The sequence below is a fragment of the Suricata suricatta genome, chromosome 7 (assembly GCF_006229205.1).
Source record: "Suricata suricatta isolate VVHF042 chromosome 7, meerkat_22Aug2017_6uvM2_HiC, whole genome shotgun sequence".
Classification (NCBI taxonomy): domain Eukaryota; kingdom Metazoa; phylum Chordata; class Mammalia; order Carnivora; family Herpestidae; genus Suricata; species Suricata suricatta.
Genome location: NC_043706.1, coordinates 93,153,029 through 93,224,767, shown reverse-complemented (window position 1 = coordinate 93,224,767; position 71,739 = coordinate 93,153,029). Strand labels below are relative to the sequence as shown.

The 71,739-nt window shown below is 45.1% G+C and overlaps 1 protein-coding gene across 1 annotated transcript; it reads right to left on the bottom strand.

Annotated features, from left to right (window-relative positions):
* Nucleotides 1-19,223: 19,223 nt before the first annotated feature.
* Nucleotides 19,224-38,993, bottom strand: NR2E1 (nuclear receptor subfamily 2 group E member 1). Its single transcript, XM_029945472.1, has 9 exons — nucleotides 38,845-38,993; nucleotides 34,004-34,149; nucleotides 30,845-30,932; nucleotides 29,049-29,284; nucleotides 27,624-27,770; nucleotides 25,413-25,509; nucleotides 24,876-25,025; nucleotides 24,517-24,622; nucleotides 19,224-20,750 (listed from the first exon to the last, which is right to left on the bottom strand). Exons 1-9 carry the CDS (start codon nucleotides 38,867-38,869, stop codon nucleotides 20,588-20,590), a joined length of 1,158 nt encoding a protein of 385 aa, XP_029801332.1. The 5' UTR covers nucleotides 38,870-38,993; the 3' UTR covers nucleotides 19,224-20,587.
* Between the last annotated feature and the right edge of the window lie 32,746 nt (nucleotides 38,994-71,739).

Below are 71,739 nucleotides of genomic sequence, written 5' to 3'. Positions count from 1 at the left end.
AGGACTAAATGTAAAATCCATAGGACAGCAGTACTGGGACATGCAAAGACTCAGTTATCCGATGGCAGTGGTAGTCCTCAATACATTAGTAGTAGCAGCAATGATACCATTAAACCCATAGGCTTATCTGGTATTTGACTTCCTTCTTAGATGTTCTGCCACTGTGCCCCTCGGTTGTGATGATGACCTCTGAAGGGAGGAGGCGGGGCGGAGGGGGGGGGTGCACATATTTTTATTACATCTTGTGGCTTTTGAGCTCAGCCCTCTTGCTATGGTCACCTCTAGATTAAAAGTCCTTGTCCTGGGGCATCTGGCTGTCTCAGTAGGTAGAGCATGTGACACTAGATATCAGGGTTAGGAGTTTGAGCCCCACACTGGGGGTAGAGGTTACTTAAATATAAAATCTTTTTTTAAAAGTCCTCATCCTGTTGTTTCAGCTTGATCTATTTTGGTTAGTGGAGTGAGGGCAAATACACTCAATCAGGGAGGAGGCTGCTGGCCTCTAGGCCTTCACAGTTAACATTTGACATGTGGCTGGACTGCAGTCGAGAACTGCCAGCTGTGATTATTACAGTGTGCAAGTGTTTGGACAGGAAGTGAGCTAGAAACTGCTTTAGGAGGATGGACGAGAAGTCTTCCGCAACAGTTCCTTCGGGATCTCTGTCACAGAACCCTATCAAGTAAGGCACCCTTACAGATGAGAAGACTGAGGCCCTGCAAGCTGAGTGACATGCTCAGTTACCCAGGATGTGATGGCTCTGGATGCAGGCTGTACGGATGTCTGACTAAAAGCCGCGCATGAGTGCATGTCCTTCTTTTGAACAGGGGCCTATGACCTGGTAACCAGCCCTTACCTGGTGCTCAATTAATTTAGTGAAGAAAGGATGAATTTTCAGTAACATTTCCTGTGTCCTCGAGGCTGAGCATGAATGAACGAATGGATAGGTTTTGTTTTGTTTTTTAGTTAGATTATTTTAAGTGTGGGTATAAAAAGCACTTTTGGACATGAATAGCTTACTGATCAGAAGTGTCTTATTTTCTACACTTAGCTGTGTGCCATAATTACTCTCTAAGACTGAGTCCAAGAATTTTCTGTAAAGCTCCTAATGATTCTGAAACAGCTAGGTTTGGACACCTAAGCTGGAAGGCCCTTTTCCTAGGATTTGGTCAGATTTGATCTTAACCTAGCTACTTAAGTCATTATAAAGCAAAGTCGAAAGACAAATACTGCATGATTTCACTCATATGTGGAATTTGTACGAAATAAACGAGCAAAGGGGGGGCGGGAAAGAAAGGAAAACCAAGAAACAGACTCTTAACTGTAGAGAACAAACTGATAGTTACCAGAAGGGAGGTGGGTGGTGGAATGGGTCAAATAGGTGATGGGGGTTAAGGAGGGCACTTGTGATGAGCAGTGGGTGTTTTATGGAAGTGTGGGATGACTGTGTTATACACCTGAAACTAGTATTACACTGTATGTTAACTGGAATTTGTTTTAATTTTTTTTAATGTTTATTTCTATTTGAGAGAGAGACAGAGGGGGAGAGGGGCAAAGAGAGAGACAGAATCTGAAGCAGGCTCCAGGCTCTGAGTGATCAGCACAGAGCCCAACACAGGGCTCGAACTCACAAACAGTGAGATCATGACCTGAGCCAAAGTTGGATACTTAACTAAGCCATCCAGGCACCCCTCTTTATTTTTTAAAGTGGGGCTCCACACCCAACATGGGGTTTGAACTCAAAACCCTGGAATTTAAATAAGAATAAATGGGAAAAACAAGAGTCAGGATTTCTCAGATCTTGAGAAGTTGCTTTTTAAATCTCCATTTACAATAAGTGAAATCTGCAGTATTCCAACCTTGCTAAAAAAAAAAAAAAAAGATCTTGATTCAGAGATGACAATGATTCATTTAAAAGCACAAAAGGAAGTTTAGAAGACACTGGGTAACATCTTACCAGATGCTTTTTACTGCTAGAATGTTAGAATGAAGGCCATAAATGGAAGGGATCCAATGAAATCAAACAGCAACACTAAACATTTCACATGTGCAAAATATTAACATAGGCAAGAGGTTAACCATGGCCCCGTTTCTCAAGTAACTCAGTCTTGGTAGGACATCATTACGAAAACACTCACTGATAGTATAGCCAGAGAGACGATCTGCTACATGTGAAGACAAGAAGGGAAATGGGAGTTCAGGTAGAGGGAAGGGAGTGGCCATTCAGAATGTAGGGGGCTTCCGGTTTGGGCTCAGACATGTAAAGAGCTTAAAAGTTGGCACTCTTGTCCTTCCAGCAAGTAAAAGATGGACAAACTGAAAATCCGTGTCATTTTCTGGACCCACCCATCAGAGAACTGGGGTTGCAGGGCAAACAAACCATCACCTCAAAGTCTGGGGGGGGGAGCTCATCAAGAATTGATGGTCAAAATCTGTTTGCCTGGAGCAGAAAGTGCTGGAGCCATAAACTAGCAGGAACGCTTACACAATAATAATGGATTTCCAGAGGTTGAGTGCTATCTAGCCTGAGAGTGAGAAATTCCTGGAGACTGCAGTATTAGAGGAACTGCGTATGTCCCCGGGCTTTTTGCCCCCAGATACCACAGTGAAGATAAGGGAGATCCCCTCATGGCTCTGGCAGGGAGAGGAGATGAATAATCATTGTGACATACACCCAGAACCTTCTTTATTACAAAGGCCCACTCTCCAGGGTAAAAGACGTTGCCAGAGTCTGGGAGTCCAGTTGGGAGAAGGGCATGCTTCTCACGCCAGCCCCTCCAGCCTTGCTATCTCACCTAAGGGGGAAAATTATATACAGTCAACAAGGGTCAAGACTTCAAGGAAACAGACTAGGAATGCTGCAGCCAAAGAAAGGAGGAAGGGGCAGAGGGGCAAGGCTGTATCACTGCGGAAATACTTACAGAGGTCACAGGCCCAGTAAAACACGGAGATTTGATCTGGACATAATAGAATGCACACATCTCCTACTCTACCACCACACCCCCAGGACTCCAGTATGGTCACAGTGGATTACAGCTGAAAGATGCAAGACGGGTACCTGGGTGGCTCAGGCGGTTAAGCATCTAACTCTTGGTTGAGACCTACATCATGATCTCACAGTTCGTGAGTTCAAGCCCTAAGTTGGGCTTTGAGCAGACAACACAGATTCTCTCCCTCTCTCTCTGCCCCTCCCCTTCTCTCTCTCTCTCTTGTTTCTCAAAGTAAACTTCAAAAAAAAAACTTTTTAACAATGCAAGACAGACTCCGAGGAATAATGAGGGAAACCCAAAGTGAAGAGAGAGACAAAAGCAGACACTAGAGGAATTTGAAGCCTGTGACACTATAACTACAGCAAACACTGAACACATTCACTCCCTAGCCAGACTAACCACAAATCTTCATGGAGGCCTATTTACCTCACTTTCTGTTACCCAATATAAGATGTCTGGCTTTCAACAAAAAATTACAAGGCATGCCAACAGGCAAGAAAAAGTCTGGAGAGAGACTGGAGAAAGGACACAGATTTCGGAATTATCAAGCAAGGAATTTAAAGTAGCCACGATTAACATGTTAAAGGTTTTATTAGAAAAAGAGAACATGCAAGAACACAAGGGTAATATAATCAGAGAAAAGGAAATTAAGAATCAAAAGTGTAGAAATCGAAGTCACTGTAATAGAAGTGAAGAACGTCTTCCATGGACTCATTAGTAGGTTTGACATAGTTTAAGAAGAACCCGTGAATCTGACAGTAAGTCAATAGAAACTTCTCAAACTGGAGCAGCTGGGTGGCTCAGTCAGTGGAGCATCCAACTTTTGTGACTCAGGTCACAATCTCACAGTTGTGGGATGGAGGCCTTCATCGGGCTCCATGCTGGGTGTAAAGCCTGCTGGAGATTCTCGTTCTCGTCCTCTCTCTCTCTCCCCTGCTTGTGCACACTCTCTCTAAAATTAAACAGAAAAGAAACCTCTCAAACTGAAATGCAAAGAAAAAACTAAAAAAACACCAACAGAACTTGCAAAAACTGTGGGATACTTTCATAAGATGTAACTGGAATAGCAGAAGGGAAAGAGAACAGAGCAAAATACTGAAATAATCATTGCTGAGAACCTTCCAAAATTAAAGACACTGAACCACAAGTCCAGGAAGCTGAGCGAATACCACACAGGACAAACTAAAAACAAAACAACATGCAGGCATATCATTTTCTAATTGCAGAAAATGGGAGACCAACAGAATATCTTAAGAGAACCCAGAGTGAAAGCCTAAAAGGATCTAGAGTTTCATGCTCTTCCAACTGAACCAGCAAGGAGCCCCCGGCTTGACAGGTTTTAAATGCTTTTTATCAGTAGTCTTGAGACCAGAGGTGGTGATACTATTTAATCTGGGGTCTGAATTTGGATGGGGAAAAAGTTGCATCTTTATACTTCATATTCTCTAACTGGAATGTAGCATTTCTTCCATTATGAATGTAGGAGCCAACCATAGTATAAGCAGAACTTGTGATTGTCACCAATTTTTAAATGCAAGTATGGGGGCACCTGGGTGGCTCAGTTGGCTAAGCATCTGATTCTTGACCTCTGCTCAGGTCGTGATCTCATGGTTCATGGGTTCAAGCCCCACATTGGGCTCTGTGCACCAGGTGTGAAGCCTGCTTGGGATTCTGTCTCTCCTCTCTACACCTCACCTTTTTGTGCTCTCTCTCAAAATAAATAAACTTTAAAGAGATGTAAGTATGAATGTCATATTTGCTGTTGGAGATCTTGAAATACACTGATCACTACTTTATTGTTTTTTTAATATTTATTTTTGAGAGAGACAGAGTGTGAGTGGAGGAGGAGCAGAGAGAGAGGAAGATGCAGAATCCAAAGCAGGCTCCAGGCTCTGAGCTGTCAGCACAGAGCCTGACCTGGGACTTGAACTCACAAGACATGACATCATGACCTGAGCCAAAGTTGGACACTCAACCAACTGACCCACCCAGGCACGCCACTGATATACTTTAAAATGATTGTCGTTATTAGACAACCTACCCTCAAATCTTATTTAATGTGTTAAAGAGAGACCTATGTATTATTTTGTCACAAGTTTTAAAAAACACTTTAAGGAATGTATTCAACAAACTGGCTTGGAGTCCTGTTTCATTTTATGCTTTTATAAACATCTGAGTAAGGATCCTTGATACAAAAAAGGGTTAGGAGCCCATGATGTAACAGATTCTGAAGCCTCCTGCCACAGAGCAAGATCTGGACGTGCCCCGAGATTGGAAGACAACCAGCCTACTATCTGTTGGGTTCTTCCATTTCGGCCTGGGCCTTTCCCTTATATTATCTCATTTAACCGTCAAGACAGGGGCATCTGGGTGGCTCAGTTGGTTGAGCGTCTGGCTTCGGCTCAGGTCATGGTCTCATGGTTTGTGGGTTCGAGCCCCGCGTTGGGCTCTGCACTGACAGCTCAGAGCCTGGAGCCTGCTTCAGATTCTGTGTCTCCCTCTCTCTCTCTGACCCTCCCCTGCTCGCGCTGTCTCTCTCTCTCAAAAATAAAAGACATTAAAAAAAAATTTTTTTTTTAATCCTCAAAACAGCCTAATGGGTGGGTATTCTCCTCATTTTACCAAAAGAGCAGAGATGGTATAAGTCATTTGCCCAAGGTCACCCAGTCGGTAAAAGTGAAACTAGGATACAAAGCCAGGTCTTTCTAATTCTAGAACCTGTAAATGTGCGATGCCTACCCCAATGCACATTGCACGGGCTGCTGGCAGCTCGGCCAGGCCCACGCTGTACGCCCGCGTGACAGCCGGCGCCTCCAGAGGCTGGTGCGCCCAGGCCTGTGGCCTCCTGGGCATCTGACCTCCCAGCGCCCGTACAGCTGCCTTGATACCTGTGTTGTCAGAGAGGCCGATGCAAGCAGAGACTCGTTATCTTGATCTAAAGGAAAGTTATACATTTAAGAAAACTTGCTTATAAAACTGGAATGTCCGTCCATGCTTGGCACACACAAACACCACAGCTTTGTCCTGACTTAGCATTCTTGGTACGCTTCCTTTCCTTTCTAGCTAGATTATACTTTAATCCAGTTGTTTTCATGTTCAGTAAATCCAAACCATGTTTAACCGGTTTATTCACTGGAGAATCTCTGAGGTGAAGAAAGTTTTGTCCTTTCAACTGCACTGGGGATTTGCTGTCTTCTTTCTGTAAAGGGATTTTCCTGGACCTGTAATCTGAACATTTTGACCCGTGGAGTATTTTTTCCCCCCGCTATGAGCAAATTTGTGAGGCTTGACCCTTTGTGTGCTGCGGAGCCGAGACAATGCCCTTCTGTGAGCGTCTTCTCCTGAGGACAGTAGTAATTCACGTCAGGAATGTTAATCATGGGGCTGCCCCTCGTCACAGTCTGGCTGCTCCCGGCCGGCCACTGCAGCCACCCCCCACTTGCCTGGGCGACGTGCTTCAGCGTGTACCCACTGTTCTGTGACAGCATTCTGCGGACGTCTGCTCATTGGCGTTTCGGGAGTGGGCAGTCTGATAAGACTGAGGTGAACGGTCTCACAGACAAGTCTGTGGGGGTGAAACGGCAGGTCCTCATGCACCTCAGCCGTGGGAAGGAGGAACTGTTGGCACAGCTTCCAGGGAAGGCAGACTGGCAATATCAGAACCAGAAGCCCAGCGATTCCACTCGGAGGAACGTATCTCACAGACACACTTTAGGTTTTGAGAAATGATATTTATACAATATGGACACTTTCTCTGATTATTAGTTGAGTATCTCTGAGAGATTATGTAAGAATCAGAACAGATTGGATGGCCCAAGGAAGAGGCAAGAAGACATGTCACTGTGTACTCCAAAACAAAACAAAACCATTTCTTATTTTGAAATAATTTAGGGACGCCTGGGTGACTCAGTCAGGTGGGCATCCAACCCTTGATTTTGGCTCAGGTCATGATCCCAGGGTTGGGGGACTGAGCTCCACTGACATGGAGCCTGCTTAAGGTTCTCTCTCTCTCTCCCTCTGCCCCTCTCCCCAGTTCATGCGCTCCCTCTCTCCCTCCCTATCTCTCTCTCATTTATAAATGGACACATAAATAGATAAATAAATAAATAAAATTCAGATTTATAGAAAAGCTGTAAAGATAATACAAAGAGTTCCCATGTACCCCTCACCCAATTTCCCCGCATGTTGACATCTCATATGACCAGGGCATTTTTGGCAACACTAAGAAACCAGCAGTGGGGGGCACCTGAGTGGCTCAGTCGGTTGAGCATCCAGCTTCAGCTCAGGTCATGATCTCCCGGTTCATGAGTTTGAGCCCCACATCGAGCTCTCCACTGTCAGCACAGAGCCCTTCAGATCCTCTGTCCCCCTCTATCTCTGCCCCTCCCCTGCTCCTGCGCTCTCTCCAGCTCTCAGAAATAAATGAACATTAAAAAAATAAAGAAAGAAAATAGACTTACAGAGTCTTAGGATGTTAGAGCTGTAAGGAATCTCAGAAGCAATTCAATCCAAGTCTCTCATTTTTCAGACACAGGAAGGGACTTGTCCAAAGCCCTCCCCTAACAGCAGCCCAGAGCCCAGACCAAATGCCAAGAGGCAGAGGCCAAGGAAGAGTAGAAAGATGATAAGCTTCAAAGCCACCAAGACTTGGGTTCAAATCCCAGCTCTATGTCCTCAGACCAGTAAGTAAATTTTTTGTCTAGATTCTTTCGCTCAACATGTTTTAAGATGCAGCTAGTTAGAGTTGCATATATCGGTAATTTGTTTTAAAAGACCAAACAAACAATAGTTCTTTGAGGAAGTGGTCATGATTTCTAAGAATTTGTTGAGAAAAGAAAGTGTTCTTTCATCCCTGATCTCTACTTGTACGGAAATGTGACACCCCTGACCAAATTCTTCCCTTCCTGGAAACACTCAAGCACATGGAGTCGCCAGGCCCCTGTACCACCCAAAGGGGAAGCAGTGGGAAGGGAAACTAGGAGATGAAAGCCTTCACTCCCCTGTGAGAGGGAGCGAGAAGTAAAGTAAGCTCCTAACAGAGGCACTGAGTAGACACATTTCCACAGTAAGAAGCAGGGAACTGGTCTTTTGTATGGACTGCAAAATTCAGTTTCGGAAGCTGGGGAGAGCCTGAGCTCTGAGGTCAGTGCCACCACCTGACCTTGGACATGTCACTTACCTGCCTGGGCGTCCACGTGGGTGAGGGGGTGCATAGCCCAGCTCTAAATCCTGTGGGGGTCTTGCTGTTGTTTCTCTTTGTCACTCACTCACACCTCTCACAGATCTGCCTCTTCAGCCTCCATGCCCTTGTTTTTCCTGCAGGCATTAATGAGACACCATGGGTATGCAGATTTTCCCTGAACTTGCTTAGGAATTCCCAAGAAGGCAGGCACCTCCTTATACCTGCCAGAGTGCACATACCTACCTCCATAGACCCTCCCACCTGGGTGGGCCCCACAGCCAGGACTAAGGCAGGCAATGCTCCAGCCTTGGAAAATTTTTGTAATGCGTATTTATTTATTTTGAGAGAGAGGGAAGGAGGGAGAGAATTTCAAGCAGGCTCTGTGCTGCCAGCACAGAGGCCAATGCATGGCTCAGTCCCCAAACCATGAGATCATGACTTGAGCAAAAATCAAGAGTCGGATGCTCAACCAACTGAGCCACCCAGATGCCCCCCAGCTCTAGAAATTTTAAATAAATTTGTTAACTGTAAAAATAAATATATATAAATAATGAAAAAATACCAACACAGATATAAATATGTCAAGCTATTAAAAGAATAAAACCACCTGATCGATTGTTTAGAAAGCAGATAAAAAATAACTTACCCATAATCCCACTATTTTTCCTATGCAAATTTTCATACACTAAAACCTCCATATAATTTTGCAGATACAGCAATTAATGTAGAGTATACTAAATTTATTTGTGTTACCTTCTATTATTGGAAGTTTTTATTTTTCCACTATAATAAATAATAGTATGGTAAGCACCACCATGCATAAAACTCTTGCTATGTGGGACGCCTGGGTGGCTCAGTCGGTTAAGTGTCCAACGCTGGCTTGGGTCATGATCTCACAGTTCATGGGTTCAAGCCTCTTATCAGCCTCTGGGCTGACAGCTCAGAGCCTGGAGCCTGCTTTGGATTCTGTGTCTGCCTCTCTCTGCCCCTCTCTCTTTCTCTTTCTCTCAAAAATAAACATTAAAAAAAATTTTAGGGGTGCCTGGGTGGCTCAGTCGAATAAGCATCTGGCTTTGGCTCAGGTCATGATCTTACGGTTAGTGGGTTCGAGCCCCGTGTCAGACTCTGTGCTGACAGCTAGCTCAGAGCCTGGAGCCTGCTTCAGATTCTGTATCTCCCTCTCTCTCTGACCCTCCCCTGCTCATGCTCTCTCTGTCTCTCAAAAATAAACAAAAAAATAAATTAAAAAATTTTTTAAGTTTTAAAATTTTATTAAAAAAAAATTTTTTTTAAATATAATCTATTGCCAAAGTGGCTTACATACAACCCCCAGTGCTCATCACAACAAGTGCCCTTCTCAAAGCCCATTACCCACTTTCCAACTCTTGCTATGTTTTAGGGTTTGTTTGGGTTTTTTTGAGCCAGAGTTCCAGAAATAAATCTTAAGATATGAATGAATATTTTTGGCTTGTGATACAAGTTGCTAGGTTGTTTTCACAAGAGTTGTGTACCAATTTATGGATATGAGAATTTGGGTGTTTTTTTAATGTTTTTTAAAATTTATTTTTGAGAGACAGAGACAACGTAAGCAAGGGAGGGTCAGAGAGAGAGGGAGACACAGAATCTGAAGCAGGCTCCAGGCTCAGAGCTGTCACCACAGAGCCCGACGCGGGGCTCAAACCCACGAACCGTGAGACCATGACCTGAGCCAAAGCCAGACGCTCAACCGACTGAGCTACCCAGGCGCCCCTGATGTGAGAATTTTGTAAAAATATCTAATTCACGGTGGCCCCTTCTCCTTTGGGGAAGGGGCCTCATTGGTAATGTAGTCTTTCAGCTGCGAGAAGTTGGCATTCTAACTCCTCCACTGGCTCGCTCTCTGGAAGGGAGGTACTATTCCCAGCCTTCGCCAGCTATTTGGGTAATACAGCCTGCTGACCTTATCCCGTCTGGTGTTTACTGCCAATGTTTCTCAACTATCGTGGAGGCAGTGTTACAGAGGAGGCTGGACTGCTACCATTTTCTTTCTTCAGCAGGGTCTGAATTTTACTTGTAAGGAAGATGAATTAAAAAATAATAAGGTGAAGTGCTTTGGGACAGTGCAATATAAAGGAATCCAGAACAGACATCACACATTGGATTATGCTGAAGGGTTTGGTGGAAAACACAGGAACCAGTAATTCCCAGGGATTGAATCCTAGGGATTCAAGGTGACTACAGGGATGTACAGACTGCTGTTAGAGAAGCCAAAACGGTTGTTTTAGTCTTGACACTTGTCAGATGGATCAACAGAATCTATCTCCTCATAATTAATTGACCCTGTACACTACAGTAACACATCTAACGCTTTATTCAACAAATGCTGACTGCTTTCTAAGTACATCGGGACCTGGGTGTCACAGTCTAGCAGGGACTGAAGGTGTGTAGGTACATAACAACTCAAAGCCGAAAACAATGCCTAAAGAAAGATGTCTACACACTCCAGAATCAGATTCCAATCTTGTTTCAAACATACCTACCTTCAGCTGCTACCAACATATCCTCCAACCTCTGAAGCTTCGACCTAAACATGCCACTCAAACATGCATTTGCACATGCTGTTCCAGCTAACCTGCTGTTCCCACCTGGTTCACCCCTGCTCATCATTCAAGAATCAGCCTAACTGCCAGCAGCTCGGTAAAGGCTTACCGCGCATCCCAGGGAAGAGGGAAGATTCTCCTGCTCTCGTGTCCCCTTAGCAAAGTGTCCCTGTCTCCATTTATGATGGCTCTTGTCGCCGCATTGTAATTTGTATATCTGTCTCCCTTGCTAAAGCATGAATGAGGTCCTTGAAGGCTTTATCACTCCTCTCTGTTTCCTGACCGTGGAGCTCAATCCTGGTACGCAGTGGGCCCTCAGTGAGGCTTACTGGGTGAAGAAGTGAGGGAATGATGAATATCATAACCCATGGGGTTATCACATCTCATTCCCTTACCCCAGTCAAAATTCTTATTTTGGATTATGGGGCTGGAAAGCCAGAATTAAACAAGAGTTTGGAGATCGCTCTATTTTCACCCATTTCACAGTTCAAATGATTCACCCAGTTCCTTAGAGCTAAAGTAGGAGAGCACAAATGAAACTCCTGCTGTAATTTGGGGCACCTGGGTGGCTCCATAGGTTAAGCATTCGACTCTTGATTTCGGCTCAGGTCATGATGTGACAGTTCAGGAGTTTGAGCCCTAAGTTGGGCTCACACTAAGCATGGAGCCTGCTTAAGGTTCTCTCTCCCTCCACTCCTCCCCTGCTCACTCTCTCTAAACAAACAAACCCCCTACAATTCAAATTGTAGAAATATGCAATTTCTTTAGTTTTTCTACAATTCGACTGGTCTTCACAAACACACACCTGCTGTTCAGAGATAAACATCAACATTGCATCTTATCTTGTGAGGGTGATTTAAATAGCCCTTAAGGTAGGCTGCAGTCTCCCAGAAAGTGACCCCTTGTCCCTGCTTTTCTCCCCCAAGAAGGTGCTCCCATATAATGGGGGCTAGTGCCCCAGAAGAGTGCTCCCAGTTGTAGGAAGAGCTGAGGTCCTCAGGCATAGTGCTCCCGCCCCACTAGATTCTGAAAATGTCTCTTCTGAGGGGCTGCCCACCAGTAGGCATTTGCACTGAGTGTTGCAGCAGCTGTAAGTCGGGGTCTGGGCTCCAGGTTTGGTCGGAGCCTGTGGTGGTCCCTGGACAACAGGGCTCCACTTTAGTTCTTGTGACTCCCGGACCTCTGCCAAGTTCTCCAGACAGTCATAGACCGAGTGACCCATGCCTACCCTCTGCTGACCAGTCTGTCACCTTGCCCTTCCGTGGCCCCTAGTTCTTGAGTCAGCTTCCACATAACAGGAGAATGGAGAGAAACCGAAACCTTGGGACCTCACTTTTCTTCCCACATGTGGTACCCACGTTGCTATGGCCCACCCCACGAGTATTGTGGAAGCAGCCTCAGAGTACTCTGGGTCACCAGAACCCAGGTCTAGAAGCAGAGAACTCCTTCTTCCCTGGAAGTTAGCCTAACTTCCCAATACCCCTCCCTCACACGAAGTCAAAGGTCCGGAAGTCGAGGGGCGCCTGGGTAGCTCAGTCTGTTGAGGGTCCGACTTCAGCTCAGGTCATTACCTTATGGTTCCTGAGCTCAAGCTCTGCATCAAGTTCTAGTCTGTCGGCGTGAAGCATAGCCCGCTTCGGATCCTCCATCCGCTTCTGTCTGCCCCGCCCCTGCACTTACGAGCAAACGCTGCACTCTGTGGGCGCAGGCGCACACTTGCGCGTCCCCGCGCGCATGCGCGCTCGCTCGCTCGCTCTCTCGCTTTCCCTCTCTCCCTCTCTCCCTCTCCCTCTCTCCCTCTCTCCCTCTCTCCCTCTCTCCCTCTCTCCCTCTCTCTCTCTCTCTCTCTCTGTTTTTAAAAAGGTCTGGGTGCGACTAGGTGGCTCAGTGGGTTAAGCATCCAACTTCAGCTCAGGTCATGATCTCGCAGTTCCTGATGATTTCCAACCCCGTGTTGGGCTCTGTGGTGACAGCTCAGAGCCTGGAGCCTGCTTCCGATTCTTTGTCTCTCTGCCCCTCCCTGGCCCATGCTCTCTCTCTGTGTCTGTCAAAAATAAATTTAAAAAAAAAGGCCTGGAAGTTGAGACACAGACATGAGACTTATTTACTCCGCTTCACTCTGTTTTCCATTCTTCCATCATACTCAAGAAGTAGGGAAGGAAGGAGGTTTTCTTTTACTTCCCTTTACTTCGACCATCAGGCAGCATGCTTCTTGGCTGCACTGTCATAGGCCAAAGCAGAATTTTCTCTTCACAACAGAACTCTGTGAACTCTAGGCTCCACCTTTGAAAAAGAAGAGAATGAAGTATTTGGAAAACTAAAAATAAAATCCTGGATTGTAAGCTTATTATGTTGTTTAAACCTATTTTTCAGGGCGCCTGGGTGGCTCAGTCGGTTAAGCATCCCGCTTCAGCTCAGGTCATGATCTCACGGTTGGTGGGTTCAAGCCCCGTGTGGGGCTCTGTGCTGACAGCTAGCTCAGAGCCTGGTGCCTGCTTCAGATTCTGTACCTACCTCTCTCTCTCTGACCCTCCTCTGCTTGCACTGTCTCTGTCTCTCAAAAATAAATAAACATAAAATAACTTAAAAAAATATATTTAAAAAATAAACCTATTTTTCAGGTCAGAAGCAGGATCTTCATCCTTCTCCCCTTTCATTCCCTTTTATAGCAAATCTCAGTATTTCTCTCAGGCAAATGGATGGACATCTCACCCAGACAAAGGTAAGGGTAAAATGCTCAGAAAGGGATACAAACAACATATTAAATCATTTTCAAAGTGCATCAAATATACATGGTACATGGGTAAGAACCAGAAAAAATAGTCAAACATGGAAATGGTTGTGTTAAGGAGGTGAAATTATAGATGATTTTTCTCCTCCAGATTTTCCTATTATTATCTAATAAAAGAAAGTCACCTTTAATGTTGTAATAATGTTTTATTTAAAACAAAATAACTCTCCTATCACCTCCGGTCCACAAGCCACCCACCGTGTATATATGAGACAATCCATTGGGCACTGTGTGTTCTAGAAACTGAATGAGCTAAGTCAACCCTTCCAGGAGGGGGAATTCAGCTATTGTCCCAGGGCCACTGTGCTCGCTGCACACACGGGGAAGCCTGAAGGTACTCTGGGCTGGGGAAGGAAGCACAGAGTACGCACTGCTCCAGGCTCAGCTGCTGGTTATAGGGTTCCGAAGTATCTCTGAACAACGGGATTGGGGAAGAGTGTTACTCCCTTAGGTCTGACAGCCTGAATCCCCCTTCTGAACTGTAGATAATCTGGACCCACTGCCCCTGCCCGACAAGACACAAATTGCCCAGTGTCTAAAGAATCCACTGCTCTTTCCTATTCTCAAGTTCTGAAGAGTTTGGGGGTGGGCAAGGGGTAGCCTGAAGTGCTATTGGCAAGAACTGGCTTCCTCCTTTTGACATTTTAGAGCTGCTGAAGCTGGAAGCTCACTGGCCCCTGAGGGAGCAGGCCACAAAGGGCTTGCAGAGTAAGTACAAGGGGGCACAACCCCTCCCTGCACACCAGGCCCTCCCCCTCCTTCAGCCTCCCCACAGTCCCTGGATGCTCTGCTCCGAATCACAGGCTGCTGCCAATTACAAAAGGACTCTTAACTCTGTTTCGCAGCCCCTTGATTGATAGCACTGGTGAGTGAAATTATAAGCCTTAATGATCACGTTAATTTCTGGGGAAAGGGAAGCGGTCAGAAGAGGTTCTCAATCATAAGCGCCACAATCAGCTGGGTGAGTTCAATGACAGGCCAGAGCAGAGAAAAAGGGGAAAGAATTAACTTTTTTTAAAGGTCATCAGTGAGTAGTGGGAGAGTAACCAGACATGAGAGACCCGGGATGCAGACGGAGTCGGAGCGTGAACCCCCATCCCAGGGCTCCTGACCAAAGGCTGGCATCAATGCATCCTTGCACTGGAATCCTTGGGGAGCCTTCAAATGCTGATGCCTGGGCCCTGCCCCGGAGCTTCTGCTACAGTTGCACTTGGAATGCTGCTTCAGCATTGACAGCTGTGAGAGCTGCCCATGTGATTCTAGGAGCAGCCAAGGTTAAGAACGATTTGTCTAAATGAAAGGATTTGGCGGCAAGGAGTCAGGATTGAGCATGTTTGGAAATCCACTTAATCTGATCGGTTATTGCCACCAAGGAGAATTTCTTCTGCTGGTCTCTTGGCCCCACGTGAAGACAAGAGTGAGAGTAAGAACAGACGAAGGGAGATTAGGCATCATTGAAACCAGTGCTCCTTTGTACAGATGAAAACACTAAGGTACAACTGAGGTTAGATGACTTGCCCAAGATCACATTGTTCATCCTGGAACCCGAGCCTCTTCATCCCAGCCAGTGACCCTTCCACAAGGTTCATCGTTGGGCCAGTGCCAAGAAGACGCCCTAGGAGGGCATCTGGGGGGCTCAGTCGGTTAAGTGGTGGGCTCCTGGTTTCAGCTCAGGTCATGATCTCATGGTTTGTGGGATCCAGCCGGGCTCTGCACTGCACTTACAGCACGGAACCTGCTTGGGAGTCTCTCTCTGCCCCTCCCCCACTCGTGCATGCATGTACTCTTTCTCTCTCTCTCTCTCAGAATCAATAAATAAAATTAAAAAAAAAAAAAGATGCTCTGAATGACACTCAAGGGGGCAGGAGCTGGGGACTGTTCTCCAGCCTTCAAGATGGAGAAGCCCAGGCCTCTGCAGTGGCTGGGACATACTAATTGACAGATATTAGAGATGACAGGGTCGAGACAGATAAGGACACCTGGCTCCCCTGAGGATAGGACCTAGGACCCTGGCTTCCTCAAAGCACTCACCCTGCTCACAGTTTCCCAGCAGAGCACTGCAACACTGGGGTGTGTCCAGAAGTCCCTGGGCGATGTGGCAACATCCTGGTTACGTCATTGGAGAGTGTGCCCTCTGCACATTGCTGAGGAACCCAGCTCAGCGGTGGCCTAAAGCTCTGATGACCTTCCCTAATGGTCTCTGTACAGGTCAGCAATATTCAGAGCAAAAAGCTACTTCATGTTCCAAAAGAGGCTTCATGAATTTAAAAGGCGAAAGATTTATACGATCTGAAGAGAAATCAGAGTATGAGGCTTCATGAATTTAAAAAGATGATTTTAAAATACAGATGACATAAAATAAACCATTAGTCATTCATGGTAAAGGCATTGGAGTTAATCAAAAAGAGTTATTTTTCTCCAATTTCCCTGAGTGATTATAAAAAAATGTTATTGTAAAATGAGTGGCTTGAGATTCTTAGAGCAGCACCTTAGCAGCAGAAAGTGTTTGCCAAGCTGCTTCTACATTATAGTTTACAAAAAAAAAAAAAAAAAAAAAAAACCATTGTCATTTATCTTTCTTCCTCGTGACATGGGAATGGTCGAAAGTTTGCAGAAGGGGCCTGGACTGGAAAAATTGGGAAATCCAGCTCCACCATGGGTACAGGGTGAGATCAACTTCACCAGCCCAGTAAGCAGACACATATTCATAATAGAAACACAGGCATTCTCTGTATTTTTCTAACAGCTTCTGAAGTGTTCATCAAGCCTGAGTCTGATTAAGCACTTTTAAATTCAAGCAACAAAATGGGCCCTCTCAGACCCTCTTGGCGGAAGCACAAATTGATACGACCCTTTTGGAGAGCCATTTAGTTGTATGTATCAAAATTAAAATGCATATAATCTTTGACTCAGAAATGCCACTTCTGAGAATTTATCCTACAGAAATACCCCCACGTTCTGGAAGTGTACATAGAAAGATGGTTCTTTGCAGTCTAATTTATTACAATAAAAAACTGCAAGTAACTCAAAGTCCATCAGTAAGGAATTAGTTGAATAAACTGTAGTTAAATCCATAAAATGGAATACTAGGCAGATGTTAAAAAAAACATGAAGTAGAGCCATATGTACCACCAGAAAAGATAGCCATACATGCAAAAATAATCTGCAGAAAAAATACAGGGTTTCCATTTTTATTTAATTTTTTAATGTTTATTTTTGAGAGAGAGAGAGACAGAACATGAGCAAGGGAGGGGCAGAGAGAGAGGGAGACACAAAATCTGAAGCAGGCTCCAGGCTCTGAGCTGTCAGCACAGAGGCCGACGCAGGGCTCAAACTCACAAATCATGAGATCATGACCTGAGTCGAAGTCAGATACTTAACTGACTGAGCCACCCTGGCGCCCCTAGGGTTTCCATTTTTATAAGGATTAAGTATAGCAACCACAGTGCGTGTCTCTGGTCAAGGGACTCAGTTCTTAGACCCCTAAATTGGACTAAAAATCCCTAAACTTTAAGTGAAATATTTTGGGGTCCTTAATTCAGTTTGTGAATTCACCTCCTGTTCTTTCTCTTCCCTAGTATCAAAGGACAACTGAAAATGATTCAAACACAAATGTAAGACCCCCTCACCTAATGTCACATCATGTAAATAATACTTCTGAAAGGCAACCCTCCCAGATTTAGAAAAACTGTTTGTCAAAGGAGCACCGAAGACTCTTTTTTGGCAGTAGTAATCACTTGGCTGGGTCCATCTTCTCTTGTTTGTATATTCAAATTGTATATATAGGAATGGTATAACTTAGATTTGTATATTCAAAGACTACTGTGGCACATCCCCCACCCCCTCGCTGCCAACACCAGCCATTGAGGATATCTGCCTTAAAATCCATGCAAACACAGAGGTTCTTCAAGTAGCCAAGCTGCATCCAGTAGGGATCCCAAAGTCCTAGAAGAGAGTGCTATGGGGTTTTTAATTCTGGACTTTTTCAAATCTTGAAAGCCAGCTTTGATTCTTGTTTTAAAGGTGGAGATGCCCAAAACAAAGGCCGTTCCTAGTGGGAATCTATTCTGGCTTGTCCCAGGAAATATACTCCCTTTTAACTTTACTGAGGATATGTTAAGTCGATTAAAATAGACTATATGACTGTGATAGATTTTGTTGTAGGTCAGTGATACCCTTCCACTCCCTTCCTCCTCGAGAGGAGTATACTTCCCTGCCCCAGGAGGTTGGGTTTGTCCGCGTGTGTCTGGCTTGGGCCAGTGGAGAGTGACGGAATGTGACATGAGCAGCAGCTTCAGACGTGTCTGCATGGTTGGCTTGGCATCTTGCACTTGTGCACTCTGCGGGTCGAAGAAGCTGTTTTAGGGAGGCAGCTAGTCCAAAATAAGGAAGCCCTGGAGCACACTTGAACCCAAACTCCAGCCTGGAACCAGGCCCAGCTGAGCCCCTAGGGACAGGCAGCCTCCTCTCTGGTGAGCAGGAAACACAAGTCTGCTATTGTAAGCTCCGGGGGTGACTCGCTATTTAGCATTATCGGAGCAAAACTGGACTAATCCATGGATGGATAGCCTTAGAGCCATTACTCAGCTTTACCAAATCTTGTTATTGATCTCATGTTTGTTTCTGGTTCTCTTTTGTCTTATGAAATAAGCCATTTAAGAAACATTTTCAAATCTTTTGGGTACCTTTCACTAATCTCATACATTCCCAAAGGTAACCACTATTGTGCAGTTAGTGTGTATCCACTCATTTTTGTGAAAAATTTTTATACCTCTAAACATAATCTGGTATTGTTCTGTGAGTTGTAAAACTTTACATAAGCACTCAGCTGTGTGTATCCTTTGTGATTCACTTCCCACCCCCCCCCATACTGTATTTTACAACATGTACCCACGTCGAACACATTGTCTCTAGTCTGTTCACTCTAACTAGGATAATACGGTATGTACCACAATGTACCTATTCTCTGTTCGTGGACATTTTAGTCGTCATGTAAGGAACATTCCCGCACACATCTTTGAGTACCTTGCTTTTCTGTAATATAGCTTCTCCTCTCTGTGGACTCAGTAGAGGAGTGCATGGCTGACTGAACTTCCACACATGCAATCTGTAAAGTCGATTTAGCCAAGAGTTGCTGGTACCTCTGCTCCAGACTGTTGCTAGAACTGCTGCCCAGGAGGAGCCCAAAGTGCCCATAGCCTTGGGCACCTGGGATTTCCACCACCGGCTCTGGTGTGCCGCCAGTGCCCTGAGATTTGCTGGGAACATCTGAACGCACTTTCTACGTCTCCTTCCACATCTTACACACCAGTGTGGATCTTCACACTTTATTTTTCTGATCACTAAATGATTTCAAGTTCCTGGTCAGGACTGAAATGTTGGCAAGAGAGAGGAGTGAGTGAATGAAGACTCTGTTAATCGGCCTCTTTCTTCTTCACACAGCAATTTTGCTAACAGATGCAATTACATTTGAGAGCTGCAGAGAACAGAATCTTATGTTTTATTTCTTTATTCATCGTTTTACAAATGGGATTCACTGTAAAAAAGGAAATTGCCTTTGTGGTTCGGTTCTTCAGGCTAGAGTGCTCTGAGCTTCAGTTTTTAGGCCAGCTGCTGCGGCCACCTTCTCTCTGGTGGGTGAGAACCAGCTGGGGAGGGAGGCTAAGAAATCAGGTAGAGTTCCTTTAAATCCAATATATTTTTATTCTTTGTAAATACAATGAGTACAACCTTTTAACTTCACAAATCAGTTAATTCACTTTGTACAAGAGAAGTTTTACTCATCCTATGATAGTCCAAGTGCTGAATATTTTTCCTCAGTGCTAGTACCTAATAAATCAAAATGTGAAAAGTACAGCAGCTATTTTAAAATGTTTGTTTCTACATTTCCATAAGTATAGATTCATACCAAAGGAGCAGCTTATAGTGTAGGACGGTGTGTGTGTGTGTGTGCGTGTGTGTGTGTGTGTGCATGCGTGCATTCAAGGCTTTACTAGAAACCGGTTTTCTGAAAGGCATTGAAGAGTCTCAGGCTGTTAGCAATGGATCGATCAAGAAACCTTTTAGCCTCCATCTCCCTGTGGTTCCTTCTGGCATCATGTCTCTGTTCACTTACTCTCTCGTGTGACTCGCTGAAACACGAGTTTGGACCCCCATTGCCTTTGGTCTCAGCACTTTGTTAGCGGGACAGCAATCTGCCTCATCATCAATCTCCACTTTATTTGGTTTGGCTGTTTTTATTCATCCTCCCTCAATTTGCGTTCTTTTAGTAAAGCTCCTCTATTTTTGAGATGTTATCCAACCTGAAGTCTTGGTGAGAATCTCATTTTCGTCCACCAATTCCTTTGACAAGGTTGCCTGACCTCCAGTATCAAAGAGAAGGAGGAGGAGGAGGAGGAGAAGGAGGAGGAGGGGAAGGAGGGGAAGGAGAAGGAGAAGAACAAAAGAAAGAGAAAGGAAAGAAAAAAGATAGAGAAAAGCAAGTCTCATGGCATAAGCTACCTTTCATTCACTAACTCAGTTCTGAAGGCCACTTCATGATGTATTATGATAGAAGAAAAACTTTTGATAAAACTTTTGATTTAAAACCTAACCATTATTTTTAAAATAATTTCTCCAACATAAAATAGTTCTGAAGGCTGCTGTATGATGTTATACACAGAACTATATTTGGTTACCCAACTTTATCTGCTAAAAAGGAAAAGAAAGTTCTACCGATGTTTTAGCTTTTGAGAGTTCAGCCTGATCTTCCAGGTAAGAAGCAGAATGGCAAGGCCTGTGGCAACCCCCCCATCCGGTCCCCCCTCCCAGGGCGTGGCTCTGCTTGGGTGATCCTGTGACACCCCCTTTTCTTCCCAGCTGCCCTACCCTGGGCGAGGCAGCAGGTCAAAGCCACTGGAACGGTATTGTGTCAATTGGCATTTTTTTTCCTGAAGGCTACACATTCCCAAATTTATGCTTCCTGAAAGGTTTGTTAGTTGAGGCTTGGTCTCCGTGGGTAGAAGTTCATCAGATACCGCCCCATCCTGAAAAGTGGGGACTCAGAACTTAGATGTCACTGGATTTGTACATATCTGAAAGCAGTCTTGTAATTGGCACGTTGCCGATGGTTTTTTTGAAAAACACCTCTTCTATGGTTGACGGACTAATAGAACGTAAAGCTGGCAAAAGCAACAGGAGTTTTCCAAAGCGACAGGGTTGAGTGGGATATCTGGAATAGGAGAAGCCATGACAGCAAGGTAAGAGTGACGACTCATGGGAATTCGTATCTCATACGTGAACGCACATCATCTTCAGCATAATTTCCTGATTGGGCCTCTTTAATACCACACTCTCTCTGCAATAGACACCTAGGCAGTTACTACTGGCCCTGTTGTGTGGGTTGAATACTCGAGGCATGAAGAACATGATGCTGCCAAAATCACTGTCCTTACATTAGCAAAGGGCTTGCATTTCGCTTGGAGAAAAAGTAATTTTAAGAAATACGGTACTGGGGTGCTGGGTGGCTCAGTCGGTTAAGCATCCGACTTTGGCTCAGGTCATGACCTCACCGTTCGTAAGTTCAAGGCCCGCGTTGGGCTCTGTGCTGACAGCTCAGAGCCTGGATCCTGCTTCAGATTCTGTGTCTTCCCCTCTCTCTCCCCTTCCCCCACTCATACTCTGTCTCTCAAAAATAAATAAATATTTTTTTAAAATTTTTAAAGAAATATGGTACTAAGTTTAGGTCAAATATCCACTACAGGTTGCCAGTGTAGAAAATAACCATTCTGTTCATGATAAAAGTAGCAATAACATCCACATTTTCTGATTCTCATGGCTCCCTCCTCAGGCTAATCTCCCTCAAATAAAATGGATTCCTTCTTGAAGCAATTCTCCAAATTATTATTCAGGCATTATACTTAGTCACTCTCAGGAATAATTCCATCCTTATTACATTGCAAATTAAAGACTAAGTTCTGTTGGGTGGCAGTGCCACCCAACTTTCATGTCAATGAAATTGGCATATAATTAAAGATGTGAGAAATTGCTTAACAATTTCCTCTCTTGATGTCCAACATGCGTCTGGGCTCAGATGTGCAAGTTCGATTTTCTGCTGCTTTAGATGCCTATAAGCCCCTTCCTCACAGCAGCCCTGATGCTTCTCCATCAGTTGTTCAGAATCAGGTATCCACATACTCTGCAGGGAGGGCTCCCTCCACTACAACACACCACCTGGAAGGCTGCGCTCCAGGGGCACCTGTGTGTAACAAAACCAGGTCTAGCTCCTTTATAGGAGCTAGGTGGCTGAACACTGCACTTAACTGACTGATCACTCCACCCTGCAGACAGAATCCAGGGGAGAAACTGTCATGGCTGTCTGTCAGCTTTGGGCTCCCTCTCTTCCACCTGACACAAAGCTGATCATTCTTTCTGAGTCTCTGAGGACCCCATTCTATTTGGCCCTTTCATTGCCCATCTTCATAATCAGTCAGGGACAAGAACCACCAGACACATTTAATCATGAGGTAAGGAAATGGTGGAACTTAGCTACATTTTTTAAAATACTTTAACCCCATCAGTTGCTCTCCTTGCTCAAAATATCTTCTATGTTTCCTGGAAAGTAATCCCCAAGATCCACATCTCCCTTCCCCCTTGGTCATTTACTCTCTTCAACAGCTCTGTTTCCCTTGTGAGGGTCAGGCTGAGCAGCAAGGATCCTGCAGTGGGTAAGAAACAGGGGCTGCCTGGACTACCCAACATGCTGGAAGTTTCCCATGGTCAAGAACCACTGTGGGAAATAGTAACTTTCGGAAAGGATAGATTTGGGGCAATCTATAGACCATTAACTCTTGGTTTTCTGTAAGTAGATTATCCACTCACCTACCCACTCCTTTCATTTCCTAGTTGGGAAGGGACTGGTTAGTCAACAAGAATTAACTGTTTGTTCTATGTCAAGTACTATACTACCTAGAAACAATAACAATGTGTGTGTGAGAGAGAGACAGACAGACAGACAAACAGACTGAGATGGTGAGAGAGAATCTGACTACTCAACATTATTTTTTAGAATATAAGGACACTTGGGTGGTTCACTTGGTTAAGCGTCCAACTCTTGATTTCAGCTCAGGTCATGATCTCATGGTTCGTGAAATCAAGCCCTACATTGGGCTCTGCTCTGACAGCACAGATCCTGCTTGGGATTCTTTTTCTCACCCTCTCTCTCTCTGTCCCTCCCCACTCTCAAAATAAATAAATAAACATTTAATAAACAAAATTCCATGTCAAAGTAAATGTGCTCCTTCAATGAATAATTTCCTTGTTTTGAGGCTGGGATAGAAGTTATATACTTGCCATTTTCCTAAAACAGACTTTTGTTAATTTGTGATTTTGCTCTCTCAGGTCACTCTAGAAGAAGCTTCTGGTGCACCAGGCCCTCTCAGATGCCTCTTCTTCCACGCTAGCACCTCCCACAGCACCTCTAACAGTCCCTCTACTGGCTCTCCTTGCAGCCCTTCTCCCCTGCTGAAATCCTGCCATTCAAAAACCACCTCACATGTCTTCTCCATCACCCAGCCTTTCCAGACTTTTCTCACCACCTAGAATCCATCTGTCCCACTCCACACTTTGCTTTTTCTCTCTTCTCTGTTCTGAATTAAATGATCACTTCTGCCTACTTCATGCAATGGTTAGAGACAGTGTCTTTTTCTTTCTAGTGTCCCGCAATGCTCACCAGGAGCCCCTCACATAGCAGAGTACTCAGCAAATGCTTGACTGAAGCAGTAAGTGGATATCATATTCTTTTCAGTGTGATGTTCTTTATACCTCAATGACTATAGATGTCAGAGTTCAGTTATGATATACAGGTTTGTTTTTAGTGGGGGTGGGGAGGTGGATGAAGTGCCCAAATTATGTACTGTTCCATTTTATAATTTTGAACAAATATTAAGTGCTTACTATACATTCTGAAATTTAACATGGATTTAAATCTTTAAAATCATGGCACTTTAATTTGAAAGACATACACATGTACTATCACTCAACACAGTTTCACTGATATTTCGTTGACAGGGAACAGTTTTATTCATTAGTTTTCAAAAGAGTATTTATAATAGAAATAAGCAGATCATAGCAGAAGTGGTATCACCCCCAGTGAATACAGCTGACTTGGGGTCTCACTGACCCCTTAGGTGAGGGAGGCGTTAACTGCCTCTATCCTCTCACTGTAGTTACTTCTAGCACAGTGTCTGTGGGTGACAATGAGATGATCGAGACAGGTTTGCATGGGCTTCCTTTCAAGGTTAAAGAATAAACAACAATAGCAACTCTGTTCTAACCTCAGATCTACCACAGTCCTAACTTAGGAAGCTAGCAGGGTCCCACTACTCTTTCAAAGCCTTGATTTTTTTCATCTTAAAATGGAATCAGAAAGTCTACAACTCTTGGTGGACTTGTCCATTGGTGCCAGGAGGAGCACTGCTGGAGCCCCAGTGGCTGAGAGCTCCTATGACTAGCCAAGAATAGCCTCTGCCAGTGGGCCCTGCTTGGCCAGAAGCTGCTATGACTCAAAAGAACTCAGTGGATGGATACCAGTCACCAAAGCCAAACAGCAATCATGATGGGGTTAAAGATGGCCTCTCAAGGATGATGTGACCACTCTCTAATATATCAACTTATATACCACTCTGGCCTTCATTTATGACATTTCCTCTATTGGGGTCCATTCACACCAACGAATTGTTGGATGTTCCAATGTTTTGATGGATCAATTTGTTCAACTAGGACAGCCATAAGGGGTCTGGTGAGGCTTTCACTTGGATAATCTAATCTTATCTGTTCCTCTCACCCATCCTGCAATAGGTGAGAACACAGATTCTAGCTAAATTAGCTGGCTGGCAACAGGATGATGAGTCACAGGGTCTGAACTGGCTTATTACTGCCTGCTCACACATTCACATTGGAATTTTCTTAAGTGCACGTTCAAGGCAAACAAGAGTCACCTGGTATGGATGTAGCTGTTGAGGGTTAGCTGAGCCTCGTCTTGAAGGGCTGCAATGGCGGCTGCATTCCGGAAACTTCTCAGTTCAGAACCACTATGTGTAGGAACTAGAAATGAAGGCCAGGAAACTGTGATAAGTGGCACAGGAAACGTAGGAGGGAAAGCAGCTTTCTGGAAATGGATGGCCAGCAGAACAGTAGGGTCCCCACTACTGACAGTGGGGCTAGCCTAAGAGTATCTGCCCCCTTAAAAGCCATCACCTCTTTATGCAATCAATGATCAGTCTGGACTTTGAGGGGGCTGAATTAGTGAGGTGGCAAAACCAGGGAGGGAGAAGAGACAGGGGTTGCATCTGCCTACCAGCTTTGAAAGTGACGATGCATTTTAGACAGGCAAATTCGGTAGCGTCTAACCGGAGTTGTCTAAACCGAGCCACCACCTCTTGTAAAGCTTGTATTTCAGATATGATCTTGTTTAGCTTCTGGGAGTCTGTGTTGTCACCATTCATGCCTAGAATAGAAATATGGAATAAATGCTCTAATATGAAGGCAGTTTCATGATTTAATATTGATTTTTGACAGAATTCTGCATATCAATATCTATTCAATTGTCACTCTAAGATATCTGATTCCATGTAAACTGGCTATATTGTATGAAAGTTAATATAAAATCTTCTCTTGGATGATAACAAACACAGTAATTTGCATTTAAATAACAATGCAAGCAGTCATGAATACAACAAAACAACATTATTTGCATTTAAATATAGATTTATAAATGACAGGTATACTCTATTGTTCAGCAGGAATTTGTTATTCTTTACATGTTGTTCTTTTTTCAGTAATGTATTTTTATGGTAATTTCTACAACAAAGTCATTAAATTGTGCAATTCTTACCAGATACAGCCAGTAGAGTGTTAGCATCAACCGGAATGGCCCATTGTGCTATTCCTAGAACAAACAGTTCTCTCCAAGCATCTTCCAAAAGCATCAGCTGTCATACAATAGATGTATAATATAATATAGTGTGTAATTTATAAATTTATAAACAATTTCAATATGTAAATTTCCATTATTTTAAAAAATGTTTTAAATTCCTGTCTTGGTCATTTTTCCCCTGAATATTCTAGCTTTCTTTTATTTTCCATATTTTCCTTTTTGAAAAGGTGCCTATAGATAAGCACAGACATTTGAGAGTCAGCCATTCCAATTCCCCAAACTTTGCTTCCTTTGGAAAAGGGTTTACCCTTCTTACCCTTGCTTCCATTCATTCCTGACCACCTAGAAACTTCTCCGGTGGCCCAGGCTCTATGAAAGGCCACCAGCAACTCAGCAGGTGACCCCCTTCATATAAAATGCTGATATTATTAGGGTTGAGGATTACAGACGAAAAGTGTGGATCTGGGCCCCCATCTTCCTAGAGGGTTGGGGGGCTGGGCTGGGAGTGAGAAGAGATCACTAATTCCCAAGAGACATGCAGGGAAATCAGGGTGTAATTATGTTAATCGGGTTTTGCTGAATTTACCTCATCTCACTGCCTGATTTTTCTGAGACTCATAAGTGGACAGCATCAAGGTGCTTGTCATTTTCATTCTAAGAAAATGTGCTACTGAATATTTAAAATGAAAATATGGCTCCTTTTCCAGTTAATATACTGGATTCCACTTCATTGCAGTTTGCTAGTTGTTGAAGGGTTTCCACTGAAGGGCTAAGTGGCAGACAGTAAGTAAAATTTTTGTTTGCATTAAAGAGTATACAAATACCTGTTTTGAGAAAAAACAGGCAGTGTGCATGGGTGCACACACGCATGTATGCACACGCACACACACACACACATCACATACATACACGGCAAATGGTTAGAGTCAACCAGTAAACCTGGTCAAAGATAGACTCTAATCATTTTGAAAAAAAAAATCTGTTTTTGAAAAATCTCTCAAAAACCAGCCAATTCTGGATGATTTATGTGAAGAGATTTCCTTTTGGGAGCTAAGAGCTGAATTGTGAAGGCTTGTATCCAAAATCACAAAAGACCAAAGGTTTAATTTTGAAAATGCTTTATTTTTAGTTTTATTGCATTAAGTACAGAAAATAATACTTCAAAAATGCAAGGTAAACAATATGTAATTCTGACCATGTCTAAGAGTCCAGGCTATGGAAAAAAAGAACATCCCATACTAGAAGATTAAATGTTTTGAGCACAAATCCTAGGTCTCTCTAGAGGAAGCATGATTCATATTAAAGGGCACCGTTATGCTTTAATTAGGTATAAAATGAATTAAATAAATAAACCATTTGCTTTTTAAAATTACTTATTAGCTTTTTGGGAAGTTGGTCATTAATTTCCATGAATGTCTGGGTAACCAGCCAATGGTTATGAACACTTCATTTTCTTTCTTCCCCTCAAGATTAGAAAAATTTCAGCAGAAGCTATTTCTGATATTCCTAACAACAAAATTTCTGGCTTTTGGTACGATGTAATTTTTAGCAGCACACACTTTTTCTCCCTCTGAATGTCATTTACAACTACAGAATGATGCACAATGCCCATTTGTTTACAAAATCTCTAAAAGTACTTGAAGAATCAAGGCAGATCCTAGCCAACAGGAGGTATGCAATAGACCCTTTAACTGTACGTGCTGATAAATTAGTGGTCAAGGCCGTGAGTGTCACGATAGAAAACATAAAGCTCTGGACATAATGCACTAAGACCAGTTCTGAAAATATTACAGGGGAATACGCTCATCATCTATTTCTCTCAGGTCCAATATTCTTAAGAAATATTTTAAAATATCATTAAGATTTTTTAAACTTGTGATTCAATTAAACAAAAAGAGAAAGAGAAATAATGTTCTTCTATATTTGTTTTTGAGAGCTGAAATCTAACTTTCCTGAAATAACATAATTACATTTCTTAGTAAGAGTTCCATAGCTAGATATTTTGAACCCACAGTAGGAAGTTAGGAAAAATCATTTCCCCATTGCTGTTAAGAAAGGATGCCTGGCCTTTGTGATTTATCCAGATAAACTCCAGTTTCATAAGGCTGACTGATGTTGCTTTTTTCCCAACCCCCTTCCCCCGAGAGCTCAGTACCCTCTTGGTCATACCTGGTCCTGCAAAGATAGCGTGGAGAAAGCTGGTACACTCTTAGCCCACTTGATGCTCATAAACAGAAGCCTGGCAGCTGATTCGCACACTGACTCTGTGGCCACTTCATACAGATACATTGGGGTCCCATTCACTTCATGGGGGTACTGAGCGAGGAAGAAAGAGAAACACCAGGGAGTAAGGAAACCATAGCTTTGCAAGAAAAGCCAAGCTTTAAATTTTCTAATTAGAACAGGGAAGGAGACAGGAATTCGGGTGTTCTGCTGAAACATGCAGTTGCCATTGGTAAATAAAGACAAACATCTGTATGTATAGATTTTGAGAAATTATAACTGTTGGGAGAGGCCCATTTCTAGTTTTGGGGGGCCTGTTCCTTCCAGAGGGGCGTCTGGCTTTTCTATCTCCTGTAGCAAATTTTCCTCAGGCTAAGCAAAGTGCCGGGCCTGTCTCCCAATTTAGACAAGAGCTGCTTGCATTTGTGTCAATAAAAATAGATGTGAAAAAAGTATAAATTAATAGGCATCCCAAACACAAATATGCATATGAGTATTTTTAGAAAGGATTAGTATATTATGGAAATATTTCAATTAGACATCTTAATCATTCACAGAGCATTCCCATTCATAACTGACAACATATTCATAACACTACTTTCCCAAGCTTATTATACACATCAAGGGTAAGAAAGCAATATTAAATATTGTGCTTGTGCCGGTGCCCAGGTGTTTGGCTTCCCTGCAGCGTGGGGCTGCAGCTGGCCCTCCCCTTCTCGGCCTGGAGTGGGTGCTTTGGGTAGGTACCAGCTGGAAGCCTGGAAGGTAGTCCCTAGGTGGCAGCCTTTTGAAGTGGTTCAGGCTGTGGCCCTGTTAAGTAGAGACTTGTGGTATAAATACATGCATCTCAGAAGAGAGTGAAGGGAGCGTGGAAAATGAAGCCAGATTCCTCAGACTGTCCTAACAGGGTGAGCTCTACATGCTGTTGCATTGGGGACCCGAAGCTTTGCCCAAGGAAACAGATCCCTGAGATCTGCAATCAGGGACTCTTTTCTACCAGCTGTAGCCAACTCCTTTTTGCTAAAAACAGAAGTGTTCTTCTGGTCTCCAGCAATACCTAGGTTGTTCAGCCATGCTCCACACCAGGGCATTTCTGTACATTCCCCATGGAGAAAGAGACTCAATGGGGAATGGGCCAGGGAGTCTACATCTGTAGCCATCTCAGAGAGTGACTTCACTGCACACTAAAATTTGAGCACTACTGGCTGAACAAGGGAGAGGAGGGGGTCTATAGCTCCCCGCAGAGCCTGGCCCAGCACCGTTGCCAGGTCTGTCTTTTGCCTGAACCCATCCCCGCTCAGAAGAGGTGGGTTTGCCCCTCTCCTCCCGCAGCTAGGCACCAGACTCCTTGAATCCAGCAGGGACACGGACCTTGGGTGTGGGCTGAGCCAGACTCACGAGAGTCTGCCGTTCTGGGGTGGCGGACACGGCGGCTAGCTCCAAGCCATGCGGCTCCAGCTGCGTGACTGCGGTGAAGAAGGCCGGCGCGGGCAGTGCGGCAGAGGGGAAGTGCGCAGCCGCCCCGTTCTCTTCCTTATGTCCACGGAAGTAGAGAGCCACCTGCTTGCGAATGGTGGACGTCCGAGGCCCCCGCTCGTGCTGCACCGCTGCAGAGACAGACAGATGGATGAATACCCCGATCAAAGACTCGACAACACTTAGCTGCTGCCACCCTCCCAGGCCAAATGCCCCATCCGGGCAGGCAAGGTCACTAGAGAGGTGAAGAGAGGGAGGGAGAGGGAATGTGCGCTCGGAGGACGCTCTGAGATCGTTTAACTCTTACACTGGAGGCATTAGAGAGCTGAGGCAGAGAAGAGGAACCGGGGCCCCAAGTGTCCTGATAATGGCCACGCCTCAAGCAAGACTAGATGTGCTCTCTGTAGGTTCAGGGCTCTTTTCCACCAGGGTGGTCTCAAAGGAACCGGAAACCATCTGGGTGGGGGTAGTTAGATAACCTTGTATGAGACAAAGGGGAGAGGGAATATTGTGCCCACCCAGGCACAGCGTCCCTGCATACTTCTCCCGCTCCCCTACTCCACCCCCTCAGAAATGGCGTTTGGCCTCCGAGGGCCTCAGGAGAAAAGGACCAGAGCCTGGGACATATTGTGGGATAGAACGAGGGAGCACCCGTCTTGGAGTGTGCTGGAGGAAGGCAGGGGAGATGTGACAATTACCGCCAACAGTTTAAACAAACAAATTAATTCAGGGCAATCTTCCCCGCACAGAGCTTGACAACTTGTCAATACACAAGTTCAACAGGTTGGACGCTCCCTCCTGCTTCCTGCGCTGTAGAGGAAGGATCACTCCCCAGTGGGCGCTGTGCCTCCTGGAGCTGCCACCCAGCCCGGCCAGTCGCCAAAGCGAAGTCCTCTCAGCATCCAGTCCTAAGGCCCCATTCCTCCCTTTAGGTCAGGACTCCCGCACCCGGCCAGGCATGGGGCGCCCTCACCAGGCCAACACCGGGCATGCACTTGGACTGAGCTCTGTGCAAGAAGCATCTGACTCCCTCGTTTTTGCTGCACTCCTTTAAGAGCCTTCTGGGAGTTGGGTGTCAGAGGCACCCACAGGCGTCACCCTGCCTTTCCAGCCCCTTTTTATAAAACCAAGAGAAGGTCCAGACAAAGCCCAGATTACTATAATGGTGGTCCTGATTTTGCAATCTTGATGAATTAGCAAACAAGGACTTGAAATTCTGCAAGCTGTGTCTCTGCCCTCCTTCCTCCAACACAGTTCCCTAGTCCCCACGATCTCCACCCTCGAAGACTATACAGACTGTGAGATCCTGCGGGAGACTAACAGGCTTAGAGGTGGCCACAAAAGAGCTGCAAGGAGAGGCAATAAGAGGTATTAGGACGTGAAGCAGGAAATACCGCGTGTGTGTGTCCAGTGGACTGGGGCCCCCAGGAACGCTGTCTCCCGGGGGTGGTTGTGGGGCACAAGTTTCCAATGTGGCCATGGGCCATACTTCAAGAGTTCAGTAGGGTGGGTGGGGAGGGCTCATGCAGAGAGATGGAAGGATATGACTGAAAATCCGAGTCAATTCCCAGCATCTGGAAAGATGTGCTGGGGAGATGATTTACATGCACTGGAGTGCCATGTATTTTCTGTACATATAATTTACTTACTAGCCAACCAACATTAGAGAAATAGAAAGCTGTACTGATTACCATCTTTGTTCATGTTGACTTCCAAACACTTCTTCAGGCGACACGCCCTGCACTGGTTTCTGTGTGTCTTGTCCACCGGGCAGCCTCCCTGGAACAGAGCGTAGGCGGTCAGCAGCCCCCAGGGCCTTTAGACTGGAGACATGAAGCTTGTGCCAGGTCAAGGGAAACGTGGAGGAGGGAATGGACCTGGCCATGGACCTAGGAGCTGCAAGCCTGCCTCAGAGGCCTTGGGCACAAGCAGGGCCAGGGAGAGAAAAGGCTGGGATTCGGGGGGGCGACTTCAAAAGGAACAGCCCCTGACCCTATGAAAGTGGACAAGGAGGAAAAGTCCTTTGCCAAGCAGGTGAAGGGTCCAAGTGCCTGCTTGCCTGACTGTCATGCTGGAAGGAGCTCTAGAGGGGAACTTCCTTCAGGTGCGAAGATGGTGGAGTAGGGGGCGAAACTTTTCAGTACCGAAGACAGCGACCTGGCCCCGGAGGAGGAGGCATCCCAGCTGGGTTGGGAGCAGGGATCGCCACCACGCCCCTCCTCCCACCAAGTATTCTCTCCGCCATCAGGTCTGGAGTCCACCTCTTTCTGTCACTTTCTTCAGATAAATCTCTCCCATTTATTCTTCACTACTTCCTTATAACCACATGTGAAACTTGTCTTAAAGACTTAATCTCAGCCCAGATTCACAGAAAGATAGCCATTCCGGGAAGGTGAGGCAGAACATACAGAGGTGAAAATAAGAAAGAAAGAGTCCAAGGCCTGGGCAAAATCTAGAAATACCCACTATGTAAATAAGACCAGGAAGATAATGCGATGATGGGCTGTCTGACAAAACGATAATATGGCCTGAGAAAGTGGGCATGATAACTGGGAAACAAGAAAATAAATGAACTAACTAATGAAATTTTCTGGAAAAATATTGGTTATTAGAAGATGAAATTTGCAGAGAAAGTTTCTAATGGAACTTCTGTGTTTGTATTCAGTGTTAGGTGTTTTTACTGAGGGAACATATACATAGATATATAAAGAGTGACAGCTACATATGCATTTTATACTCCAAAAATACAGAATAAGTTTGTTGCTTTCCTGTGTTTATACAACTTGCTACTGTTACATGTGCTGTGGGAAGAAATAGACTATAATAAATGTATTTTTATTTTGCTTCATAACCTAAAAAAATCATATACTCCGAATTTGCTGTACACACACTTCCTGGAATAGCCCTTAGGAAAAAATAACACGCTTGAATATGCTTTTTCATGAGATCCCACCCCTCTGATTTGAAATATGTTGAAGTATTTAAAACAAAGGTGGGACAGGGGCTCATAATAATTTCTATGTGTTTTCATTACTATTAACAATAAATTGGAATATTAGTTACCTAATCTTAGAACAAAAAAGATAAAGGAAATAATCTTTGCTTTCTAAGTGAATTCTTTAGGGCATCTTTGCTGGCCAGCGTAATAGCTCAATGTAAAGAGGTTTAGAGAACTTGTTATTAAATGAAGTCACATATCTATTCTTAAATGTTATCTTTCTAGTATTCTGACAAACAAGCTAATGCAAAACGGAAGCCTTCATTTGTTCTTAAGCATGTCTTCAAATCAGATCATATGTATATAAATATCTGAAGCTTGAGAGAAAGATGAGTGCTTGAGCTCAGCCCATTTATTCTCTGTGCAAAGAGAGGACACCAAGCCTGATGAGTCTATTATCAGTCCTTTACAAGGACTTGGACTGACATCAATATGTTTGAATTGATAGCCAAATCCTTTGAAAATATCAGGCATAACATCTGAGATTTTGATTCCCCAATTCTGTGCATTGCATAAAATTAAAAGGTAATTTAAGTAGAAGCCTGCTCAAATCTGATGACCCACAGTAATCCCATATTCCTGTGGGGCTATGGGGATACAGCCTTGCATGTGTATAATGTGATGTGACCATGTGGTATACCCAATTAAACAGGTAACAGGGACGCAGCTCAAAATAACCTTTCCAAATGTAAATGTCATCATGTTCTTGTTGATAATCCAAATCTATTGGAAATTGATAAGAGCAGACATAGCTTTAAAATAGAGTAATTCACTAGCACCAGACAATATCTGTGTATGTATATAAATATATAAATATTAATTAATGAAGATGTTTTACCATTTTGGTTACCAAAGGATGGCTTCTGACTAATACTCTCCAGGATCTTCTTGGGAGTCTAAGTGGTGGCTCTGTGCTGAGGGTCTGTGTGTCTGGCTGAGGAGAAGGCAAAGTGTGGGGCCAAAAGGCTGATCTCCTTGAAATGAACCTATTACTGAGCTGGGAATTGAATCAGAGGATCCTACTTGCTCTTTCTGGAACCTTTGGCTCACTCTTGTCTCTCTCAGAGAGTTCTGCTTGCTCAAGACCAACACACAACCAACCAGGCACATCTTCTAAGCAGAGAAAGAGGAGATAATAGGAGCCTTGGAGAGGATCCCATTTACCTCTTCCTTGAGAGCCTTCTCTTCCTGTGCACTCTACCCTTTCCCCACGAGGCCCAGCTAAAGTCACATGGGCACTGAAGTCTCATTGACCACTACCAGAGCAGTCCTGCTACTCCGAAGTTGAAAGGACACAGCCAGCCCTTTGCAGGGCAAGCCCTCCGTGCTCCAAATGACCATGCTCACCTTGGATGGCAACCTTGACTGGAGTGCCTTTTACTTCTGCCATGACAGGTAGTGGCCAGGGCACTGAGCTTGGGTACTGCTAGGGAATGGGGGTGGGAAGGAGGCCATAGAACATAGCCTTTTCTCCAGCTTGCACTTGTGGTTTAGATTCTGAAGTTCCTTAGGTCCCCTGAGCTGGCTTCAGAACCACTGAGGGTGGGCCATACCCGGTGTCAAAGTATGTCAGAGGATTGCAAAAAGTGGTGTGAGTGTGTGTGTGTCTGTGTGTAGGGAAAAGCCAGGATTCCAGATTTCCCCCTGCAAATTCTGTATCTTCCCTTACCTCTTCCCGCCTTTCCCACGCGGAAGGGCCTCTGAACGTTGAGGCGGGAAGGAAGGAGAGGAAGGGAGAGGTCAGAGCTTGGTCTCTCCCCAGCAGCTTGGAAACTCGGAGGAGGCCTTGGCACAAACAAAGGAAGGGGAGGCAGCAGACGGGAGCCGGGCGGTGCAGCCCTGGCCGAGGTACCTGGTTTCCAGATTTGCAGACATACGTCCTGTTCCTGCGGATACTCCGTTTGAAAAACCCCGAGCAGCCGTCGCACGCGTAGACCCCGTAGTGTTTCCCCGAGCTGCGGTCGCCACACACTTTACAGGGGATATCTAAAATACGGCCTGAAATCGCAGGAAAGACAGGGAAGGGGGGAAGGGGCGAGAGGGAGAGGAGGGCGGAGAAGAGGGAGGAAAGGGGAGCGGGAGAGAGAGATGCTAAGCAATCTGACCTCTGAAGGGATTAGCACCGAAGCTGCGGTAAAAGCAAATAATGAAGTGATTTTATAGCCAAACTTTTTTTCCTTGAGCAAGTGTCAGTTTCCTACAATGAGCATTATTCATGCACCGCTACATGTATTTGGGTCTCTTCTAATCGCCGAGACCCATTTTGGAATAAAAGATTACAGCAGGCCGGGGCGGCAGCACGGCCCGCCGCTGCCTTTCTGCTCCGCGGAAAGTTTGGCCGCCTCCCTCCCCCGCTCTCGCATTAAACAGAGAAAGTTGTTAGCGCGCGAGGAGACAAACTTGAAATGTAAAAGGGGAAAGAAGAAAAACAAACACGGCTGGAACCGGGGATGGCAGCTGGAAGGCAATCGAGTTTTCTCTGAGCTGCCGGGCCGTTGTTATTATTAGGATTATTATTGTAATGCTAATACTAGGATTATTAATGATAATAAGGGTAGTGGTAATTGCCCAACTTTCGCTTTACCTATTTTAAAAAATGCTTAGTGGATCGCTTTTGAGAAATCATTTCTTTTAGGAAAAGAACATTTCCCCCCCAAAGTAACTAGCACCGGGCAGGGCAAACGAGAGAGAGTGACGCCTGTGCGATCCCTTAGCAGGTTAGGTGGGACAGCCACCCCCTTCTCCCTCCGCTCCCCAAGTTCTTCTTCCTCCAAGACCTACCTCCCCACACTGGATCCAGGTTGGGTCCCTTCCTGCTTGTTTTTCCACCGCTGTGGGAGGCTGATATTTTAAAGGATGTAGCTGGTTTCTCTAGACTGTACTCTACCCTTTTTGGCCTCGACAGGCGCCTGGTTTAAGAAAACTTTCCTTGGAATCTCCTCAAACCTGGGGTGGCCATGGACCTTGAAGGAATGTTAGGGAGAGGGTTGTATCTCAACCCAAAATTCGGAAGGAGGGAACTATTTTCTCTAAGGTTCAAGAATTCAACAAGCCTGAAGCGATTTTTTGGGGACTTAGAAATCTTCCCACCCGCAAAGCAGGAAAGTGTTAACATTTTGATCATAAAAATAATGATAGTAATAATTTATTCCTTTACATTAAATTTTCCAGTCGCTATGCGACGGAAGGCCTCCAGTCTGGGCCTGAGACGCCTCCGCCTTGATGAAACTCGACAGTTGCTTCCCGGGGCGTTCAGGTTCGGGAAGCTCTCAGGCTAGGGTGCAGAGAGGCGAGTCAGAACAACCGGGCGAGCGGGATGGAGGGGGCGAGGGCGCCACAGGGTGGGGGGGGCTGAGGTCTCAGAAGTGGAAACTTGCCCGTAGATTCTGCGGCGTCCTGGTAGGCGCGAACTCCTGACCAGGGCCTTGGAGGAGTTCGGGGGGCCGGGAAGGAGGGAGTTAGGGAGAGTGCCGGCGGCCAGGGTGGGGGTGGGAGTTCGGTAACGACCAAGCTCGGCCTGGGTAATTACAACCCCGCCATAGCACCTGCCTATAGAGCCACCAGTGACCCGTCAAAAAGAGTAGCATGGGAATTCAGACGGCGACAAAGGCGGGTGGGGGAGGCGCGCGGCGCGGCGACCACCGCCTCGGCGCCCCCTTTCTCGTACGGTGGGAGGAGAGGTTGTGCGGGGGGGGGGGGGAGGAAGGGACTGGAGAGAGCCAGACGAGGCCACAGCGGATCTTGTCCCTCACCTCCTTGGGTCTGTCAGAGCGCCCTAGGAACTCACAGCGGCCCAGCAACCGGAAACGCGAGCTCTGCTGCGTCGCCCTCATGCTAGAAACAGTAAACTTGGTTTCCATATTTTGCAACCATCGTTCCCAGTATAACACATGCCCTCTGGCTGAGAGGGGCTCCATGTTTGGGGTTCAGCAATCTTGTCACCCTAGCTGTCCTCTTCCCGGTGGCACTTTGGATGATGCCAAGATGAACGCGCAGGAGGAGGAGTGGTGGGCCTTCTTTTCCCCGTTTCCAACCCAGAGGACAGGGACACACATCTCTGGAGAAACCCATGGGAGGCCGGGAGGTCCAGAGCGAGGTGGGTGACCCTCCTCCAGCTGGGGCGGGCGGGGGGTCGGGGCTCCTCGACAGTCGCCCCCCCGGGGCCTCCAGAGCTGCGGGTCGGCCCTGCCACGGCGCAGACCTCGGATCCACGGCTCCAGAGGCAGATTAGAGGCAGGCGTACTCGCCTCGGGCGGGGCACAGGAGGGAGGGACGCGAAAATTCCGGGGCATAGCGGGTCTGCGCCTCAGACTCCGCCACCCAGCCACGTTAAGGTGACTTGGGGTCACGAGACAAGCTGGTTGACCCCGTTGCAAAGCTCCTCTCATTTAGCAAACCGAGCGAGCTCCGACGTGAGGCAGGCGGGAGTTTCCTGAGGCTGGAAAACCGTTCTTAACTTCCCTCGCCAGGGGGTCCCCTCGGGGCTTTTTGTGTGTCATAATTGCCTAAAGATATATGGCAGCTTCGATTACTGTAATTACCATCAGAGGCTGTTGAAAGAAGTTAGTCTGGGCTGCAGGGGTGACTGGCCCGGGTCTTGTTACCACCCAGGCGGGGCTCCCTGGTGACATCGCTCTGCCCTCCAGCTGTGCGAAACCGAGCGAGGCGGGGGCCGCAGACCTCGCGGCCCGGCTCGGTCCTGACCTCGCCCGCTGCGCGCCGACCTCCTCGCCGCCCCGGACCCGAGGGCCGCAGGTTTCGGGCCCGGCTGCCGCCACCTGTCTGGAGAAGGCCGGGATGCAGCGGCGCGGCGGGCGGGGGCCGCCTTCCCGCGGGCCTGAGAAACTTCAACAGCTGCGACCGAACCCGCGCCGGGTCTCAGGCTTCTGAGGCCGAACTCGGGCCCTTGGGAAGTTGGAAAGCTCCCAAGTTTCCCCAGCGTGTCACTCAACCTTTCTTCTGGAGTCCGGACGGTTCGCCTAAGTCCCAGTCCACCGCGCGAGGGTGCGGGCCCCCAGCGAACCAAGCTTGGCGCCTGCCCTTTCCCTCTATTCCGAGGCCTCGCTTTTCAAGCAGCTTCCCCCCCCACCCCCAACAAGCATCAACGCTGGCGACTCTGCACCCCAAGTGGGCCAACGAGCCCGAGGCTCTTTACTTCTAGGGAAGAAGGCCAGGGCCTGTCACAGGGCGGGGTGGCCAGGAGGCCTGCCGAAGCCCACAGGCTTCTGTTTTTGCATTAGAGGCTCGGAATGCTGCAGAAAAGGTTTCCTTCTGCCCCTCCAGGGAAGGACCTCAAACACCAGAACCTGGGCCACAAAAGCCAGGCCGCCTCGCATCCCAGAGATTCGAGTGGCAAGGGCCAGCGTAGGCCCGAGGCTAAACGCCAGGCCTCTGCAAGGGTCGTCTCTGATTTGTGCGAGCGGCAAAGTTTCCTTCTCTCTTCCCTCTGCCCTAGTTCTAAGCATTTCTCCTTTTCTTTTTTGTTCACCTTCACTTGAATTTTCAAAACGGTAACACCCAAACCAAAGAGAACGGTTAAAGTGAATTGCTTGCCACTTAAGTGGGACTTCTTCATCAGTTCTCAGAAGTATCTTGGATTCTCCCAACTTTCAAAGACTCCGGACAATGAGGGCGTGAGGGGCGGGGGTGTTTGTGGAAAGCACGGAGCGGCACAAAAATGCTATAGGCGAAGACAAGGGCTGCGGGAGATCGCTGGGATGTGGGGACTGCGGCGGGGGGCTACCTTCAGTCTTCGGCCCCGGAAAAGGCAGCCCTGGGCCACCGGAAGGCGGGAACTGAAAAACCCCCGGGAGATCCGAGCCTCGCGACAACGCCCGCCCAACGCCGGCTCGGGCCTCCACATTCACATCTCGGGTTCCGCAGGCACCCGGCAGCAGATGCCCTCACGCACAGACACACACACGCAGCCCCCACTCTGGCGTCCGGGGTTGGTTAGAGATCAGCCACGGCTCGGCATTCTGACGGGGAGCTACCAGCTAAGCAACTTTGAGGAAGGAGAGAAGCGCGCGAAGGGAACAGGCCGCACACTCCTGCCTCTGCCTGAGCTCCCGCTCGAAAAATCCTTGGGATTAGGGATTTGGTCCCCTCTTTGCTAGAGCGGTTCGCCCATACTTTAAATTCCCCAGTTATGACCTACGCGGATTTAGGATTAAGGAAAATGTGACTTTTAAATTGTTTCTGCTTCCCGGTTTGCAGGATTATTTGAAATAACTAGAAACGGGGTGCAAAGCATTCCTTTCAAATCCGCTTTGCGCAGAGTTGCTTTTGCGCGCTGGAGCTCGGAGTTTTGGGCGAGCGTGTTATTGTGCTGCAGCCTGGAGCTGCGGCCTAGTTCCCGCCCCCTGGCGACCCCCACCCCCACCCCTTTCCCCCCCGCACCTGGTCTCTAAGCGGCTGCAACTCGCGGGACAAGCGGGCTGCATGGGTCTCAACCTTCCCACCAAACCAGGGAGGGGGGTGGGAAATCAAGCCATCCAGAGGTAACGAAATTCTTCCCTCACCACGAAACATCCCGACTCACGGGCTGCAAGGAGCTGGGCCAAAGCGCACACACCGCCGGAGTCCTTTTCCCGGGCTCGGAGCCGCAGCGCTCGGGGCAGGACCTCCCGGCCTCCCCTGACGCCCACCCCAGGCTGCGCGCCTGAGCCCCGCGGTGGCCCGAAAGGTACCCACTTGTTGATCCGGCCGGCTTGCTCATGCTGGCTGTCCCGGGGCGGAGCGGTTGGTGGGCGCTGCCCGAGTCCCGGCCGGCAGCGCCCGCCTCGCCGCCGGGCGCCGCCGCTCTCCAGCCGCCCTCCAGCCTGCAGGCTTCCCGGCCGGACAGGTGGGTGTCGGTTGCGCGCTGCGCTGCTCCCCGGGCGCTCAGAATTCGTTCCACAGTGGGAATTTAAGCATCATCAAGTTTCTTCCCGGCTCTTGCAAAACCGCAGCTGCTGGGAATGTTGCTTGGTATGGACACACGCATGGACAGACAAATGGAGAGACGGACAGGCAGATCGAGGGAGAAGGGAGGAGGACAGCAAAAGAGGAAGAGTGAAGAACAGAGACGGAGACACGAAAATGGTCTTCCTACGCAGCCAAAAGGACAAAATCCCACTCTTTCCCCATCCCTGTCTCTCAGTCTTCAATTTCTCCTTCTATATTAGGCATGCAGAGTGTGGCCAGATCTCTACAGACCGCTGCTCTTTTAAGGAAAGAAGGAAAAGACAACCGCAGTCTCAGGCAGATGGGCTCGGCGCTGCCCAAACCAGAGAGCGGAGTGGGAAACTAGATGGCTGGGACGTCTTCCGAGGGAACAGGCGGCCAGGTCCCAGTTTCCGGGGAGAGCCGCGCACTGAGCGGCAAAGGGTCCCCGAAGTTCATTACCCCGTGACTTTGTGCTTGTCGCTGCGGGCTGGGTCCCTTGTAATATCTCCAGAAGCGCTCTGACAGGCAGCCGCGGGGAGGGGAATAGGGCGTCCCTGGCCCACTTAGCTTTTCCCCCAACTCCTGGCGGGGTCTGACGTCAGCCATGTGCGGGGAGGGGATGGGAAGAGGGAGGGGGTTAAATGCTAATGATATTAATGAACCTCCAAGCGGCTCCCAAAGAAAATGCAGGCGCTGTCGGAGCTGACGAGTTAGAGTGTGAATATGGGAGTGTGGCTCTGTGCGTGCGTGATGGTGAGGACGGTGCTGCTCTTGTAATAAAAATGAATTCTTATATTTCATGGCAAGGGGGAAGGGGAGGGGAGACGGAGCATTCTCAGAACGCTTTCCCCCTTCTCTCCAGAGCACCAGACAGATTCGTGGAAGAAACTGGGTGGCTGTGTGTTTGTGTGTGATTGTGCGCACCGGATATGGCCATGTGAGTTGGTTCATTCTTGGTCCCGTGCCCTTTCTGTTGGGTAAAACTTGGATCTGGTCCGAGGTGAGTAATTATTCATTTTGCAACTATCTACGGAAAGTTGTAGCTGAGGACGCTGTATGCGGACTTGGGGCCTGGGATGGAGTCTGCTGGAGGTTCGGCGTTCGTGCGGCCTTCGCGGGGTCCGCTTGGGCGTCAGCCGCGGGGAGGGTGTGCCCGCTTCCCAAAGCAAACCCCACCGGAGCACAGCGAAGCTCCTGTCTCTTCCATTATCTGCACTGGAACGGCTGCAGGACAGAACTTACCCTAGCAGGCTTCGCTGGCTCCCCCTTTCCGGGTAGCGTCCAGGGATTCTGGGGAGCTTCCTCCGCCTTAGGCTTCCAACCCCTCCCGCCTGCCTTCCCCCGACTCCAGTGCTCTCTCATGCCTTGGTCCCTGCGCCGCGCTGGGAGAGCGCACGCCTAGGGAGCGGTGATCCCCAATCTCCAAGAGATTAATTCTTATTTAAGCTCTCCCAGCAGCTTGAACTTGTCGAACAAGAGCTTGCCGGCCTGTCCTCCGGGCGTGGGCCGGCTAGAGGTCAGAGGTCACACCTCCCGCTCTCCCGCCCTCCAAGGCGCTTTTGGTGGGGGGGCGGGGGGGGGGGAAAGGAAGAGAACTGAGGCCGGCTCTCCGAAATTCTGCCTCCCCTCCCCCAACTCCACTTTCCTCAGACTCAGGGCTTTCGATTAGAGTTTGTGTGTGCGAGTGCTTGCGTCCCCCGAGCCCTCGGAGGGCGCAGCAGCTCCTCCGCCCCGCGTCTCCCGGGCACGGGCTGTGCGCTCCTGCAGGCAGCCGCAGCACGTGACTGCAACTTTCCGCTGCAGCCTCCGCGGGGCCTGGAGCCCCGGCCTGCGCACCCCGCACGCACGAGAGCCCGCGTCCTCGCCAGGGCCATACACCTCCGGGGCTCGGGAGCTGGGGACACCCGGAAAAAGCAAGACCGGGGACGACTATTTCCCGTTAGCCCTCCTAGGTTTTCTGTATTGGAACGAGATTAGGGAATGGTGGGACATAACCATAAACTTGAGGGTATTTTTTAGGAGACCGGAAAAGAAATAAAATTTTTGACAGCCAAATTGGGCAGCGTACTAGCCGCTCACACGAAATAGTACAAACTTGAACTCCGCGCCCAGAAAGGAAAGTGATTTCTAGGCGTCGTTGAAAAACACACTTATTGTTTCGAGGCTCGGTTTTTGGAGCCTGAGGTTCTTGCTCCCGCCAGAAACCCATTTGCCCCGACGCCGCTGCAGCTGCCGCCGCTTTCCCCACCGTCACCATAATGTGGACGCAGAGTGGGGCGCTTGGTTAAGGACAAAGAACGAGATCCAAGTGCAGTACTGTATCTCAGGCGAAGATGAAAGCCAGTGTCAAAGGCTAGACCTGGGCCTGTCTCTAGGGGAAAGCTTTAGGAGTCTGTGGCAAGGGGACCTAGAAGCTGATTTTTAGGAGGGTTGGCTTGGAGGTAGGAGGTCTATGGCTCTGGAAGGGTCCAAACTACCTCTTTCCCTATTCCCCGACATTCTCGCCAGGCTGGCTCATTTGTAGGCACCAAAACTTGTCGAAAATATTCCCGAGGCTCACCAAATGGTTTCAAAATCAAAATGGGAGTGCCTCCCCTCTTTTTCCTGTCACCAGTCCCTAATCAAGCAGGGTGTCCAACAGTCCAAAGAATAGAAACATGCGCACACGTGTACACACACCACCACCACCACCACCACCACCATCACCAACATCCAGTCCTGGCAAAAGGCACAACACGCCTGCACGCACCCGCAGCATGTTCGTCCTGTGTTCTGTGCGCCTGGCTGTAATTATCCCCGCGCTTTGCATAAATCACAATGCGGTTCTGAAATCATCATGATGACTTTCTGGCATGGTTGGTTCAGTGGCAACAGCAGCTACAAGATCCAGAGTAGGCGGGAGGGGCTGGGGCGCTTGCAGCCCACCAGGTCCAGGAGCAGCCTATAGCCGAAGTGCAAGCCACAGGGCCCTCGGATTTAAGGTGTAGAAACTTGGGGCTCTCCTGGGTGCAGCTCAGAGAAAAAAGCCTCTGCAAGATAGACTGTTACGTTCCATCTTCCTATCAATGCACTGCAGCCTGAATCATATTAGGTGCTGCATAAATGTTGGGCGAATAAAGGAGGAAAGTCTGCAGATTTCTCAAGAAGCCCCCGGAGGCACAAGAAGACTAACCCCTGGTAGCCAGGATGTGAGGGTTCAGGCTCTGTCCCAACTAGTGGTAACCTTGGGCAAGAAACTAGACCTCTCTGAGCTTCAATTGCCTGTCAGTGATTATACCCTGTTCTAACTTTCAGAGATTTTTCCTTTGAGTCCAGGCAGTGAAATGGTTGCTAAGGGGCAAATGCCACCTATCTCAGAAATGCTTTTTAACAGTGACAAGTTCAAGGATGAGCTTATAGCAGTTGTCTTGGGGAGGGAGTGGAGCCACACCCCAGAGGTTCTGAAGCTCTTGGACCAGATCTAAAGATAGCCCCTAACTTCCTTCTTTAGCCTCTTGTGAGTATGGGGCTCTCCACCAAAACCAAAGTAAAAAACACAAGGAAGGCATCTTTTATCACAGGATATTTGTATTTTGCCCCAAGACATAAGAAATAAGACCATGAGAAGGATCATGGAATCGCAAGGGTCTCTCTGTCCATCTGTCCATCATCCTGTTGTCCATTTTATTCATCACATACTGAGCATCCACTATGTGTCGGAGATTAGGGACATGATCCCTTTCTCAAGGAATCTATAGGGATAGCAGACATAATAAAGGTGCTAAATCCATTGGCTTGGAGTAAAACACAGAACATTCTGGAAAAACATACAAGGAACCCTAAACCAACGTGGAGCAAGACAGGCTGCCACAGGATGCCTGGAAAGCTGGTCTTGTGTTAGGGGAATCTACTGCCTCTGAAAACTGTCTTATAGCTCATTCTCCTACTAATGTCCCTTCCCATCCATTTAAAAAGGGAAGTAGAGTCCTGTCAACTAAATGGTACAAGAGAGGCATAGATGCAAGGCACCCCTCTAGCATCAGATGACGTGGGTCTGAGTCCTAGCTCTCCATGTACTAGCTTCCCTAAAAATGTGCCATTTTCTCCAGTAACTCTTCCCCTATCCATTTTTCTAAATTAAAACAGCAAAGGAGAAAGAAAAAGCTTTTCCATCAGCAAACAGAGCTGAAGTTGGTGTGGAACAGAGACACCTCTTCCCCAACCAGTGATCAACCCTCTCTCAGAGGGCCATTCTACTGTAGAGATTCATTCCTTCAAAATGCCCTTTTACCTGACTGACAAGTAGAGTTGAGAAATACACAGACCTAGAAAATGTCTGGGAAAACCTACCTGTTAGGTTTGGCTGAGGTTTGATTCAGTCTCCAAAAGATGCTCCAAAACATGTTTTATTTGTGTGTTTGTTTACATGAGGAGAAAGTTGATTTTCATTTGCTTCCAAATCATAATTCAACCTTGGGTTGGTTATTGCTTCCCCAGTGAATGGGGCGTGAGAGAGAAAATGGGTCATGGAGCAGATTGTCCAGCACAGAGTAGGTGCTCAGTAAGGGCTTGCTAAGTGAGAGAATGAAAGAAACCATCTCATCAAGCTTGCTCCAGATTCTGCTGTGGGCCTCTCTACAATCCATAATAGAGATACAGGTGCTCTAGAACCCAACTTGTGCTGAGTTGTGGAGTTTTTCCTTGACACTTTCTAGGATTGTGTTCGCTAAGAGTTGTCTCTTTGCTCCGCACTGGTTAGAAATATGAACACTGTTAACAGGATTAAGACAATGCTCTGCGTGGCAGGCTTCTATTTTTGTTCCCCCTTAGCAAATAACACTGTCTCCACATTCATTCACACCCTCCCTCCCTTGGAGCCACAGCAGCCAAAGAAATTCAAGACTAGAGGCAGGCTGAGGATAGAAGCTTCTGAATCCTACTGTAGTAGGATATTCTTCTTGACTCAGGAATAATCAAATAGAAATATCTTTCTCTCATCTCTTTATTTCCTACATAAACTTATTTAGTCATTTATATCCTGTCTTGGTGCCAGAAGAATTAATCATGGCTCCCATGTCAAATTGCTTTAATTTGGGACCTGGGCTCCCTCCCTAAAAGAAAACTCATTAGAGAAGTATTTAAAACAAAAACAACTGAAGATGTTACCAGAAACATAGGAACAAGAAAATAATGTGGTCTTCTTTTCTTTCACCCAAGAAGATGGGTCAACAGAGACAAAGCTGCCAGTTTCTTATTTCCTAATAGCAAGAATAAAAAGTTTATGGGAAACATAAGAGCTACATACCCATCTCTCCAACTAGCCAGGGAGCTTCTTGAGATAGAGACCATCTGAGTCATCTTTGGATTGTCAGTCCTAGCACTCTGGCACATAGGGGTTCTTATAAATGTGGAATGCGTAGGTGACTCTGCCTCACAGTACTCACCAGGAAAACTGAAGCATAAGGTGGCAGGCTTGCCTTTGCCCTGCCCCAGCAACCAGGGGGGTAGGGAGTAGGTAAAGACAGGTCCTCTAAGACCAAACCTTGGGTAGGAATGCAGGTAACCTTACAGCTTTCTAAAACAAAAGAATATCTAGAGAGACAAGAAAGTAGACTACATCCAGAGAGAGATTAACCACCAAGCCTCCTCAACCTCTTAATTACTTATAAATTATGTAGTCTGACTTGGTTTCCATTTAACCCAGAATTACAGAGCATACACGTCAGAAGGGACCCTAAAGATCAGTATTCATCTAATTCCGTCATTTCACAGATAAGAAAACTGAGATCCATAGAAACAAATCTTGTACTAGGTCACTCACCTAGAGACAGAGGCCATCACCAGAACTCTTGAAGCTGAGTCTAGCAACAGTTCATGGAGAAAATGGCGCCATTTTTAGGGAAGCTAGCGAACGGAGGGCTAGGAGTCAGACCCAGATAATCTGATGCTCTTTGAAATATTAATTCCACTGCATTAAGCTACCTTCCATTCCCCAGAAGGGTTTCTAGAATCTCCAATTAAGCCAATTTCGCTTCACTTACAAGTGAAGTAATCAGAATTAAGAGAAGCGTTTTGTGCATCTTGAAGCAATAGTTCAGTATTTCTAGAACTTCAAATGCCTCCACTTCGTTAAGTTTTTCTTCAAATTCTTTCCCTGCCAGTACTTGAAATTTTGCTGTGTCCCAAGGGAGAGAAATCTTTTTCTGTTTTGTAGAGGGAATGATGTGGGCTACAAAAGGAATTACTTAGAGATTAAATACTAATTGTAGATGCTGAGAAAAAGTCAATGATTAGATTGAACAATTAATTACTAAATTCCATCAGAGTAGATTGCCAATCTGGGCCTTTCAGATTTTAAAAACATCCCTCTATTCCCTCCACAGCAGGGACCTGCTTTACCCAGATTACAGTTTCAACATTAGTACAAACAATTGTTATGTAAAATGGGGTAGCCCGTTTAAATGTGGCTAACATCTTTGAGAATACACTACGAGATTTTATTCCATGAATACATATATCAGGATCACATATTTGATCTCTGCCAATGCAGTGAGAAGCATACATTCTAGTATGCTTTGTTTCCAAATGATCTAGTTCACACAGTACCCTGTTGTCCTCCTATTCTTGTAAGTAATTTCAGAATTCACATCACTTACAAAGATGCCGAGTGGCTATTTAGGGAAGTCTGATTCAAAAAAAAAAAAAAAACCCTCCAAAACAAAACAAACCTCCCCCTCTCTTCTCCCTCCCCCAAACCCCACGCGCTTTGTGCAAGACGGAGTCAACCAGTGGGATTCACAGGAGGTCCCCAAGTCAAATGCTGCAGCTGCGTTTTTAAAAAGGGTTGGATAAACTACAGCCGTTAATAACATCTGTATCTATGCAAGCTAAGATGATGATAGGGGTAATCAGATCTCATGCTTCAGGGCATAAGATGATTGCCTGCTGGGAGGGGGAGGATTTGGCCTTTCAGGTAAAGCAGTTCACAACTCAGGAGGTAGGTTGCAGACATTTCTCCCAGTTTCTAAAATTTCAGGTATAATTGACATGATTTTGGAGTAGATGAAACAGCAATTTGAAATCAATGTTTCTACTGGATCAGGACATTGAATGATGAGACATTTCAAATACTTAGGTACATCACATACAACATATGTGTATCTCGCTATAGATAAGATACAAATATTTGGATGCTTTTTTTTTAAAGGCTGAGTTTCCTTGATATGTTTTGATCATCTTTTAGTGAAAAGTGGATGCTTCATAAATATTAACAACAATGAAAATAGTGGAAGTAATTCAACTTTAGTCCATGCATTTATGGTTAGCTAAGATAATATGTAATTACCCAAGTGTTCTTAACGGCACATATCTGGATCCCTATCTATTCCCAGTTGCATTAACTCAATAATGAATGAGTTGCATGTTTGGAGTATATAAGGAATGCATTCATTTTAATGTCACTAAAGTATTTTTTAAAACTTAATATTTGTCTGGAAGTGAGAAAAGAATTATGCAAGCTAAATCTTACCTTCCCTTTGATTTTTTTTTTAACATTCTCAAACCCCAGGAGGGGTACACATTAGTACAGTTGCACAATTTAATCAATTTTGAAAACACTTCTGCAAATGTGAGCAGGGTGAAAGAACCCCCTTTTATTTAGACATGTCAACCCATACCGCAGGGTATACAACATCAGACAGCTGTCCACATTTCAGAGAGGTGTAGGAGCTTTTGAAGGAGTAGGTTTCTAGCAGAGTGGTTAGAGTCCTTTTGGCATGAAAGACATTCTTGCCATTGGCTTCATCATTCTTACTAAGCCATTCACTTCTGCTTCACACAGAGGGACTGTTCTGGAGGATATGGCTGTTAAATGCAATTTTTAAAATGATGCACATAAACAGTTTTAAAGGGGGGAAACCCTGCAGCTGTTTTGGCTGCAGACAGGCATGGGAAATTAGTCAGAAGCCCAAAGCATCATAGCTAATAACCATTATTCTGTTGTCTGGGATGTTTGTTTAAATACTATTGACACTGTGTATGTATTGTCATCTTCTCTAAATTGTAGCTCTTAGCCACTGAAATCTTGTTAAAGACCACCTAGGGTTTCCTCTGTATGATCCTGAATTGTGTATTCACCTGATGGATAAACAAAAACCAGATTTTTTTTGGTTTCAATTTTTCGCTCATGTGCAACTAGCAGGAAATTTTCTAGACTAAAGAAGGAGATTGCCTGAGTACAGTAGAAATAGCCGCAGTGGGGTCCCAACCTTCCTATTTCTCCTCTAGTAATAGAAAATGAACAAACCCATCAACTGATTAATACAATTCAGTCTGCTTAAAATTCAGAGATCTGTTTGCTATGAGACTGTATTTTAAAAGACTCATACTTGCCATTAAGTGTGAAGAAATCAGTAACTATTCTTTTCATCAACAGCATGTTGGGTTCCCCCCCCCTCATTTCGATTTTGCTTATTAAGTGAGGTCATTTGGGAGAAGAGCGGCTCTGGTGGGTGGGAAAAAAAAAATCTAACAGCCCGACTCCCAAGTTGAGAGCTCTAGATCACGGGCCATTCAGTACAAAGCGTTTTATATCTTGACTTATGAGGGGACAATAGCCGGTCTTACAAAGGCACCACCTGTGATTTAGCACGGTTGACATCTTTGTTAAGGAGGAGCCGGAGGGCAGAAGAGAAAACAGCACGTGCACCATCCGGAACGTGTTACCCTGACCCACCTTCAAGGCTGGTTCGCAATGTCGCCAGGCCCCGTCAGGTTTTTCTGCTTAGAGTTTTACAAAAGGAAGTGAGGAGAGAGAAAGGAAATGAACGTTGTCCACGCGAATTGACCCAGAGCTCTGGACTTACGGCTTGCCAGCGCCAAGCTGTCCCATTTTACAGATGGGTAAACGGAGGTCAGGTCCGCGGAGTGTCTGGCTCAGCAGGTGCAGGGGCTGGGGTCCCCCGTGAGGCTTCGGGGCCGCCCGGGCCGGGGCGCCGAGGGCGGCGAGTTCCCGTCTCCGGCCCAACCTTCAGGCCGGTGGCTTTTTGCTTCCTTCCCGAAGGTCGTTTCTGACAAATCTATCTATTTGGGGCAAATTGTCAGTGAGAAACTTCCGCTCGAACTGCCCTGGACAAAACCGGCTGTTTGAAAAGGGTAAATCCCGCGGCCCGGCGAAGCGAACAATGGGCCGCTGGTGCTGCTGCGGCGGGGGCGGCCGGGCAGGCCGCACAAAGGGCGGATTAATTGGGGCCGCGGCTGAGCGGTTCGCGCTAGCTCCACTCAGCCAGCGCTGCGGGGCGCCCCATTGACTGGGCCCCGAGCCCCACTTTTCACAAACTCCAAACAAAAGTCAATTTCTTTTTTATAAGGCGGGGAAGGGGGCCGCAGCCCAAGATTCTCCACTTGCTCCTGCCACATTCTTGCAGCGTAGAGGTGAGGGCAGTGTTGGAGGGAGAGGGGTGTAGAGAAGCAGAGGGGATCCGAAAGGGACGCGGGTGCGGCTTCCGCGTCCCTGTCCCCGCCTCCTCTGTACCCCCACCCGTCCGGACACTCGTCGCGTTCTCCTGACGCACCTACCTTCCTCCACGTGGGAGCTTAGATCCCTGCGGGAGGCCAGGTAGGGATGAAGAACGCGGGTGGGGTGGCGGTGGCCAGGACCCAGGTGAGGGCTGGCACCACCCAGTGGGGGAAGTGTAGGCCGGTGATTTAGGAAGCCTGCTAAGTATTCTAGATCTAGAGAGATGTGCCCACTCATCAGATATTTATTGAGCAACTACTTTGTTCTAATACGGTGGAGACAAAAGAGAGTTTGCTCTCAATTTACACACAACTGGGAAGGCTGACTCCTCAGTCAATTAGCAGGTGGGGGAGGGGCATGCCAGGATGGGGGCTCCAAAGGAAGGCATCACCACCTTCTGTAAAGTTACGCGATGGACTTTCCAGTGTAACATATGGAAAAAGATATCTAATTAGACACACCCTGCTATCAGAAGTTTCAGTAATTAAAAGTTGTAGGATTCATATGGTCACGGTCTGAAGACCAAGTATGGAGGGACCAGCAGTTCATTTCCTCTTGTTTCTCTGCATGAGTGCAGAGGACTCTTCAAGTGACACTGAGAGGGGCAGGAAATTCCTTTAACAATAAAACGCGATACATTCTCCAGCCTACAAGCCTCTGTTGTAAGCTGGGTAGGCAATGGTTGCATACAAGACACCCCAGTCCTTGTGGTGAGTGCAAAGGCCACATTCTTCTTGGAGGACCACGTGCAGGTGGAAGGGGAGCCATTTGTTCCATGGAGGGTCGTGAGCACAGATTATATTACAAAGTTTTTATTTTATGAGAAATACTTCTGCTCTTGGATCACAGGCCCTTGTGTTCTCTAAGGCTGGCAAATTGAAGTCTTCAACAGCTAGGCTTTACTATAGAGACCCTCTAAAGCCATCAGGCCAGGATATTGGCATGCCTCTAGGTGGGCACAGTAGAAGGGAGATCTGGTGGCAGGTACTGACTTTGTGGCAGGCTAGCGAGAGGGGAGAAGAAAGCCTTCAAGGACTGGCTGACCCATGGCTGGAGGCAGAGAGATCTTGACATTGACAGGAAGCAACAGCAGCAGAGGGACCAGCTAGTAGAATCCAACCAATCTAACTGAGGTGTTAAGCTGTAGTTTTAAAATGATTCCTTCTGGGCCAGACTGTGAACCCTTCCTGATATCTGTTGAATCAGAGGCTGTGCAAATCAAGGGCAAATATTTATCTAAAGATGTCACAACTATGAATTTCAATAATTTATCTGCTAATCTCTGATGGAAATCTAGAACAGCTGTTACTCCATTGTGTATTTTGAATTTCCAAAGATAAATTGGGGGGGGGAAATCAACATTTTTCTTCTACCAATTCTCAGTATGCTTTCTTTTAGATTTTTGATGCCTTTGCGAGTTCACATCAAATAAATGATAGGCCCTTTTGCTTATTAGGAGTTATTCAAGCCTACCCAAAATATATATAGTATTTAACTTTTATTGGCAAGTGTGACAATGACCCGTGTTTCCATGGCAGCAAAAGTTGAGTGAGGGTAAGAAGATTGAGATGGTGCATTCTTAGGAAGAAAAAAGAAAATACAAGTATGAATCAGAGTGATGAAGCTTCCAACATCAACGTGTAGGTTTAGATAGAACCGATGATGGGCTCTACTATCTATTAATGGAAAGCTTACGACCACAGCTTCTAACACCCAATACAATTGTTTATCATTTCTACTTTACAGAAGAAGCTCTTTAGAGAGGGGGACGCAAGGTGATTTTAATAAGGTCCACCCACTAATGGGGTGATGTACTGGCCTTAGGCCTTTCCCATTTCTCAGTCCGGTTAACTTTGAAGGCCTTGAATTACTGTCTGTCTTTTAGAAAGAATTATGTTGGTATCATTTGATGTGAACATCATTAGAGGAAAAGAGCTCCTGGAGACCTGATTATAAGTAAACTTCATTTTTTTCCTCTTATACTTGCTGGCTGAGGAAACACCGCTGGCAAGGAAAGATGCTGATCTTGGTAGCCTCAGTCTTAGGCTGCCAGAAAAACATAGAAATCTGCCTTCTGATAATGGTCAGTACCTAGAATACGGTAGTCATGAGCCAAAAAGAAGCTAGGAGTGGACTAGCTTTAAATAAGAGAATAGCATTTTCTAATGGCTTTTCCTTGAAGAGGAAAAACAAGGGTTCAAAAAGGTTAAGCTTTGCTATGTTAGCCAAGATTCTAGAAAGAAACTGGCTGACATTTGGTTGTGAAGTGTATCATTCATATAAAATACCATATGAATGTATCTGTACAATTTAAAGAATGGAATGAAATAAATGCTCATATCCTAGCAGCTATATTTAGAAATAGGATCTCAGAAGAATCTGTAAGGAGACTCTTTTGTGCCCTCTTGGATTGTGTGTCTTCTCCCCACCAAAAACCAGAAGTAATTGCCACCTTGAGTTGTGTTTGGCTCAATTGTTTACTTTCTTGTAAGTTTACTACTCATGTATGTATCCCTAAATAACATAGGATGAAGTTTTGCTTCTTAAACACTGAGCACCTGAGTGGCTCAGTTAGTTAAGTGTCTGACTTCGGCTCAGGTCATGATCTCATGGATAGGTTTATGAGTTGGAGCTGTCAGTGCAGAGCCTGACTCAGGGCTTGAACTCATAAACTGTGAGATCATGGCCTGAGCTGAAACCAAGAGACAGATGCTTAACTGGCTGAGTCACTCAAGTGCTCCTGAAAAAAATAACATTCCAGGGGCATTTTGTAGCCCTGAGTCAGGCTCTGCACTGACAGCCTACTTGGGATTCTCTCTCTCTCCCTCTCTCTCTGCCCCTCCCCATCTTTGGGCACACTCACATGTGTGCACTCTCTCTCTCTCTCTCAAAACTAAATAAATAAACTTAAAAAAATACATTTTCCAGTCCAGTGATGATCTCTTCTATTGGGTCTAAGCAGCAATTTAAGCCTTTTATTTTAAAAAATAATCATTTGACTTTTCATTTCTTGAAGTACTGTTTGGTTCCATTTCAGATCTGGTTGGATGCTCCTTACCATCTCTTGTTCCTTGCTAATATTTACAAACTCCTTTTTATTTCATTAACCATATGCAATTTATATTTGGTCGCTAATAATGTCAATATTTGATGTCTGTGACGGACTGCTTCTGGTGTCCGCTGCTTGCTTCTGCTGGTTTTTCCTTCATGTTTCTTCCTAGGTTTGGGGATGGCTGTTTCTGTCCTTTGAGCTTCTCGTTGTGTGGTGGTTTCCCTCTGGGGACTCTTAGAGGCCAAACCTGAAGATGAATTTCTGCAGGGAAGATTTGCTCTTTCTAGTCAAGTTACCTGGTGGTACTACCAACTTGGGATCCTTTTATTTTGAAATACCCCGTTATTACAGTTTAACATTTTTTGACCCTATAAGTGGTATGAGTCCAGATAGAAGCCTGTATGAGACCTAGCTATGCTTCCTGATTCTTAGGGAAGTTTTCTTTCTTTCTCTCTTTTTTCCTCCCTCCCTCCCTCTCTCTCTCTCTCTCTCTCTCTCTCTCTCTCTCTCTCTCTCTCTCTCTTTCTTTCATCTGTCTTCTCAGCATCAACCATAAGATAGCAAATGTTCTTGCTGCGGCACCCCTCTTTGGGTAAAATTTTAAATGTATCTTTATGCTGAGGATATAACCCCTGTGTGTTCAGTTTAACGCCAGGATTCTCCTAATGGGCTCTCCAGCTTGGGCATTCCTGAGCATTATCTTAGAGTTGAGATTCAGGATCTGACAGAAACTCTCAGGGTGAAACCTGGCTTTGGGACTTGCTTATCTACCAAGATTCCTGTTTTCACTTGCTTTTTGGGATCTGAAAATCCCTCCCATTTGTGCTGACTTATTGATGCATTTTAAAAGATGGGTTTTTTTGTTGTTACTGTTTTTATTATTTTTAAAAGGAATTTTTGGGTGCCTGGGTGTCTCAGTCAGATAAGCCTCTGACTTCAGCGCAGGTCATGATCTCACAGTTCATGGGTTCATGCCCCAGCCTCAGGCTCTGTGCTAATAGCTTGGTGCCTTGAGGCTGCTTCAGATTCTGTGTCTCCTTGTCTCTCTGCCCCTCCTCCTCTCATGCTCTCTCTCTGTCTCTCAAAAATAAATAAGCATCAAAAAATTAAAAAAAAATTTTTTTAAGTAATCTTTATGCTCAGTGTGGGGCTCAAACTCACAACCCTGAGATCAATCCAATGACTGAGCCAGCCAGGCACCCCTAAAAGTATGTTCTAAAACTATTTTAGGGGTGCCTGGGTGGATCAGTCGGTGAAGTGTCCTACTCAATTGCAGCTCGGTCATGATCTCACAGTTCATGGGTTTGAGCCCTGTATCCAGCTCTGCACTGACAGCGTGGAGCCTGCTTGGGATTCTCTCTCTCTCTCTCTCTCTCTCTCTCTCTCTCTCTGCCACTTCCCTGTTCGCTCTCTCTCTCTCTCAAAAATAAATAAAAAAATTAAGAAAAAAAAATTTTAGGGGCGCCTGAGTGGCTCAGTCGGTTAAGTGTCCGACTTCAGCTCAAGTCTTGATCTCACGGTTCATGGGTTCAAGCCCTGCGTCGGGCTCTGTGCTGCCAGCTAGCTCAGAGACTGGAGCCTGCTTCAGATTCTGTGTCTCCCGCTCTCTCTGACCCTCTCCTGCTCGTGCTGTCTCTCTGTCTCTCAAAAATAAATTAAAAACTTTAAAAAAATTTTTAAAAAAGAAAAGAATTTTAACCAAGGAGTACCTGGCTGTCTCAGTCTGTAGAGCGTGTGACTCTTGATCTCTGAATCATGTGTTCAAGCCCTACATTGGGCATAGAGATTACCTAAGGAAATACAAGAAAGGAAGAAAAACTTCAAAAGAATTTTTATCAAGCCTTTTAGTTTTTTTTTAAATATTTTTTTAATTTATTTTTGATAGAGAGAGAGACAGAGCATGAGAGGGGGAGGGGCAGAGAGAGAAGGAAACACAGAACCAGAAGCAGCTCCAGGCTCTGAGCTAGCTGTCAGCACAGAGCCCGACGCGGGGCTCGAACCCACGAACGTGAGATCTGACCTGAGCCGAAGCCGGAGGCTTAACCGACTGAGCCACCCAGGCGCCCCGCCTTTTAGTTATTTTAGTTGAGATTGTCATTCAGGGTATCTATATTAGTCAGGGTTCTCCATCCAAAGAGATTATATTATATGTAAGAGAAAGACAGAAAGAGAGAAAGATTTTAAAGAATTGGCCCACAAGATTGTGGTGGCTGCAAGTCCAAAATCCACACAGCAGTCTAGCAGCCTGGAAATTCCAGCAAGAGTTGATGTTGCAATCTACAGTCCAAAGGCACGTCTGAAGGCAAAATTCCTTCCTCTTCAGGGACCTCAGTCTTTTCTCTTTAAGGCCCTCAACCAAATGGATGAGGCCCACCCACATTACAGTGGGTAATCTGCTTTACTCAAAATCTGCTTTAACCACCTATAAGAAATTCCTTCATAGCAACATCTAGACTGTGTTTGACCAAACATTGGGCACCCAAGCCTAGCCAAGCTGCCACATAAAATTAACCATTACAGCATCTAATCAACCAAAGTGCTGGAAACAGAAGCCAGCAGTATAATTTCTCATGATGAAATGATAGCACAATCAAGGGTCACAATAATGTCATGCAGAGAGGCTCCAATGAAAATAGGTCTAAGGTGACACTGGGCATTTCCTTAGGAGGCTGACCGACTTCCATTTTTCACAATCTAGTGCTTACTGTAGGCTTGTAATGCTTACTAACAGGTTGTGGCAAATGTGGTCTTCTGTATAAAATTACAGGAACAGGAGGTTAGACTTAATTGCCTCAAGTTTAGGCCATAATGATGCACGCTGTCTTGGAAAAGTATATTACTTACTCAAATTTGCCAAAATTCAGTAAGTATCTTACAAAAATATAAAGAAACCCAAAGTGAGGAGAGTATAACATTGCAGGGGGTCAGAATAATGATCATCCCTGTTTTAGAATCTAGAATGTATTTGTAGGTGCTTAAAAAGATTCTTTTTCTCTTCCTCCTTCTGGACATTCATGATTTCCTAGAAGTCTAGAAACAGATGACAATCAAAAATGTAAAATCCACAAGTTATCTATCTATCCACATATAGAGTGTTGATACTTTTTTCACAGTGAATAACAGTAGGCTAGCTTATAATGCTTTTCAGGTTTGGAAAAGTTTTTTTGTCCTATCTGATTTGGGGGAATGCCTCTGGGGAGGAAGGAGCAGGGGAATGGTGGCAGCTATCAGGAGGAAAGGAGGCAAGAGAATCTTGCCGCCTCCCTGTGCTTCTTTCTTTCTTTTTTTTTTAATGTTTTATTTTTATTTTTGATACAGAGAGAGAGAGAGAGCATGAGAGGGGGAGGGGCAGAGAGAGAGGGAGACACAGAACCAGAAGCAGGCTCCAGGCGCTGAGCTAGCTGTCAGCACAGAGCCTGATGTGGGGCTCGAACCCACGAATATGAGATCTGACCTGAGCCGAAGTCAGAGGCTTAACTGACTGAGCCACCCAGGGGCCCTGTGCTTCTTTCTTGATTTCTCTCTTGTTTCCCCTTCCTACTATGAAAAATGGAGCCCTGCTACAGCATGAAGCACTACTGCAGCACACGAAACAATGAAAGTCTGAAAAACGAATTTCAAGAGGGGCGCCCGGGTGGCTCAGTCGACAGTTGAGCATCCGACTGTGGCTCAGGTTCTAATCTCATACCTCATTTCATGAGTTCGAGCCCCTTGTTGGGCTCTGTGCTGACAGCTCAGAGACAGGAGCCAGCTTCAGATTCTGTCTCCCTCTCTCTGCCCTTCCCCAACTCATGCTCTGTCTATCTCTCTCTCTCTCTCTCTCTCTCTCTCTCAAAAAATAAATGTTATCTGGAGGGTGGAATTCTCAATTATTGTCTTCTTTATATTCATTTTTTTCAAGCTTTCTACAACAGACACAATGTTATATTAGGAGCAAAATTATTCTTAAATTTATTTTGCAGAGCAAGAACCTAAAATACATTGAGGATTGTGCGTGTGTGTGTGTGTGTGTGTGTGTGTGCGCATGCGTGCACAAAACGGTGACTTTATTGAAGCACAGGGACAGGGCCTGTGGGCAGGAAGAGCTGTCTAGGATTTTTTAAAACACAAATGGGATTTCCCTATGCATAGTGTTTAAGACCAAGTTTTTAAACAGTATAAAACCATTTCAAAATAAGATATTCCAGTGTCAGAAAACTTATTTTCACACTAGCAAAACTGAAATTTGCCAACTGGTAACACACTAAGATCATTTGATAAATCTGTATGGAAATTTTTAATATTTTAGATCAATCCCCCAGAACTTATGAACTTTTCATTTTATTATCACATTTTGAAACTCTGCTTTGCTGCAGCTGACATTTTTTTTCAGCTTTTAATTTAAGCTGGTATTTTGTTTTTAAAGTATATAGTGGTCTCTAACATTTGTTACCTCTTTCAAATCCCTACAGTCTATACATAGGCTACCTGTAGTAAGAACTCTTAGAATCCCGAATCAGGAGGCCAGTTCATTTGTAAGAGCTATGAATCTTTGAACTGCTTAATTATGGAAAGGCCAGAAAGATCAGTTTAGAGGCAGAGGAGCTCAAGGTAGTTCCTTCTGGGGAGTCATCACATAAAACAGGAAATATGTACATCTGTGAACACAGATACATTCTTAAGTTTCTCTGCAGAGGGTAACTACTGACTGAGCTGGAGAGGAATTAGTATTATTGGTAAGACCTCCTAGGACTTGACTGGCTTTTCCTGAAAGGAGAAAAAGAATACTAAAAGGTTGAGCAATAAGAAAAAAATAGTTCTGCACTGGCATTCCATTGTTCTTCCCTGGAAGGTTATAAGGATGGTGCTCAGTGACCTCTCTGAAATGTCACAAAGAGCAGTGGCATCTGGATTAGTAGAGAAATTAACATGCAGAAGAGACTTCAAAGGCCCCTACAAAGATCCAGAAAAGTCTTTAATGTATCTGTATACATAAACTGCATGTATACTAAATTAAGCTCTATAAAATATCTCTAGATAGACCTAGGGCCTCTTTGTTTGTCAGGGGGCCATAAGAAGGGATGCTGGACCACCTGGAGTTCTTAACGGTAAACAGATCAATCTTTCACTCAGCACAGCAAAATTCAGAGTGAAGACTTTAGAATTTCAGAATCAAAACTCTGTCACTTTACTGAAAAACATTAACTATACTATTACAGATTGATGTGTTAAAAGAGAAGGGGAGGAGAGTTGAGAGAAATAAAATGGAGGTGCAAAACAAGAAGACAGAAAGGAAGAGAAGAATAAGACAGGGTGAAGGGGGACAGGAAAAGAAAATGTGGATTGAATGAGGGGATTAAATTGGGGGGAATGGGGAATAATGCATCTCCACAGGGCCCCTCTTCCCAGGAACTTTTAAAATAGAGAACCCAACCCATAAACAAGATGTAACCTTTCAGCAGAGAAAACATCCAACTTTCTTAGTTGTTAGGAAGTCTCTTCACACTGGGAGGAAATCTTCCCCCTTGTGGGTGGGTCTCACTGATGTTGAGAACAAAGAAAAAGGAATTGATACTGGGGGGGGGGGTGTACAACGGTGAGGTTGCCATCCATTATTTCTGGCCCAGTTTGGTGATATCTAATCCTATTAATGCCTGGTATTAGAAGACTCTTTTATTTTCATCCTACCCTCTGTTCTCTCTGTTTTTGTGGGGTGAGGTGAGGGGTGGCTAGGTAGTTGGTGTGAATACATAGAACTGATCCTAACAAGATTTTCTAATCTCTCTAGCAAAATACAGACTTGCTTATCTCTTCTGGACTTTTCCCTAGCCCTTGTATTTTTCTCACAAGGGCAGACAGGGAGACTAATGAAGCATATTGATCTAATGGAAAGTTGTGACCAGATAAATGATCAAAACCTGGATTGACACCTGGAAGAATGCACATGAAAACTGTGCCCTTCTCATTTTCTCCATGCTTGTCCTTTCCCATAATGTTTGATATTTTGGCCAGTGGGAGATATTTTGCTGCCTGTCCGTTGTTTGTCATGTGTTATGTGATGGAGGGGTGTCGTGTGTTGTAGCAGCAGATAAAAAGAGCAGTTTGTCCTGGGCTTTCCTTTCAAAGTCCCATTAACAGGTTGTGTGATGCTGGATAAAACAGTTAACTAAGCTTTTCCCAGAAACATGGGAAATGGGAGGACTGAGGTTTGGCCCCTAGAAGACTACTACCTGCCCCCAAACAGTCATTAGCTCAGTTTGTATCCTGTCAGTATCAGTATATGTTAAACTGCAGACAAAGTGAAAAATATTACACCCAAATAAGATGCATATTAGAAATTGATAAGTGGAAAGAGGAGGTGAAGGAGTCAATTAAAAAACTTGTAACATAGGCTGAAGGCTGACCAGTTAACTAAAAGGCCTTTAGTACCAGAAACTTAATGGAGTAACTGAAAACACAGTAGAGGGTTAGAAAAAAATGATGTTTGTCTAACTGATTTATAGGACTGCAGATCTATTATATCCTAGTAGATTTTTTCATGTACTCATAAAATCTTAAAATTGCTGAATCTGAATTTCTAATTATTTTTGTTTCAGAATCTGAAAGTCACTCATCTCTTCCTATTTAAATTTGTAACAAGAACAAATACATATTTGAAAAATAATAACTCGGGGCACCTGGTTGGGTTGGTTGGTGGAGCATGCAACTCTTGATCTAGAGGTTGTGGTGGGTTCGAGTCCCATGTTGGGTGTAGAGATTACTCAAAAATAAAATCTTAAAAAGAAAAAAAAGGAAAAGAAAAATAATTACTCAAGATTTGCTCATGCCAACTGGTAAGAAATTTCTATCTCTTGTGATGAGTGGACATAATGTTCCCAAAATTAATAATAGTAATAACAACAACAAAACAGCACTATCTCTTATTTTTTAAATCTTTTAAAAAAGGTTTATTTATATTTGAGAGAGAGAGACAAAGTGCAAGTGGGGGAGAAGCAGAGAAAGAGGGAGACACAGAGTCCGAAGCAGGCTCCAGGCTCTGAGCTGTCAGCACAGAGCGCCATGCAGGGCTCGAACTCATGAGCCATGAGATCATGACCTGAGCCGAAGTTGGACGCTTAACTGACTGAGCCACCCAGGCACCCCAATAACTACCTCTTATTGACTCTCATTATGTCAAATAATAAGACTTTGCAAAATTTTAGCTCTCTTATCTCATTTATTTATTTATTTATTTTGCATCCACATTAAATTTTATTTAGGTAGTGTATGATAGCATGGAAAATACTCATGCTATAAAAACCAAATCAAATACGCAATGAAAAATCAGTATATCCCACAAGAATATATTTATAAAGACAAAAACCTAAATACATGTGTGCCAATCAACAAGATGAGAAGAAAATAACCAGGTGACTTCAATCATCCCTTATCTCATTTAATCCTCACATACATCCATAAGATAGTTACTGCTTTAGCCTCATTTTACAGGTAAGTAAACAGAGGCCTATATTATGAACTGAACTCAGAATTGCTCATGAGAAAATGTATCAAGATCCATTCACTCACTTTTCCTGTAACATGTGTAGTCCATCTGGATATGTTGACACTGAGACACAGATATGGACCCTGCTCTCATGAAATTCACCGTCTCTTGGAGGATAGAATCCCCACTCATCTTTTTAAAATAACTGCAAAAATGCAGATTTAGATATAAACTAGTCTTTCTTTTGAAGAATTGGCCATATGTATTTTTGAAGGTTTGCTCTCAGTTGTACGGTAATTCTAGAATCTTTTAAAACAATTAATAATTATGGGACACATTAAATTTTTCATAACGACTTTATTGAGATATAATGGACATACCATTAAGTTCACCTCTTAAAAGTGTACAATTAGGTAGTTTTTAGTATATTCACAGAATTGTACACCAACCTTCTCAAATTCCAGAACATGTTTGTCACCCCAAAAAAGAAAATGTATTTCCAGTAGCAATAGTTTCCCATTTCCCCCTCCCACTAGCCCCCAGAAACCGCTAATTTACTTTCTGTCTCTATGGTGCCTTTTCTGGACATTTCATGTAAGTGAAATCATACACTATGTAGCCTTTTTTCTGGCTTCTTTCATTTAGCATAATGTTTTCAAGGTTCATCCTGCTGTAGCATGAATCAGTACTTCATTTACTCTTATTGCCAAATAATATTCCATTGTATGGATATGCCATGTTTTATTTATCCATTTATGAGTTGATAGACATCTGTGTCGTTTCTCCTTTTTGGCTACAATGAATATTGCTATGTATATACTGCTATTATATAATGCTGCTGTGAATATCCTTGTGTGTCTTTGTGTGGAAGAACATTTTCAATTCCCTGTATATATGGTATATATGTCTAGAAGTAGAATTGCTGGGTTATATGGAACTCTACGATTAACTTTTTGAGGAACTGCCAGTTCTCCAAAATGGCTGCACAGTTTACATTTTCATCAGTGATACATGAAGGTTCCAGTTTTTTCACATCTTCTCCAACACTTGCTATTGTCCATCTGTTTGACTATAGCCATTCTAGTGGGTATGACGTGGTAGGTATCTCATTGTGATATTCATTTGCATTTCTCTAATGACTAAAGACATTGAGGAGACATTTTTACGATTTAAAATAATCCTGGGGTGCCTAAATGGCTCAGTCAGTGAAGCATCTAACCTTGGCTCAGGTCACAATCTCATGATTCGTGAGTTAGAGCCCCATGTTGAGCTCTCAATTCAGAGCCTGGAGCCTGCTTCAGATTCTCTCTCTCTCTCTCTCTCTCTCTCTCTCTCTCTCAACCCTCCCCAATTTGTGCTATGTCAAAAATAAATGAATAAAATTTTAAAGTATATAAATAAATAAAATAAAATAATCTTAACTAGAGGAACACAAACAGAACTACTTGAGAAGCATTTACAAGACAAGACACCATGTGGGCCTCACATCACTCAAAGTGGTAAAAAGATTTACCAGGTTGGCCTTTTGATGTTTGGAATGTAATAGAAAACACACTCAACATGGCTTAAGCAATGAGGAGAATTACCATGTCACATAACAAGAAGTACAAGGTCAGAGCTGTTTAGCACAACCACTCAGTACTATCATGGAAATCCAGCTTCCTTCTATTTTTCTACTCTGTGCCCATTTTGTCTGCATGCTTGCTGCCATTGTAGTAGCAGGATGGTTGCTGGAATTCTGGGTAGTCTATCTGGACCTGGAAATGTCCAGTGGAAGAGAAATCCAGCTGTCTTTTCTTATATCTTATTGGCCTAGAACTGTATCACATGCCCAAATCTAAACCAATCACAGATAAGAGAAATGGGAATTCCATGTATATGGTTTAGTTGAGGTGAGATTTCCTACCTTCCTAAATGGGAACTATATAGTAGTTCTGCTAACAGGGAAGAAGAAGAAATGGGCATGTCAGACGGGCAACTAACAATGTCTCTGTTACGTAGCTGTCGGCTACAACATCATGATGAAAAATATTAGGTTAAATCTTGAAATTACTGCCATTGGATCATTGACAACACTAATTTCATATGGTTCAACCTAATCATTTCCCATGCCATTTTGACAAATTGGGCTGAGAAGCGAGGAGAGGATAATATTGGCTCCAGGTTTTAGTTTAATCACTTAGAATAGCTCATAAAGCGTGAATCACTTAAATTGATTGATACAAGTAAATCAGACTCTTGTGAGCAAAAAGATTCTGGGTACTACAAGATTTTATTTGATTTCTTTATCTTTTTCTTGGCACATCTCAAATGTTAGGGAATATTTCCACAATCCTGAGCCCCAAAGCATTTGTCCTGATGCACGTGCTGACGAAGCTTGTGAATGTTTTATTTATACAGACTTCACAGTTTGTTGAATTTTAATTTTGAACAATTAAATCACAGAATGCAGTATTCTGTTTTCATTAAAAAAGCATTTAAAGATTTCAAAGAGAAAGTGACTGCGTACCTTCCATTTTAGGGGTCTTTTAAACCAGGCAGACTTTGAGAAGTCTAAAATAAGCTATTTAGTTTGTGGAAATGAACAGAAGGAAGCTTTTAGGACTGGGCTACCCGTGGGGTTGCCTGGCTGGCTTAGTTGGTGGAGTGTGAGCCTCTTGATCTCAGGGTTCTGAGTTCAAGCCCCATGTTATAAGCAGACATTACTTAAGAATAAAATCTTAAAAAAAAAATCCCTGAAAGCATAATGGCAGAGATGAAAGGGAAGGCATAAAAAACAAAAACACAAAAAAATGCCTGGGTTACACTTGTATTGCACAGAGATGTGCACAGAGCAGATTGGAAAATGGCAAAATTTCTCTTTTTAAATTTTAAAATTCATGTATTTTTTTTAGAATAGGCAATATACTTATACAGTAGAAATTCAAAAGTTATGATGATGTCTCTTTCCCACAGTTGCTCCTCAGTCACTCAGTTCTCTTTTCCCAAGACAACTGCTACTAGGAGAAAATCTGTAGGAGTATTCCAACCACAACTTTCCCTACAAATAGTAGCGCACTGTACCCACTGTTCTGCTCTTTTTTGTTGTTTGTTTTTTACCGAACAGCCTATTTTGGAGACCGTTCCAAATTGGTGTGTAATGAGCATCCTCATCTTTTGTTATGGCTGTGTAATGTTCCACTGAATGGATGTATCATATTTCTTTAACCAGTCCCCATTGATGGACATTTAGATTGCTTTCAACCTATTATAAGCAGTGCTGCAAAGAATAACTTTATGCATATGTCATTTAGCACATGTGCAAGTGTACCTTAGGGGAAACTCCTACAGAGGAATTGCTGTAGCAAAGGATGTGTGTCTTTGTAATTTTGATAATAATGTCAAATTGCCCTCTCTTCCAGAAGGGTTGCAGCAATTTAAACTTCCACAGCAATGCACGAGAGCACTGGCTTCCCCACGAGTGGCAGCCTTCCAGAAGAGAGGGCGTAAAGACGCTCCCTGCACCTTCAGTCTAGGTGTGTGGGCAGGACTCCAAAAGGATCTTGTTCCCACTTTTAACAACACAGAAAAATGCTCATTATACGGTATTAAAGGAACAAAAAAGGATACAAATCTGTACCATGTAAAAATTTGGGGATGCATAGAAAAAGAATGGAAAGACAGGATTAAAATATTGGCAGCATTTATGGGTGCCTGGGTGGCTCAGTCGGTTAGCATCCGACTTCAGCTCAGGTCATGATCTCACAGTTCATGAGTTCGAGCCCCTCCTTGGGTTCTCTGCAGACAGCTCAGAGCCTGGAGCCTGCTTCAGCCTCTGTGTCTCTCTCTCTCTCTCTGCCCCTCTTCCACTCGTGCTCTGTCTCTCAAAAATAAAATAAGCATTAAAAATTTAAAAATATTGGCAGTATTTAAAGTCTTTGTACTTTTCTATAATTACCTCTGGTTCTGTTTATAATCAGAAACAATGCTAAAGTCACTGCTGCTATTGTCCTTGGGTTAGGAATCTCATTCCCTTGCAAGATATCTCAGAGGAGTCCCCTTTCAGTAAAGCCCTCCTTTAAAGGAGCCTCCAACTTGGTTCCATTTTAGGCTGAACACCTACCTGCTCTTCCCTCAATGTCTCCTTTGCTTGGCCAGAGATGCCAGGGAACTGGAGTGGCAGCGACAACTCATCTGCACATTTTGGCAAATCCACCAAGGCTAAAATTCCAACAGGTATATGTCTTACTTTAAAAAAAAATTGTCCTGGTTTGTCAATTTCGCTGATCACAGTGGGGTTTCATCTTGCTTTTCTGCTTTTCCACTACTATGCTTTCCATTTTTCACGAAGATTATTAAAATATTTCTGAACATCCAAAGATCCCTCCTATCCAGAAAAAGACCTGCTCTTTTTGCCCACAGGCTTTGGGTCCCCCCGGGGCGGTTCATCCCCAGCCTGGGCAGGAGCATTTCCTGAGGGAGGTGGCCCCGAGGTATGGGAGCCCCAGGCCCTGTCCTGCACTTGCCCGGCATAAAGGCCGGTAGCTGTTGCAATTTTCTCTCTAAACTCCACTCCTTTTGTTGACTTGCAGAGGCTTGCATTCCAAAAAAGGTAATTTGAAAGTGCTGCTGAATTTAGATGCATTTTGCTAATTTGTTTTTATTATGCATAGAAATATTGGTATAAAAGGTGTTTCAATTATTTTCTGAGGGAGGGACCTATGCATTCTCTGCAGCCACAAAGCTTTTAAATGGAGTTATTTTTCTCGGCTTATAATCGTTCTCCCTTTTAAGTACCCCAGCAGAAAAAGTAAGTTTACTGCTCCCCGCACAATGGGCCTCTTCACTTTTTAGGTTTGGGAGACCTGGGTGACCTACGAAAGTTAATTAGAAGGTTAACAAAGACGAAGACAGAGTCGAATCCATCGCCTCTCCTTCAGCCAAAGATGTCATCCATTAATTAGGGAAATCGTTAAGGTGGCCTTTATAGAATGCATAGAAAATCTGCCGTTGGCGGTCGACAGTTTTGATCAGATTTTCCTCTCCCCAATAAAACCATGCTTAATAGTACGAAAAGCAGAGGGCTGGGGCGGGGAGAGGGGAGAGAGGAGGGGGTGGGAAGGATGTGTTTCAGCAACATTACAGTTAACCAGCCTCTGATTGTGACGGCTTTGATTCTCAGGCTGCCCCGCATACTTGCTCCATGATGTAATCCTTATTGAACCTGGAAGCCGGGCGAGCGGGAGGGAGGCGGGCGAAGCAGCCGCAGGAGGCCCTGGGAGTTCGGAGCGCGGCCCCGGGTGGCCCGCGCCGGCCGGACGCTGTCTCCGCAGCGCGGGCTCTTCGGCGGACCCGCAGGCCGAGGGCCGGGGCTGGCCGGGGAGCTGGGTGGCAGCTCCCAGCGGGGGCAGCTGTCCGGTCCCGGTGGGAGGCCCGGCCTCCTCTCGTTGGCTGGAGGAGGAAGCTTTCTCCCAGTCTTCTTCCCTCCCGGTTGCTTCTCCGCCACCAGAACGCCAGCTCAACTAAGCAAAACCTTCAGTAGGTCTTTGCCGTCTTGAGAAGCACGGGGCTTTTCGGAAGCCTGGGTATTGGTCGGCGGCTGCCTAGACCTGATCTCACTGCCATCCCATTTCGTGCCTTCTCAAATGTATTTGAACCTGGAACTTGTGATTAAGACAGTAAAACCTTCAGGCGGGTTGTTTTGGTATTATATATTTAAAGATGGTGTGAATTCTCAAGATGGGATGCCTTTATTTTTTTAATGTGGTACTTTTTTTTTTTTTACACCATTTAAACCATGTTCAAGTGTAGAGTTTCGTCGCATTCAGTATATTTACTATCACCACCGGCCATCTTCCCAAACAGAGGCTCTGTTTGCATCGTGGGGGTTGGCAGGGTTGGTTCCAGGTTTTTTTGGGTTTTTTTTAAGTTATCAGTAAATTCTCTTTAAGGGATTAGCATCTATTTTATGGAGTTGAGAGTCTTTGCATAGTTCTTCATGACAAAAGCGGGAGCAAGATAATGTAGCTCTTGTTTACCATGCAATACATTTCCAAGCACTTTTGCCTCTTTCTGGATTGACATTGAACAATTACTGTATGAAATCTCACCCAGACAATGAATTGCCATTTTGGTTGGCCCTATTTACCCATGGTGGAGTAAGGAAGAATTGCTGTCCCTCAGAGAAGAGCAAAAAGTCACTAGTGCTCTTAGCTTTAGGAGGAAAGGACCAGAACCAGTATCTAAATATAAGAGTCCCATCTGGTGACCCCACCCACACCCAAGCCTTACTCTCTTCTTCAGCTAGAGTGGAGAGGAGTCTTTCTCCCCTGTAATCCTCCAAGCATCTTCCTCCTCCACGCCCCGGGAGGCTGAACTCCAGGACCCAGACAGGGGCACAGGGACAGCAGTGGTCCCTGAGGCCCTGCCAGCAGGTCCTTTAGTCAAGTCATCCCTCCTTTTCTGGCTGTGGGCACAGCCCTGGGGAAAATAAAGGGTGATGTGCCTGGCAACCCAGATGAAAAAGTAGTAATTATGAAAGATCAGCTAAATGATAAAAAGTACATGGAATCAAAAAGTACAGTTTCAAAATTATGAAGCATAGGCCATTATCAGTTTTCCCATGTGCATACTTAGCACCTGTATTGTCAAATTGCTTGATATCTCTTTGCTGTTACAGCTAGCAGTGAGTAAAGGGGATTAAGAGACTTAGTTGATAGTTGGTGTTGGCTGTGGGGTGAGTCACAGAAAGCGCTCCTAAGTGGCTTCTCGGCCCCACTAAGTTTGCTTGCAGAAGTCTCTCATCTGGCCACCTTGACTGCATGTTAGAATGCCCCCAAGAGCTCTTAAAACTCTCAAGAGCTGCACCTCTTGAATTTCTGGGGGTGGGACTAGAGTATGGGATGGTTAGACTGAGCCACCCAGGCGCCCCGAGTATGGGATGTTTCTAAAGCTCCCCAGGGCATTTCAATGTGCACTTATAAGTCTAGGATGATTTATGAGATTGAGAACTGTGATGCTTTATTATATGTGTCAACTTGACTGGGTGACAACGTGCCCAGACATTTGGTCAAACATTATTCTGGATGTGTCTGTGAGGTGAACATTTGAACTGGTAGACTGAGGAAAGCAGATTGCCCTCCCTGATGTGCGGCTGGTAATTCAGGTGAAAGCCTGAATAAAATTTCAAAAGTTGAGAGGGAACTTCACTTGCCTGACTGCCTTTGAGCTGAGGACATCAGTTTTTTTCCTGCCTTTGGACTCAATCAGAAACACTGGACTTAATCTAAAACATTGGGCTTAATTTGAAACATTGATTTCTTCTCGGATCTTGAGCTCACCAGTGGTTGGATCAGAACTACAGCACTGACTCTTCTGGGTCCAGCTTGCTGACTCAACCTTTTGGGACTTGTCAGCCTCCATGATCACTTGAATCAATTCCTTATAATAAATCTCTTTCTGTATAGATACATGTCTTATAGGTTCTGATTGATTGGAGAACCCTGAAAAATACAGATTTTGGTGCCATGAAGTGGGGGTGCTGCTGTAATAAATACTTAAAACTGGGGAAGCAGCTTTGGAACCAGGAAATGAGTGGAGGCTGGAGGAGTTTGAGGTGCATGCTATAAAGATGGACATTAAAGTCAAGTGTAGTGAAGGCTCACAAAGGAGTGCTGGAGAGAAAGCTTCCATCTTCGTAGGGAACACATCAATTATCATGAACAGAATGTTGGTAGAAATATGGATGTTAAAGGCCATTCTGGTGAAGTCTCAAGTAGGAATGAGGAATGGATTGTTGGAAACTGGAGGAAAGATGATCCTTGTTACAAAGTGGCAAAGAACTTGGCTCAATTATGTTAGTGTTTTGTGGAAGGTTGAACTTGTGAGTGATGAAATTGGCTTTTTAGCAGAGGGGATTTCTAAGCAAAGTACTAAAAGGTGAAAGGAGAGAAATGTGTTGAAGAAGGAATCTTTAAGCAAAAATAAACCCAGAACTTAAAGACTTGGAAAATTCTCAGCCTATCTACACTGCAAAAAAGGAAGAAGGTGTTCTGAAAAGAACCCAATGGGAATGGCTAAACAACCCTTTGATAAGGAGATTAATGTGGTGTGAACCATAGATCTAATCAGCCATCTCAGCAGAAGCCAGAAATAGAGATGGGATTATGCCATCAGAAACACTGACAGCTTCTAGAAAATGAGAATGACGAAATGCTGCTAATATGGGTTATCCTTCAAGAAAAAGGGAAGAATAATCCTGAAGGTGATTTATAGATCACTAGGGCTGCTACTCCCACCACAGACCCAGGAGCAAGGCTATTTCCTCTTTGGTTTCAGAGGGCAAGGTCCTTGAAAAGAGCCATGGTGGGGGCCCAAAGCAGAGAGCTGAAGGGGTGGGGCTGCCTGCAGAGCCTTAAGGGTGACACGGTCACCTCAGTGACCCTGGAGGGCAGTGCATCAAACCAAAGAGGATTATTCTTAAACCTTAAGAGCTAATGGAATTTGTCTTGCTAGGTTTTAGACTTACTTGAGACTCATCACCCTTTCCTTCTTTCCTGGTTCTTTCTTTTGGAGTGAGAATGTCTGTCCTATGCCTGTCCAAACAACCATTGTGTTTTGGAATCATATAACTTGTCTGGTTTCACAGGTTCACATCTGGAGAGGAATTTTGCCTCAGGATGAATCAAACCTCCTCGAGTGTCACTCATGTCTGATTTAGATGCTATTTGGACTTTAGACTTTAGAATTGATGGTGGAATGAGTTAAGATTTGGGGGGCTGTTGGAATGGAGTGTATTTGCATGTGAGAAGGACATGAATTTTGGGGGGCCAGGGGTGGAATGTTATGGACTAAATGTTTGTGTTCTCCCCACCTCTAATTCATATGTTGATGCCCTAATCACCAAAGTGACTATATTTGAAGATAGGGCCTGTGAAGGGGTAATAAAAGTTAAATGTGGTCGTGAAGGTAGATCCCTAATCCAGTGGGGGTGGTGCCCTTATAAAAAGAGGAGGATATAGCAGTGCTTTCTCTTCCTCATGTGAGGACCCAGAGAGAAGGCCTCCATCTGTAAGCCAAGAAGAGAGCTCTCACCAGAAATCAAACGAACCAACACCTTTAACTTGGGCTTCCCAACTTCCACAACTATGAGAAAACTAATTTCTATTGTTTAAGCTACACAGTCTGTGGCATTTTGTTATGGCAGCCCGAGCAGATTAATACAAGAACCATATAAAGGAGAGACCTATTACAGTCACCACTCATATCCTCTTCTAAAATTGTCTGCTGTGGGACACCTGGCTGGTTCAGTAGGTAGAGGATGCAACTCTTGATCTTGGTGTCACGAGTTGAGTCCCACATTGGACATAGAGATTACTTAAAAAATAAAATAAAACTGCCCACCTTGGCCTGCTCTGTGGGCCACATGCTCTTTGTCCTCTGCTTACTGACCAAGGGTGAGAACATGACCCAGGATACTCCATTCCTGGGCTCCCGAAACATTTCTGGTATAAAACCCATGAACCAGGGCACCTGGGTGGCTCAGTCAGTGAAGTGTTCTGACTTCAGTTCAGATCATGATCTCATGGTTTGTGAGTCTGAGCCCTGCCTCCGGCTCTGTGCTGACAGCTCAGAGCCAGGAGCCTGCTTCAGATTCTATCTCCCTATCTCTGCCCCTGCCCCATTCATGCTCTGTCTCTTAAAAAAATAAGTAATAATAAAATATTAAAAAATAGACCCCCATAAACCAGAACTTTCTTTTGGTTCCTAAGATCTTCTTTTGAATTCTCTGGGTAGAACTTTTTAAAAAAATGTTTATTCATTTTTGACACACACACTTACACACACACACACACACACACACACACACACACACACACAATGTGAGTGGGGGAGGGCAGAGAAAGAGTGAGATACAGAATCTGAAGCAGGCTCCAGGCTTTGGGCTGTCAGCACAGAGCCCCACGTGGGGCTTGAACCCACGAATCGTGAGATCATGGACTGAGCCGAAGTTGGAGTTAATGGACTGAGCCATCTCTGGATATAACTTTTAATTCTCTGGGAATAACTCAAGTTAGGATGAGTTAGCTTGGTCAGATAATCTATAACCTACCCAAGAAACTTGTAACAGTAATTTTGAAGCTCAGGGAACGTTCCAAAAAGGAACCTAAGAAGAATATGGCAGTTAGGACCTTTCAGAAGCAAAGGTCAGTGTGAGAGTGTGGGTCACCAGTGAGGGGGCATGGCTAAGAAGTAGGTGAGAGACGGAAGGATGCTAGGCAAACTTGGCAGGCATGGCAGTTTCCCCCAGGACTTGTGACCAGATTCCCCATCCTTTCCCATCCAATTCATCTTGAGGGCAGCCCTTGTCACAACTGTCCTAATCCAAGTAAATTTGACTTTAAGAACAAAAGACCCATTCAAACTTACTTACATATAGGGGAGGACTAGTGGTTATCAGATGGCTGCAGGAAAAGTATAGCTGGACTTCTTGGGAAACTGCTGCTATTCCCTACCCAGTCTCTCTGCCTCTGTCTCTGTTTCCCTCTGAGGCCTTATGGCTTCTTGTGCTAGTTCCCCAGAAGGGTTGGCCTACCAACCCCTCCGTCAGAAGGTGGGATGCGCTTGACAGGGGGTACAAGTCATCAGCTGCAGAAACAAATGCTGAAAGTTTCTATTCAGATTGTTAAAAATATCCAAAAATGCCTTAATTTTTTTCAGTTTTAAATCTTAAATAATTACATTTAAATTTGGAGTAATGGGTAGATTGGGGAGTGATATGTTCTTGACTCATTTTCTGATAAAACCTTTGTGTTAACCAGAAAATGCTTGTATTAAAAAATCCATTTCACTGGAAGGTGTTTCCTTTTATTATTTATTTTTTTATTTGAGAGAGAGTGTGGTGTGCAAGCAGTGGGGGAGGGGCAGAGGGAGAGAGAGAGAATCCTGAACAATTTCCATGTGCTCAGCCTGGAGTTGGACGTGGGGCTCCATCCCACAACCCTGGAATCATGACCTGAGCTGAAATCAAGAGTCAGGTGCTCTACCGACTGAGCCACCCAGGCGCCTCCCCCACACCATCTTAACCATTTTTAAATGTACAGTTCAATACACTTTATTGTGCAACCAATCTCCAGAACTTTTTCTTCTTGTAAAACTAAAACTCTATACCCACTAAACAACCTAAAAAAAAAAAAGCTACTCTTGGGGCACCTGGGTGGCTCAGTTAAATGTCTGACTCCTGATTTCAGCTCAGGCCATGATCTCACTGTTAGTGAGAATTGCACTGTTAGCATGGAGCCTGCTCGGGACCCTCTCTGTTCCTCCCCATCTTGTGCATGCTCTCTGTCTCTCAAAACAAATAAATAAACTTTAAAAAAGGTTTACTTTCCTCTCCTTGTAAGATAGTGACAACATTTGGTTTCATGGTGACAAGTGAGTCATGATGTTTAAATAGCAGTTCCCAAAGAGACCCCAGGGAGGAGTGGAAACAGTGCTGTGTTTAAAAAGTCAGACTACCCCCCAATCCCATCTGTATCATCAAGGAACCTCAGGAACATCACCAAGCTTCTCTGAACCCTACTTTCGACATATGAGAAAGAGACAATGAAGGTGGTAATACTTGTCTTTTTTCTTTTATCTCAGGGGGAATTACTTTGAGTTTATATGTGAAATTAATTAGTAAATTAAAAGAATAGGTTATTATTTCAGTCTTTGGTATATAGGATTTGCTCTGTAAATGTTGCTTGAAGGACTTCTATGATGTGAATAATCTCCATATATGAGGTATAGAAACCGGGCTGGATCTGGGCAAATCCCGATCACATTCTGAAAAAATATGACTAGCTTAAAATTTTTTTTATATTTTTATTTTATTTTTGAGAGAGAGAGAGAGAGAGAGAGAGAATGCGTATAGGGGAGGGGAAGAGAGCGAGGGAGACACAGAATCTGAAGCAGGCCCCAGGCTCTGAGCTGTCTGAGCTGAGATGTTGTATACCTGAAACTAATGTGACGTTGTGTGTCAACTATATTCAAATTTTAAAAAGGTGAGATGTAAAGAAAAAATCAGGTAAATTAAAGGTTCCATTCACTGAGTTCAGGTTTACTGAATAAGAAAGTCATTAATAATATATTTTTAAGACTTATTCAAGAAATATTAACTAAAGACTCTGGGAATATAACATTGAACAGAAACAGGCAGCCCTGCCCTCATGGAGCTGATGGTCTGGTACTCAGAACACCATCACACGTACAAAAGGCACTGGGGACAAGCTCTACCTCCCCTGACCTGTTTTCTCAGTCCCAGCAAATGTTACTTTCAACCAGGACTTAGGAGGAGTTGGAGAAAGCAGATCAAACACCAAGGTCCAGCCATCCAGAAGAGGCCTAGGGTCTGAACATAAACCCCATGTAAAGATTTTTAGATCACTGCCCTCAGTTGGGGTCTTGGAGAGGGGGAAGGTTTTTCTCACGCGGCTGGAGCACCATCAGTGACACTGGTGATAATAGTGTCCAAATGCCTTGTCTTGGCTTAACTTCAATTTGACAATAGCTAACCCTTCTGGAGAGCCTCTTAAAGCACAGAACCTCAGGCACTGTGCTGGACCCTTTCCAGGTTTTGTCTTTAATCCTCATACCAATCTTGCAAGGTAGATACTATTATCATCCTCAATT

Bases quoted from the DNA above. Each gene is read 5' to 3' on its own strand.
- NR2E1 (XM_029945472.1), bottom strand. From the start codon at position 38,869: ATGAGCAAGCCGGCCGGATCAACAA. The intron at 27,771-29,048 runs GTCCGTGTCCCT...TTCCTCGCTCAG, and splicing joins TGGCTCAGCCCACACCCAAG to TACCCCCATGAAGTGAATGG. The intron at 24,623-24,875 runs GTAGGCAGATGC...CTTCATTTCTAG, and splicing joins CATCGTCACTTTCAAAGCTG to TTCCTACACATAGTGGTTCT.